This window comes from Merops nubicus, unplaced genomic scaffold (genome assembly GCF_000691845.1).
Source record: "Merops nubicus isolate BGI_N331 unplaced genomic scaffold, ASM69184v1 scaffold43023, whole genome shotgun sequence".
Classification (NCBI taxonomy): domain Eukaryota; kingdom Metazoa; phylum Chordata; class Aves; order Coraciiformes; family Meropidae; genus Merops; species Merops nubicus.
In genome coordinates this window covers 1-68977 of record NW_008599022.1, presented here as the reverse complement: position 1 = coordinate 68977, position 68977 = coordinate 1, and the positions used below count along the sequence as shown (strand labels likewise).

General features: G+C 35.0%; 1 protein-coding gene across 1 annotated transcript; it reads left to right on the top strand.

Annotated features, from left to right (window-relative positions):
- Window positions 1-9962: 9962 nt before the first annotated feature.
- CCDC141 (coiled-coil domain containing 141) lies at window positions 9963-53259 on the top strand (the record flags this gene model as incomplete). Its single annotated transcript, XM_008937243.1, has 18 exons — window positions 9963-10157; window positions 18460-18632; window positions 22816-22957; window positions 24710-24829; window positions 26354-26545; window positions 27594-27767; window positions 29157-29336; window positions 30065-30190; window positions 30761-30949; window positions 31261-31440; window positions 32515-32664; window positions 37670-37810; window positions 39847-40041; window positions 41660-41843; window positions 43095-43204; window positions 45725-45829; window positions 50196-51082; window positions 52995-53259. Coding segments are annotated over 18 exons (3708 nt in total), but the record flags the coding sequence as incomplete, so codon positions are not given.
- Between the last annotated feature and the right edge of the window lie 15718 nt (window positions 53260-68977).

Here is a 68977-nt window from a genome sequence, read left to right as displayed (position 1 = left end):
TATATATAAAAATATTTGTATGATGAAAATTGCATATATTTAGAAGCTTTTTTTGATACCTCAATTGTGCTATCGTCAGGTAAATTGCTGTGTCAGGATAATTCCTCAGTGTATGACTTTCAAGCAGTTTTTTTTGGATAGCCCTGATGACCCAGTAGGTCCTTTTAAGCCAAAAGCTATTCCAATAGAAACAAATACCTCTTTAAAGGCTGTTGTGTTGATAGCAAGTAACAGGTTTAAGATTGTTCACAGTTATGGTTTCTTGTAAACTTTGTAGTTAAATGTCACTTGTTTGCCTGTTTGCATAATTTACAGTCATCTGCTGTCATGTATGCAGAATACAATAATATATCTAATGCTTCTTCAAGCAGCATGTCAGAAAACAGATTTTGTTCATCTAAGGAAAATGAGTACGAAAAGCTAAACTCTGCTGCAAAGCCTGAACAGATCTGGGGCATGAGAAACGTAGAAGAGAAACAGTAAATAAGTAAACTGTGGGTGTTCCCAGAGAAATAGGAACGCATAAAAATATTTGAGATGTCCTAAATAATTGCTGAGTTTTAGAACTAGCCAAGCGATCATTAAACTTCTACTTGTCCCGTGTTGAAAGGCTAATCTTGCAATTTGCTTTCTGAGTTAGAAATGATGCTGTAAGTGCAGAAAAGAGAAGAATATGCATTTTCATTTTGTGTAATAATCAGTCCTTTTCATGGTTGATCATCTAGAAACTAATTTATAATGATAACACATTATTACAGTTTCATGTAACAATTATTCTCATATAAGTTATGTAATAGAACATTAATATGATCTTACTGACTTTTTTTTTCCTTAAGTCATTTAAAAGTGTTTAGCATGAAAAATTTTTGCCACGCATCCATGTGAATTCTGATTTAGAACATCTTACTTTTAGCCTTCTGCTGTTCTTACTAGCAGCATGTTCTAACAGAGGTAAATGAAATTCTTCAAGTGGATGGTACTGAACATGTTGGTTATGCTTGTGATGTGCAAAAGGAGTGGCCAGGTCAAACCACATACTGAAAATATATTTCAAGAAGCCGAATTATGGGGCTTTGTGTGCTAGTTTTTACGGCACTGAACTGCAGATGTTGAGACCAGAGAGGAGCAGCCTCGTATCTTGATTTTAAAATTCAGATCAAGTATGCCAATGAAATATATATTCCAGAAAATATTTGTTGGACAGCAGAGATTAATATTAGATGTCATCACTGAACAAACTAGTTTTACCTGTATGGTTGGAATACACTGAAATACAGACCAACCTAAAAATGACCTTGCTTACAGACTAAGACTTATATTTTTAACCTATAAGCAAAAATAAGTTTATAAGTTATATCCTGTCTGCACATGAAATTTCCTAAATCTTTGGCAACTATAGGCCTTCAACATCTGATTGCTGATTTGAAGTATTTTGACTTAATATGTATTTTGGAATTGCATTGTTATTCCATGAAGCATTCATTCTGTTTGAGAAACTGTTAACTAATTTTATGCAGAAGTTCAGGGAAGGCCAGTGAAGAACTAGGTACAATATTAAAAAAAAATATTTTACTAGTCCTGGAAACTGAAACATTATTTCCTCTGTATTCCCATACATGAGTGCACAAAATTCCTTTAAACCATTTTTCCTGTAAAATTTTCATTTCAGTTGGTCATACAACATGATACTATAGCCCAGGATCTGTACTTTACAGGATACAGTCTACAGACCCAGTAATTGCATAAATTCATGACAAGTCTGAAGTTGCAATTAGCTGTTTTTTTTAAATAAGCCTACTTCAAAGTAAGGTTGTACTCGATCTCTGCTACTGATCTTTCCTAACTATTACATAGCACTCTGCTACTTTATGTGCAGCTAGAAACTTTAATAAGGGATGATTTTACATTTTCTTATGAATCACCAGTGTAATTACTAAATATAATGTGCCAAGAAGCTGTTCAGGAACAGAGCAATTTTAAAAATACAATACTTGCAATTTATCTATTTTTCTGTAAAGCAGACATCTATAATTCCCAAAATACAGTTTGAAGCTGTATTCAGACCAAAAGAATACTGTGATGTATAACAACTCTGCTACATCTGTACAACATATTGTACTTTGCAGACAATGATAGTATGACTGTAAGATGACACTGAGTACCTTCTAACACAGTATGCTACAAAAACGTGCAATATTTCTGCTTTTTGGAGCTCTGTTTGGCTTAGACTTTCTCTACATGCATGTGATCACTACAGATTTGGTTATTTGCTGGGCACTTGTGGTGCAGTCATCAGAATTATTTTGTATTTCAAAAATTTTTGTCATGGTATTTTTTCCTGGAAGGACTTTCTCCCTGAAATCCAGTCATTGTATATCTTGACAATAACTCGGTTTACATTTTTGTTACGTATTACACTTATAAAAATATTTCTGGGTTCACGTGGAAAATTGGAGGGAAAAACTCACCACAAAACCCCCATTATACATAGCTATGGTACCATTTCCTGTTATTTGGAAAATCTTTGAATAGAAATAGAGTCCATCTTTTCAAACACAAAGAAAACTAACTGCATTAGTGCTTCTAAATTCCTTCGCCTCTATTTTATTGAGCAATTTTTTAATATGTCTGATTCTTAGCTTTATCAAGAGAAAAGCAAACAATTTTTGTTATGTATATATTGGAAGCAATCTCGTTAGGAATAGCAAAAATACAGTACCATTTTTTCTTATAATAATACTACAGTTGGTATTACCTTGTCTTCAGGAATCTCATCAGTGTCCAACTTAGGTTATAATTTTAAAAAGTGAATATTTTACATTAGTTTCAGAGTAAAGTGTGATTTCCAAAAGTCTTCAGAAATTTTACCAGTTCAGTTAAATATTTTATATGTTTTTTTTTGAGAAAACATGAAAATAGTTGTGAAGAACATTTCAGTTTGTGTTCAGGAAGAACTCTTAGAATTACCTTACAGAATATTTGGCAAATTAATTAATGGCATGATTTTTCTGTAGCTTGGTCATTGTGTAGAGTATAGCTGACTCTGCTGTCATTTGTCTAGTTCCCTCATGCCAAAACTGAGTGTTTCCAAAAAGCAGTCAGGGGCTTTAAAATATTTTATTTACTTTTCTGCAAAAATAAAGGCAGATTTTTTTTGTGTGTGTCCTTTCCATACTGTCTGAATGGAATTCTGTTAAAAGTAAAAAAGGCATTGATAAAGTAGTCTTAAGCTGCTTTGGGTTTTCTTTCTTAGGGTATAAGGTGGTTAAAATGAATCTTTTCATGTAATATTTTATATGTATACAGTAATTTTGAAGGTATAGTGAAAAGTTTCTGTGTAACAGACATGCAGAGCAAATAGTGCTCTCGTAGGGAGTAAGTGGAAAGTTATGCTATTGGAACAATTTCACACAAAGAAAATACACGTTTACTTACATGTGCTGTTGCCTTAAGAGAAACAGGAATAATGTTTTGCTTAAATTGCTCAGAGGCTAACCTGAAGAAGGTTTTACACGTTATTTATGCAACTGGGCTGAGACAAGGAAGAAGAATGCATTATTATGTTCTCAAGTTGATATCTTATCTTGAAACTCACCTTGCTAAGAGGAAAAAACGCTGCAAATACTACTGCTATCTGGTACAATAATTAAACCCAAAGATAAACCCAAGGATTGGAAATTGTAAAAAAAGACCCAAACCCTCCATTAAAAGGACTCCTCACTTTCCCCGCAAAGATTTAAGAGAAGAGGCAGATCTAGGAAATCATGTTTCAATGGGGATATCTTCTTGCACTGATTAACTACTTACTGTTACATTTCTGTGTGTATTGAAGGTGCTTCTGTGTGGTAAAAAAGAACTACTAGCACCACTTCGTGGCCAAATAGGTTTAGAGATGAAGAAAAGTGCTATTCTGAAATGTTTGCTTTTTACCCAACGTCTGCCACTTTTCAGGACTGAACAATGCTGGAACCAGTGCTCCTTTTAATAAGGATTAATAGCAAGCTGGAGAGTACTTCTCTGGTTTATATATCTGCATGTTTATTGGTTCTGCAGTAGCCATGCTATGTAATAACATGCTTTAATTAGGTTTAAAGATGGTTCTTAAAGACCTATTTAAGTATCAGTATACATGGTGTTAATTGCTATATTTGTTGACATTAACATAAGGATTGAGAATATTGTATTTACCTGCTTTTTTCCCCCAAACCTCACAGCTAATGCTTATATACATGGAAAAGTTATTTCAGTTAAATGTCTATCCTGAGCTCTCTTCTCCCTCTGACCTTCCTGGATGGCTGTGGTCTTTCACCATTCTGTGCATGAATACAAGCTCAGGCTACCCAGCTCTTGCCAGTTTTTCTGAGACTGGAAATCCTACTGAAGAGTTGACAAGTATTTCATTTACATAGCAGAGGTTTTAACACATTCTTGTATTTTGATGGCTAGAACAAAGCATGTAATGAGAAAGAATTTTTCTTTACTGGCAATTTTAATTTTACCTAAACATTCATCTTTTGTGTGCATCAGATGCAAATCTACATTCATCTATCAGATTCTTCTCACTCTCTGATTTTCCTGGAGTGCCATCTCACTGCCTTGGGAGGGTGCTCTTTTTTATTTACTATCATTTTGTTAATAGTTTGGGCTGTTGGTATTTTCTTGTTTGGGGTTTGTTTCACTTGTGGGTGGTTGGTTAGGGTTGTTTTTGTTTGGTTGCTTTGGTTTTGTTAGGGTTGGTTGGTTTGTTTGTTTTCTACAGGCACCTCTCTGTCCTGGCATTATATTTTAACATGTCTCATCAATTTTCTGGGAGGTGACTGACTTTGAATCACTTTTTTTTTGCTCTTGCTGGCTGTTGATTCTCGCAATTCAGTGTTAAATATACTGATAATAGCCGTTCACTGAACTGCCCAACAGACAGATCATGTGGTAATTGTCATAGCAGGTCCCAGTCTTTTGCAGTTATGTTAGTGAACATTGGTTTGTCTGTAGTTTGGGGAAATAATGTTATTGCGTGGATAGTTATACTGCTTTGTAGTTATTGCAGATAAAAGCCTTTCAAAGACTCATGGGGCTAAATTATCAATGCACCAATCTATCCAATGAATCAATTGCAGGCAGAAGTTTGGCTCAGAAAATGTTCAGTTGTGAACATTTTTGCAGTATGAGAGAAAGGGCTAATCTACTACATATTCTGAAAAATACATATTTTTATATTTAAATGTCTTGTGGTTTAAATGATACTTTATCTACTGTATGGATCATGATCTGAAGTCGAATAGACGTGTTTCAAAGTTTTCTCAGTTTAACCCTAGAATATTCCAGTGAAGATAATTTTGCACAGCTGCTCAGGTTTTAATCCAAAGTGAGAATTATTAAGAAAGAAATGTTTGTGGTAAAGCCTAAAAAAACCCATTTAATCCACAACAGTTGTGTAATAACAAGGTAACATTTTAAGTATTTCTACTCCCTCCCCTTCTCCCCTCCCTTGTCCTGGTTATTTTTGAATGCAGAAAAAATTCAAGACTTCTACTTAAAGCCACAATAATCCTACACATGGATTTTTAACAGTCTTGAAAAATACCTCATGAATCAAGGAGCCTAGAAAGAGCTCATTTTCCTTGCCACATGGAATAGCGAATGCAAGTGTTTAAAGACTTACTGTGAGGAAAAATAAGAGTGTCAGGAGCTAAGTAGACACATTGAGTATAGGCACAGGCAATGCAATGTGTTGTTCATAGCTGAAAAGCCAAGGTAACAGTAGGCTTTGTGTTCCTTTCAGGGAAAATAAGTAACAAATATTTTAGTGCTGACCTAAAGATTGTTATGAATTTATCACACAGAAGGCTGAAGAAGAGAAAAAAACTAACAAAGATTTCTCCACGGAGGTTCTGTGTCCTGTTGAAGGAAAGTATAGACTTTTTATCTGTAGAAAAGTTTCCTTAGAAAGCTGAAAATGCTCTTTTATAGAAAATTGAACTAAGTTTGAGTAATGATCAAATAGCATAGTAAATTAACTTAACTACATTTTACACCCTCAGAGAGTGTGCTAGGTTGTGATGATCATGGAATATTTAAAACTATAAATTATTATGACAAACTGCTTTTTAGAGCTTATGTGAAAGGTTACAGAAGAAGATTGCTTCAGTCTAAATGAGGCAGGGTCTAACCTCTACTTTAAGATCACCTTGAAGCTGCTATTGGGCATCTTGTACCAGACAGATTTATCAATGTTGTTACAGTGAAATCCTCTTATAGGGAATCATTTCACTACAAGTTGAGTCATTTGGTTATAATTAGCCCTGCCTGCCATAATTAAAATTTACACATAGCAAGACTGAAACAATTCAGAACTGTTTTAGTTTTCTGTATCTGCTTCTTAAGTTGACAGACAATTTCTTTTCCTATTACATTAAAATATGATTTTTCATTCTTGCATAAAATACTGTTTTTGATTATTATACAAATAGTGTAAAATAACAAAATGGGACACATATTCAACTGCACTTTCTTTGCCTTTCATTTAATTATTATTACTCCCAGCTGCAGTGTTGCTTTCTAGTTCCCATTAACATCTATATGTCTAAATATGAGTGAAATTTTGATTAGACTCTGACCATGGTATGCATTTGGTGCCAGTTGTTCCAGCTGCAGGTATTGGGAGATCATGATATTGTGGTGCTGATACAATAGGTTATCAGGGGTCCATCCCTTATTCATAAATAAGTCAATTAGGCTCTGTATATGGAGATACTTCCTTACTATTTTTCTTCAAGATAGATTCCTCAGGTAAAATGGAACAAACACAACTCAGTAGATTTTAATTATCCTCATAATCTTCATTCTTGGTGAATATTACTTAGGGCAAAGAGACACAGACAGGATTTTCTGAAAGGGGAATTGTGCATTAAATAATACAGTTCAAGTTTTCACATAATTAAAAGTACAGGCTGAAGATTATTACATCTAGATTTCAGAAATAGTCATTATTTTAATTTGGAAGAAAAATAAACAAACAAAAAAAGATTTTGATATAGCTGTTTATCAGTAATAGACAAAATGGGGGAAAAAATTGCTTTTATTGTGCCCCAGATGACTCTATGTTACTGGCAAGCGGAAAGTGTCAAGTTAAAGTCCTCAAGGAATACTTGGTGAGGAGTGAGGCATTTGAGTGTTCTCTTGGGAAGTGATGCAACTTATATGCAGGATACTCTAGAACAGCAGTAGTTTTTACAAGCATACAGGGAAATATAGTGGGCAGCATTTGACCTTCAGGTGGTTGTTTGTGGAAGAGTTGAAGAATCTCTGAGAAGACTTTTCATAAGAGTTAGCATGGATGGGAGAAGTTTGCATCTTTGTAGCCTGTACGGTGCACGTATATTGAAGCATAACCAAAACACAGTTCTCAATGTAATTCTATTCCATCCTTCTATTTCAAAATGAAACAAAGCTAAATTTGTTTAAATATGTGGAATTAGTTTTTGTAACAAACCACATAGAATCTGTTTAAAACATTTTAACACTATTGCATTATTTTATGTTTTTTTTTTAACATTTTTATTTGAAATACTATAATAAAAGGTAAAAACAGAAGTAGATTTAACATATAAAAGCTAAATAAAGCATTGATACATTTCTATAGATTTTTATGGCTGCTGAGGTCTTCCATAGCATAGAAGCAAAGAGTATTCACTGTAGTGGAAAAATGACTTACAAACTCAACAGGACTGTGATATTTTTTTTCTTTTCCTATTAATCAGACTTTGTAGATGAAGGAATATGTTGCATAGCATTGAAACAGGACACTGATCAATTAAGCCTTCAAACTGAGACATTTCTACCACGTCAGTGAAAGTGATAGTAGTCCTTTTACGTTTATTAGAAAGAAGTCTGTTTTAAATGTTTCCTCCTCAAAAAAATTACTTAAAAAATAAGTAAGCTTCAATATTCTTTTAAATTGGTTTTAATTTAACTAAAATTTGGTTGTTAAAATCTTGTTTAAATTCTTATTTATCATAGAGAATGTGCATCATTTCTTCCCTCAACTTCACAAAAATATTTATCTCTGTTAAAACCTGCAGCAGTTAGTACCACAAACTAATTCACATAGAAAGTTTCATCACTTAATATACCTTGGTAGTTATTTTATGAGAGTTAAAGGTATTTTTATGTAATTCATAATTTTGAGACTGCATTGCTATATATCAACGTCACACCAGGCATCACATTCCTTATTCCCCTGGGTTTGTTCATATTTTAAAATTACTTCTGTTATGCATGTCAATACCCTGTGTTTCAGCTTTAGTTCATGTGCTGTGTAGCTGCAGAGATTAATTCAAAGTTCAAGGCAAGACGATATAGGCATAGTATGAATGTATGTTTTTTCCATTGAGATGTGTGAATAACCAGATATTCTTTTGGGAAACTTCCAAACGGTCTCTTTCACTAGCAATAATTTCACTAAAAAGAAACAATAAATGTGAGGCTGACGTTCCTTAAGCATACTGAAAACAAAAGAACCTACCCGGGTAATCTCATTGTGCCATACACACACTTAGGTGTGTTTTAATGAAAAACTGCCTTATTTTTAAAGTTTTTTTGGTCTACTTTACTAAACATTTGATATAAATCTGTGGAAGGAAATGCTAAATTAATTGCAAAAAGTTTTTTTTTTTTTATTTAATTCCTTACCAGAAAAAAATGGAAGAAAATTGCTACCCAAGGCATGGGAAATTGCAGTATAGCATCAGATGCTCATTTTGTTTTGAACAGCATAATAAGCCACCAATTTTAAATGTTGACAGGCAGAGCAGGAAAATGTACGCTCTGTAACAGTTTCACTATGTTAACGTTTTCTCTATAAAAATGCAGCAAAAGCAAAGCAACAAACACCAAAACAGTAAGTGCAAAACAGGAAGGGACGAAATAGTGTTTTTCTTTTTAATTTCTTAAAATAAAGTTCCTTTCCCTTTGGACTATCTAGACTGATATGCCCTTTAGTACCTCTTTATAACCTAAAGAAGGTAGTGGGACTGAATACTGTAATAATGTTTATCACAGGTAAAAATAAATAAGGAAAAATGTTTTGTTCATGAAGATCTAATCTCTAAATATATAATCTGGGTCAGTACACAGGAAGCACAAGTCAGTGCAATATGAACAGCTGATAAAAGAAGTAGGAGCCAAATAGACAATTGGTTCTGATTAGCTAAAACATATGCTTCCAAGTGGTGCAATGTAGACAAAATATCTATCTGCAAAATTATGTTGATTCAACTGAGTCCATTTTAAAGTAGCTTAGTTTTAAAGTGCCTAGCTGAAATAAGTGTCAGTAATGTTTTTAACCCTGTGGCTTGAAATTCTGAAGTATGATCTTCCTTTTTTAAGTATTTTTTCTATTTATTGTTCCCACTAGGAAGGTTCATGGTCAGATAAGGCATTTTTTGAACGGACTTGTGTTTTTGTGTAGGAAATTGGGGAAAATGTACAATAGAGAGTGTCAAGAATGATAGCACACTTCACTGTAAGGGAGAGTCGTTTGATTTAGTTGATTACTATACAGCTTTCAGCAGAAATTGTCTCATTGGAAGCAGCTGTTATTTAGGCATTTTTTTTATTAGTTCTTAGTTAAATAGTTGGGCTTAAGGGGCTGTTTATCATGGGAGTGTGGTCTTACCCAGCGGAAGTTTCTTTTCTCTAGGTTATCTAGGCAATATTTGTCAGCAGACACACTAGTAACAGCTGCTTCTGCGTGTGAAATTGTGCCAAAGAATGTAGAATGCCACCACAGAAAACTGTCACTAAACCCATAATTTGCTGAGAAATCCCTCCTAATAGAAATACTGTTTTAAATGGTGATAATTTTCAGGCGTATACGTGTGATACATTATTCCAGTATTCTTGTTATTGTACAGGTATATTACTTTTCTATATGTAGATTAAAAAGGAGTTTTTCCTGTTAGGAATGGAATTCCACTGTGGAAGAACTGGAAGCTGTAGCACTTAAGATCTTGCTTTCAGAGGACTATACAGAAAAAGAACATCTGAAACTTTCAAAACAGAGAATCTGTCTCTTGCGAGAGGAGGTGTGCTTCCGTATGGGAGAGAGGAAGGCCCTGCTACAGGAGGCAAATGACTTTTTTCATTCTGCTGGCAAGGTTGGTAAAAAGGCAACTCTGCAATATTAACCTGCTAGTACAACTGTCAGTGTGCATTTAAAGGCTTATGTGTGTGGGATTATGCAAACAGAGTTTACTAAACAACTTGGAATGGAAAATTACAAGTCTGATTACTCTTCAATATGACTCAAATATCTCCAAAATGACAATTATATTTAATTTATTTTTTTTTAAAAAAAGGATATTAAGAAGAGCACTCAGTTTCCAAAATAAGGTACCTGGGCAATATTATCTGCATAAAGTTGGACCTTTAAGATGACAGGCTCAGTTGTGGTGGCATAACGCTGTATACAGGCTAGTATGGATACCCAAAATGATGTCTATACATGCTGTGCTATACATCCTAGTCCTCTCTGAGGGCTAATTAATAATCAGACATGAGAAAAATCAAGGACAGTATACAGTTCTTCATACTGGGCATGACATTTACTGCATGTTCTAAAGGTGATGTAGTTGAAGTGGCCAGTTAAAAAACTCACAAAACTCCTTTAGGCATAGCATAAATGATTAATTAAGGTCCACACCTACACTGAGGTCTGCAAGCTAATGTGTAGGCAATAATTTCTTTCACTGATGTGCTCACGTGGAGAAGCAGTGATTCAGATTCCACAATTAGATTCTTACAGCCCTCACAGGAGAAGGCTAAGAGGGCCTTACCTGTCTCCTGAATTCTATACATTGCTTGTATTGTGTGGGTTGTTACAAGCAGCCTTGAGTAGGATATCTGTTTAATTTTCTGTTTCTTTCTAATTTTATGTGATGAAAATGGGTAAATCGTTGATGAACAAAGGAAGGAATATTTTAACACTAAACTTTTACTTTTTCAGACATCAAGTCTAGTAATAACTACTTGTATGAAAATTAATTTTAAAACCAACATTGTTAATTTTTGCTACATCTGATTTTTGTATGAAAATTAATTTTAAAAACATCATTGTTAATTTTTGCTACATCTGATTTATAATACTTTTTTGCTTTATGATATAAGGTGTTTATCATACTTGAATACTATGCTTTCAAGAGTTATGTTCAAATGTTTTTACTGATTCTTAACGTGAGCATGAGAAGCATATTTCTGCAGACTTTCTCTTCAAATACCTACTTCAAAATAAAAATATCAGATTTGTTTTCTTCAGTTATCTTCTGAAGCTGTTTTAGACTAGTCATCCTGTAGTCATATGTGGGTTAGATTACTTTTGATATTCTTAGTAGCTCAAGGCCTAGGATATTAAAATTCTTTTTCAAATGCTATAATATTAGAGGGTAATAATTGCAGTTAAAATATATATATAATTAATTTTTAAATTAAACTGATTCAATGGAGAATTTTAATAGGCCTTCTGTAAAGAAATGTAGAACTTATTGTTCAAGTAAAGAAAAAAGATTGAAAGAAGTTTTCTGTATGTGAGTACAATACAGTCAAGGAAATGCATGTAGAGAGGAGTAAAATAATGGAATAACAGGCATAATACAAATTACCTGAGATTCAGCTACATTCAGTCAAGTAGAATTAAAATAGTGAAAGTGTGCACTTAAGTGGAAACAAAATGAGACTTCAGGAATCCAGTGTCTATTCTTTGCTGTAAAATGCTCCCATTTAACTCTGAAATATTTATAGGCTGGTTACTGAAAATGTGTTCACTCATATTCCTTCTGAGCCTTTCTCTTTTGAGACACTAGATTGAATTTGGAATTAGTCTTTCCAAAAATTAAGTGATCCTATGAACAGTTTCCTTTGGTATAAGCAAAATGGTTATAAATCATTTTATAGTGGATGTGTGCCCATATCATTAAAATCAAAACTCAGTTTGGATGCAGATTTGGCCCTAACTTGTATTGTCTTCTAGAAACTCATTGGAGAGGTGGTTAAAAAAAAAAAAAAAAAAAAAAAAAAAAAAAAATTGAGAAGATTTCTCCCGTCTTAGTGCTGTAAAATCTTGAAAACTTCCAATTTCCCCCCAGAATGTTATAATCTTGAAGTGAGAAGAGTATGACACAGTTAATTTAAAAGTTTTCAAACTAAAATCACAGCTAGGCAAATTCACGGGAACGACTGATTGAAGAGATGATTAATAAGGCATTGAGGGAGCTCAATATCATTAGTTCAAATCCATTGATACGTGCCAAGATAACAACAGGTTTCTATGAGAAGGTGAGATAAGGATCAGTCAAGGTGGAAATAGTGTTACAACAGACTTCTGCAAGGTTATATTACTGCTATTTCACTTCGTGATGGTGAACGTGAATAATGCAAAATCTTTCTAGCCACTTCAAGCCAAATCAGAACCAAAACTGTTTTAAGCCTTAAAATGGGAAAACAAGTAGAGAGATTTTATCAATAGATGGGCTTCCAGTGGAGTAGTGAGGATTAATTGCTGGTATTTTTCTTTTTATAATATTTGCTATTTGTGTAAGAGTGGTAGGTAGTGAAGACAGGCAATCTATAAACATCTATATGGACAAGGAAATTTGAATAGCATATGATTTTTGGTTCTAACAGACAACAAAATCCACAAGCAGATGTCAAGCTTTGCCAAATACCAGCTAGTAATAGACCATATTTTTTAAACAGTGAATAAATAATTTAGAGGAAGACTTTATCACAGTTGTATTAGATTTTTCATAACTGTAAAGTGGATTATATTCTTTAGTTAAAACAAAGAGTAATTCAGTAATTTGTTTGGCTTATCACATTATAAAAATAAATTCTGTTATTAAATTCTAGTGTCAATACACAGCAATTTGTTAAAGGAAGTTTGAGTTAGAACAGCAGGATTAAGCAAAGAACCCCTCTATCTCATCAGTCCGTGATGTCAGTACAGAACCTATTCAAGCCTTTTCCAGGTGTGTCCTATCAGATCAGAGAATGATCTTTTAAAAAATGTGTCCTCAATTTTGTTGCCTTGTTTTGGTGCACAAAACTTATCATATGTTAGGTCTTCAGGCAGTGATGCTGACCAACTACCTGTTACACTGCAATTAAAGAAAATAAGGGTTTGTATGCTTTTTGGAAGTACCAACCACTTACACTCTGCTATCTGAAGGAGTCCCACTGACTTTTAAGTGTTTGTTAAGAAGGTGCTATGTCTGAAAATTTTCCACTGAAAAGAATGACCTCAACATTAAAGACCAAACCTAACATGAAATCTCCCTGCTTCCGATATACAGCAAGCTCATTCTTCAAGGGCACATATATCAAGTAGTATTAGGAATGCAATTTTTTTTTCCAAACCTTTCATTTAGAAAAGTTTGTATTTTAAGGTGTCCAAAGACCAAGTAGTCTTTTTGAAAACATATTCTTTGCAGATCATGTGCAGATGCTTTAAAACCAGATCATTTCCAAGGATAGTTCCAACAATAACCTTCATAGGTCCATTAAATGTGCTGAAAAAACATCCTGAATACTTTGCCTGTACTAATTTTTGGTTTGAGCACCAGGTGGGGCTGTAATCATATTTGTTTGTACTATGTTCCTTCATTATTTTTTTAACAATGTGTAAGCAATACTTGCTGACATTATTTATAGACCCTTGAAGTGGCAGATATGTTTTGCTCCAGGAAGTCTGATCCTTCTTGATGTCATTTATAGTGAGGAATCTGAGATAGGCTAATGGAAACTGTGTTTAAGCTGTTGCTGATAGTCAGCCCCCTTCTAGTTTGGACAAGTTTCTACACAGAGAGAGCTATGGCTGTAAGAGCAAGGGCAGAGGGTTTTTTCAGATTACAGGGCTGCGCTTCCTGGAAGCACCTGCTGAAGGAAATACTTGCTCAGGTGTCTCCCCAGCATGCCATTACATCTGTTATAGGTAAGAGTCAGCACAGCACTGTGGCTACTCTAGTTCTAAAAAGAGCGTTTTCACTTGCTCTCAGGGTGTGTCTGAACCTCTGGACTCTATTTACAAGTAAAGGGAAAATGAGCAAAATATATTATTTGTTTTGAACTAACTCAAAGAGATCTTCTAGATCTTGTGTATCTCATTCTCATTTTAATTTTTAATGAATTTGAGAATCAAACCAGAAACGTAGCACTTGTGTTGTTTGTGCTCTCAAGTTCTGGTGTACATTTGGCTGTATTCTGTTGTATGTTTGGCTGCATTAAGCAATAATTTCCTGTGTGTTTGCAAGCTCCTTGGCTCTTTTGGCTCCTTGGCTCTTGTGTAATCATATACATTCCCTGATAAGCTTTCCTTTAAATATTAATCCATTTCTATGTCTATGTAGTGAACTTCAGTTTGACTTTCTGCAGGGAGATCTCCATGTAGCTCTCCTCTGATAATACTTGGGAAATGATTGCTCTGGTATGGCAAAAGCTTGAAAAAGTTCACTTGATTCGGGTTTTTAGTTAACTGTTGAGTATCTTGTACTTTGGTGCATATGTTACTTCAAAATTCACCTCTTGATTTTGAACTCCATGACATCTATACTTCTAACTGTTTCAGATGCTGGGTATTTTTTCCTCCTGTGTGCCATTGCAAAATTTAAAATAATTTGAAATAGTACACATAGTAACTAGCTTTAAAGTGAACATACAGGAGGGACTTAGAGGTGGAGCATGTTCTGCATGGAGCTGTGGGCCCTGGAATACACACCTTTGCATGATCCAGTGAAATTTTTTTTTTGCTTAACCTTCTGGAAGCTCTTTTTTCTTGTAATGGGGTTTTCAGCTTTGTATATGTCAAAAGTCAATGATTTTTGTGGTGATAACATTCAGTATTGGTAAAAATAAATAGATACATAAATGTAAGTCCATATTGCTAAGTAGAAACCTTGCTGAAAAATCTTACTTTCTTTGGATCTTAATAACAGTAAAGCATAAGGAGCTACAAAGAGGCACAAGATTTTGAAAGCAAGACAACTCTGCAGAGCCAGATGACAGTAGCAAGGCAGAGGATTTATAGAGAAATTATATCCTTTATTTCCTTGAAGACATTCTTTAAAATAAACCTAAAGGAAAATAAATAAATTCAAGTGGGAAAAAAAACACAACAAAATTCACCATTCTTTTTTTTTTTTTTTTTTTTTTATATGAATGCAACCACAACACTGATTGGCATTATATAGATTATAATTATATATAGACTGGGAAAAGTGTATTGCATGAGTTTTGTTGCTTTCAAAAAAAATATCTAGAATGGATCCCAATCATGAAGAATAGTCAAAGTAAACATTAACAAGGAAATTTAGAGAGAAATATGAAGATCCTATTTGAATGATATTTAGATTTATTACAAAGTGGGTTTTTGGTAGTAGGCAATGCTCAAAATGGCTCAGGAAAGAGGGATATTATTTCTACTCATAGGAGTTATGCCCATGTTATCTTCAGAGTGTTGGATTTAGTTTTAATTAAAGCTTGTAAGGTTTTGCTAGCATAACTATTGTTTTTCCCTACTAATTTTCCACGCTGAAAGAAAAAAAAAAAAAACAAAAACAAACCAACAAACAACCTGTCATTAATGTTAAGCATTTAGATCACCAACTAGAACCCTCCTTCATCTTTAACTTATGAAGATATAAGTTGCAAAGCGTTTTCACTTTATCAGCTGATAGATCAATTGATACAATTTTCAAGACAAGTATCATTCAATTTACTGGTACTACAGTTGCATATAGACGTGATGCTTTCCTCCTCATGTTCTGCTGTCTATGCCATAATGATTCAGGATATGGTTTAGTGGTCATGGTGGTTGTTGGTTGCACTTGATGATCTTAGAGGTCTTTTCCAACCTTAATGATTCTATGATTCTAATATGCTCGTGCTATTAAAAAAATAAAAAAAAAAAATAAAAAAAATCCCACAACAGAGATATACACATACGCTAATTCTGGAGAAGAGTTTGAGACAGAAGTAATCTATCCAGTCTAGCCAGTAAAAGCTGGCTTCTGTGGATTGTTTAATGTTGATTTGCTTGAGCTCCTGAAAGCCTAAATTGAGGGTCTCATATCACTGTTCTGAGAAGAATAGGAAGGGTATAGAACTACTAATGACTGCAGTGGCTGCTATGGAAAAAGTCAATGCAGATAATATCTTGCTGTAACCAGGCTTCCTACTTGCAACTGAAATTGAACATATGAAATCATAAATCTTTGCTCGTGGTAGCAGCCTCAGTTGATCAAATACCAACAGCACTGAGAATGCAGGCAATGCAACCCAATAAGGTTGCCTGTCATCCTTGAAGGTGCAGATTGATGAACACACAAGGTATTCAGCTATGTTTAGAAAGAAACGCTGGAGAGAACACCTGATTTTATAATTTTTTTTTTTTCCCATCCTGTTTCTCTTCTAAATAGTCTCTTGTCTAGTTGTCATTCTGCTCACGTTACTCTTTAATAAATGTAACAATGGCAATAATATATACTTTTTCGGTTTATTAATTTTAAAGTTCCATATAGCTTTATAGCAAGACTCCAAACATGTTCTTACGTTTGCTGCTTACCTAGTTAAATATGCTAACTAGTAATACTTCTAATAAGAGTGTCTGAGTGGTTAACGCCTTCTGAAATGCCTATAAATCCATAACTATCCTTGAACAATATAACTTTCGTATAACTCTTTAATATTCTTAAAGTCCTGAAGACTGAAGTATTTAATAAATACACTTAGTTCCTCAGTTCAGGTGAATGGCCGCTATTTACAGGAAATTCTTTGAGATTCGCATAGATCCATGAATCTATGACTTTCCAAAGATGATTGTTATTCCTGTCCTGATCTGAAGTTTATGGCCTTTTTATACTTGGTGATGACTAAAAGATTTCATGCTTTAGTAAAAGTCCTTCTGTGATACATTCAGTTACACTGTCTCTCTGATGGACTCTTCTTGGGTTTAGAAGCTTTTCTTTATCTTGTGAGGATTTTTTTTTTTTTTTTTTTTTTAATACTGAATCCTTTATTCTGCAAGGAAAAATAACCTGGCAGAGACAATAAAATACTGCACATGTCCCGTTCTAATCCACTGCGTATGGAAGTTGAATTACTGTTGCTCATCCTCTTTTCTTTATTTTCCTTCTTTTTTTTCCCCATAGATTTCATTGGTTTGAGAGTGTTCAGGCACTTGCTATAATCCTTGCTATTTTGAGTCAGCAACACAGAGTTAATTCGCAGCTGCTGAGTTCTTGGTTCATATGTAATATGCTGTAGCAAGCTGGATTGTACTGCCCCCTGAGACTCTCACGGAATATTCACTTTTCAGCTTTTTATGAATGTAGAAACTTGCAAAAGTCTGTAGCATCTAATTTAGTTTGCTGCAAAATTCTTTTGCTCTTCTGATATAGTAATTTTAAAGCTGACATAATGAAGGAGAATATTTTAGTATGCATATAGTTTTGTTGTCTCTTGGAATTCTTCCCAGTGCTGAATTGAGGCTTCCAGAACAATGTATTTGCAGGCTGTAAGCCTACAAAATTATTCACTGAACTGAATTTTAGAGTGTATATAGAGATTTGCAAAGTCAGAAGACAAGTTTGATTGGTATACAAAGTTGATTTCCTTTTAAAAATGCATATACAGAGTAGTCTATGTTATAGCCATTCTATTTTAAATTTGTTACATAAATGAATACATTCAGTGAGAAATGAATGCTATTAGACATGTACTGTTTTGTTTTATCTAGAGTTCACATTTTTCTGGTGTTTAGAGCAACACTAGTATTAGTACTTATTATCTTAAATAATGGAAGACAGCAATGTTGTCCTTACTCTGTCTAAAAAGAGAAGATTCTTTTTAGTGTTATTTTTGTCATTTTATTTCTAGTGTTTTAATGAGAAAATTTTGCTTGCACTAAAGGAAAACAGAATACATCTGACAAAGTCAAAGCTGCATATGTGCAAAATCAAAGCCTATCTTTTAAATTTTAAAAAAATATAATTTACTTGTTGGATATACATTTGCTATATTTAAAAAATTAAAAAGAAGAATAATTTTGGTAAAACGTTGTAAGAGTGCATTTCAGTAAAACTTTAAGTGCTAATGCACAGTATTACTCTTGTTATTCTGGTTTTGCTTCAGTATGTCAAATTGGCCTGACTACTTCTGAAAAAATTAAATAGTTCTAAATTAAAAGAATAACCATGATTTTGCCCATATTTGTGTTACCTTTTGTTGAATTCTACCTGTGTTCTTCTGTGACCTGCAAAGTCAACATCAGGCCCTAAATTAAAATGTTGCTATTCATCTCTAAAGAAATGTCAAGTAATAAATGCCTATTGATCACCTATTTACATAAATATGCACATTTTAAATAGAAACATTGACAACAGATTTATTGTTTTCTTGCTTGTTTTACAGGTGCTTGATGGTTTTGAAGGTATTGAGAATTACCTTAAAATCTTTCATTCAGAAGGCTTACCTTTACCTACCTTGACAGTGAAGTATGCAGAATTACAGGAAGCAACTAAAAGCTGCACAGCAACTACCTTGCAGAAGGGACAAACTTTACTTAATAAAGCAGGTTCTCACAGGTATTCCCTCCATTTTTTTTTTTATTTTGCACATCTGCTCCATTTCTCAATGTTGCTTTATAACTCAGGTAGTTAGGGTCAGATTGATTATAGACCCAGTGTAGCTGACTGAACTGTGCATTTAAATGACCTGCAGCTCGTTTTCTGCCATGTGTATCTGCTGGTATTCACAAAAACCAGTATCTTTAACAAAAATCTTGCCTCTTTCAAAAGTGGTGAGAAACAGTGGAATGGGTATGTTAGGGCAGTGTTCAGAAACAATGGTTTAGTTAACATTTTGGAAAAGTAAATGTATGTAAATGAAAATTAGAATAGTAATGGCTATGAACACTCCCTGCTGCCTAAAGTAATCCTTCTAGGCCTTTTTGAAAGTTACCATTGTAGCAATGATAATGTATTTTGATGCAAGACAAAAATATAGGTGTTAAGCCAAGTGCAGAAGTTATGGAAGTTTCTCCACTTCCTATTAATTCTAATTAATGAATGAATAACTTCTTTTTTCTTACAAAGCTTTTTTTAATTACGGTGATAATGTACTCCACAGATATGTCTTTCACACCGATGTAGAGCATGACTTAGGTTAAAATAGTCCTAGTGGCTTAATACATCTCACCCCTTAGGTCTTAGTAGGAGGCTGGTGTGATATGAATGAAGATGGTTTATACTAATGGGTTGTACTGCAGAGACAGAGCAGATGACCATGGCTGATGATTGGCTAGTGGTCAGCTTAGCTCTGCCTTCTCATTACATGCTTATGTCACATTTCTCTTGGACTTAGAATTCTTCAACACAGCAACTGAAAGTCTAGGTACGTTTTTCATTTAGTGTCATGACCTCGCAAAAAAAATTTATTTAAAGTGCCTTCACCTGTCACCCCAGATGTAATTCACTTGAATCTAGCAAAGGGATGAAATAGAAAATTCTGCTAGAAAGTAGTTTTGGGAACATGTGCAGCTTGACTTTATGGCTGTTGGTACTGCTTCAGCATCTTCTGATATTTTAAATAAACAGAAAGGAAAGGGATTTTCCTCAGTGAAATGTTGACTTTAATTCCTAAATCAGCCATAATTACAGAATGTATGCCACTGTTCTCTAGGACTTGATGTTCTGCCAGACATTACCTCAGTAGAAGCAGATGTTGTGTTTCAAATTGTCTGCACATCCTTGATTAATGTTAGGAATGTTAAAATGCTAGAACAAATCCCTAAAATAATAAGTCATTAATTTTCTTGCTTCCTTATTAAGAGTATTTTTAAAACATTTAAACAGTCCAAATCAGCAGCGGGATGGTAAGATACCATCAGTACACATCAAGAAGAATGAAATGAATTTGTCAAAATAAGCCCGTCAGTCATTTCTTGTAAAATTCGGTAAAAACAGATAATGCCACAGGCAGATCTCCTGTGTGCCAAAGTGTTGCTGAAGATACTCTATAAACAAATAAGGAAGGTAAGGCATCTGCCTAGAAGACATTATAATTTTTAAAATGTCAAAGTATTAGAGCTGAAGCAGCAATGATATAGAGAAGGAAAGTAAAACTTAAAACTGTATCAATAGGCAATCTCCCTAGAAATGTGTTTTGCTGTTTCTAAGGAACAGTGAAAAGTCCCAGGCTCTCAAGTATTTTAAATATCTACTTGTACCATAAAAATAAGCCACTTTCTAAGAAAGCAAACACAGAATATTATGGCTTTTCATTTCTACCCTGCTGCTTTCAGGCCTCAGTGGCTGAATATAACAAATTTGCCATATGTTCAATGAGTAGTGCTGGTACTTCTGTGCAGGTGGAACACATTGTAAACCTGAAGCCCCTGCCTAGGAATGTAATAATGGGACAATATAAGCTGTCAGGGAACTCTGGAGGTCATCTGGCAAAATCCCTTGCTCAAATCCTGTCAGTTAGACTAGGTTATTCAGGGCCAAATTTTGAATATCTCCAAGGATGGCGATTCCATAACCTCTCTGGGAAACCTGGTCTAGTGCTTAAGCATTCTCTTGTGAAACCTGTTTTTCTTATGTCTAGCCAAAAATTCTGTTTCTGCAACTTGTGAGCATTGGCTCTTGCACTTTTGCTGTACACCTCTGAAAAGATTCTGGTCCTGTCTTTTGTATAACCTCCCTTTCTCATAGATAATGGAAGACAATAATTAGATCACCTCTTTTCCTCTTCTCTGCTCTGAACAGAGTTCTGTTAGCACCCCCTTGTACCTCATGTGCTCCAACTTCCAACTGTCTTGGTTGCCTCTGCTCAATTCACTTCAGTTTGTCAGTCTGTCTTGTACTGTGGGGACCCAAACTGGACAAATCGGTTTCCAGATGCACAAGTCCTTAACAGAGGGGAGTAACCTGCTGATTAGTCTCTTCCAGATGCAACTCAGCATGGGGCTAGTCTTCAATACCACGAGGATCATCCTGACTCACGTTCAACTTTCTGTACACCAAGACAAGTCTAGAGGTTTTTGCCTTATCTATGGTTTTAGGAGACACCCAGAATGCTCCCCACCAACTCATAAGCCTACTAATGGTGACACCGGGAGTTCTGTTAGCAAATGTGGTAAAATGTTGTATTCCAGAATATTAACATTTTCAGGGGAAATTAGTGTTTTGAAAGAGTAAAGAGGAAGACCTCTCTTTGTCATGTATAAACTACTGTGCTGTCTTAAATGATGTCCAGTATTTAGTGCAGTGATTAACCTACATGGGACAAAAAGATTTGTATGAACAACTGAGGGTCAAAGCAGGAACTTTTGGACATAAAGCAGAATTCCTATCAAGATTAAATCCTGATTAGTATATTGTTCCCTTTATTGCACAGTTTGTTTCTAGTCTTAACTGGTCTCACAGACTTCCCATTTCCTTTATTTAACTGGACTTGAAACCCTGTGGGTCATGGACCATTTGAAGACAGTAAAGACTGTGGATCTGAAAAAGTTTAGGTAACTTTTCAAAAAGCTGCTTTGCCATAAATCAGACAGGAAGGTATAATCTGACAATGAGATCCATAGCTGTTGAATGTTTGCAAGCTGGTAGGATTCTTGAACTAGCTGGCAGCAGGCAGTAATTTGTGCAGAATTTGAAAATAGCATCTAGCTCCCTGAAGAAGTAGTTTGAGCTCAGTAATTTTAGAACTCCTTCATCATTCATGATAGAGAAGGTACTGCTTGCTCTGCTACTTGCATGATTTTACTAATTTTAAAAAAGAACCTGAGTTCTCCATGCTTTCAAATAATGTTTTTGTTAATAAAGAGAAGGAATCATCTGACTTTGCTCAGGTTGGCTGACACTTGGTTGATTGTGATGAGATGATGCCCTGAATAAAGGGTACTGGAAAATTCATTTTTAGTGCCCTATCAAAGTGGCTGCCATGTGTACTACCAGTATAAATGCACTGAGAGAAGACAAAGTATTTAAACACTAAGAGGATTAAAAAGTTGATGTTCTGTAGCCACATTTTTTTGTTATTTTCATGTTTAGAGTACAGAAAAGTAAGCCAGGCAGTTCATATGTGTATGGTAAGACAACTCTAGTAGTTTGATTTACAAAACTAGTACTGATATCCTCACATTGAGGGAGGATCATGTTTAAGGCTAGTGACACCAACTTCAGTGGCATAGTTGGAAATGCAGCCTGCAATAAAAATGGAGGAATATGAAGTTAATTCTGTCCTACTTTCAAATCTTCTTGAAGCCTGTTGCAGCGTTATACTAAATTTCTAGAATGTATGTGAAATTCTATTTTCAGGTACTGTAAAAACACTGAGATATTTGAAAGTCCAAAGAAAACTTTTTTCTTTTTTTAAGCAGAAGTGCTATGCCATATATTTTCACTGTTCTGAAGCTGTTCCATTTGTGATTTTACTCTAGGTAGTGTAACAAAAGTCAGAATTATTTGTAAGACCACGTGCTTCTCAGTGAACCAAATTGACTGGCACGTGAATCTAACTTACGGACTGGTGATAAATGATTTCTTTGGAAATGCTATTCCTGTGTTCTACTCATTATCAATTTTGTTTGCAATCATTTTAATTTTTCTTTTGGTTATTTTTCATTTGAGGGTCACAGTTTAAAATTCTTAAGTTAATTGTCATACAATTCAACAGAAAATGTTCGGTCTTTTTTTTAATCATTAGCATCCTGATTGTTGAGCAAAAATGAGAAATGACAGTCCTACTTCTCCACTTTAGGTCTTGGGTGACAGGAATTCAGAAAATGATGGACTATGTTCAAGAGAAGGTAGACCAATTAACCAGGCAATGTCCAGACTATGAGGAACTTACTTTGAAGAAACAACAATGGACTGCCTTGCTTGAAGATCATCTAAATAAGGTACATAATATCACATCATCTTCTTAACAATAATAATTCATAAGCAGTGCCTTGCACTTCAATAAGGTAGCTATGTGAGTTAAAATTGACCCAAGTAATTGAAAATTACACATTGGTTTGTTAGTTGTAGTTAGAATGCTGAATAATGTTTTCAGCACAAATGAACCTAAAGCTCTTCTGAAAAATGCAGCTTTTTCCATGAGAACATTTTACCAGTGATTTTCAATAAAATATGGATTTGTTTAGATACTGATAATTTGTTCTTTCGGAAAAGAAGTGAGATATTAGGACTGTGACCTGTATGTGGTTTTCTGGTACTGTTTCTATGTCTTCTGTTTCATTTGACTAAAGATGAAAATAGAACTGTGGCAAAATTGAGCTTAGTAAGCATGGTGACTGTGAACTACAGCAAATTTTCAGTAAGGCTGAAGAAGAGCGAATTTGGTTCATTATAAAAATTCCCTTTGTTCATTGATGTGTTGATGTTTCTGTGACATCACAGCCTTCTTTAACCTCTTGAATGTTCTGTAGCACTACAGAGACGTTTAATGACTAGTCAAGATGGAATAGGCATGTGACTCCTAAGCATAGTTCCACATGTAGAATCAAAATAAAAAATATAATCTTTTAACAAGGTTTATATGAAGGAAATCTCAGACCATAGGCAAAAAAAGGGTAATTCAAATTTACTGACTGAATAATTAAATCACCAATCTGATATTTTGTAATTTTTACCTGATGTTTATGATGAATTATTATGAATCAAATGGGAAGTTAATTTGCCATAAATTTGTCACTCTGCATACAATATATGTAGAAAAGACCTCATGGTATTAGAACACAGTGAAAATACTGTGGACCTGAAAATAAAAAACTTGCTGATAGCTGCTCTTGGTCTTGTAGAAATTATGCCACCAGCATATTGTGAATCTTAAGCTAAAACTTAATAACAAAGGCAATTTTAACCCAAAGTGTAGATCCCAATTTGACGTACAGTTTCATGCTGCAGTTTCTTTTAATCACTTTTTTCCAAGTCTTGCATTAAAGAATATTTTTAAGATTTGAGTCATATACGTGATCTTTCCTTGCAGTAAATGCTGCTTATTTTTATATTGCTACCAAGCAAAACACTTTTCGTTCCAATTTTCTGCTAATGCAAAGTAACCCAAAGAATCTGGTGTTAAATTCAACTGCCCCTGAGCTTCCTTTAATAAAGTTTGGGCCTCAGTCAGCAGCTTTCTTAAAAGATATGGTACATGTGAATTCACATGTCTAATAATAACTACACATACTGTGTCTGGCATCATCTGCTTTTGCTCTTCATAATCTGCTTTGTTATTATGCACATATAACATTTTACAGTGACAATGAAATAGAGTTGTGTTCATGTACTTGCACAAAAATAGCTTTCTTGGCTTGATAGAGAAAGCATTTCTGCCTAGGTTATAACACCTAGATTATAATACAGTGGTGCTATATTGGAATAACAAGACTGGAATAGTTGGCATAAAGGAAAGCACTGCCAACAAAATGAGAGAAAACACGTTTTCTTCAAATTCTGACCATAGCTGTTACAAGAAATGGTAGTTTTCTGCCTTTATATTTTCATTCCTGAGTTTCTCTGATTATACAAAGTGCATAACCTAAACACCAATAGACAAGTGTTACTTCTTTTCTTTTTTTCTATGTAAAGTGATGGTTTATGCTAACTATTTGTATAAATTAACTATATAAACAATGCTTTCAAAAAAGGTATCGCAGTCGATTGAAAAAATCTCCCTGGTGCTTGCAGTTGGAATGGAGCCTGGTTCATATTTGTTTGAGTCGGAAAGAGTTTTGAATGAGCACCTTGAACTAGCTAAAAAAACAAAGGTAATAAACAAAAGAAGTTTTCATAATGTTAAATGCTTTTTAGAAACAAAAGCATGCTGTATGTAATTCTTAATAAGGTGTGAGGCTGAGAATTTGTGTTCTTGGAAAGAAAACAGGTCTATAGGTTGGTTTAAACCTGTAGTTAATGAACAAAATCACAGATAACAATACAAGTCAGTCCAGAAGAAAGTAGTTCCCAGCTGGAGAAACTGTGAAGGGGGATGTAAAGTTGCCATCAGATATGTTGTGAATGCCACCATGGTGTGAAAGCACTGCAGCATTCTGCTCTGTAACACAGATTGAAGGTATTTTTAAGTTACATCTGAGACTTTTCCAGCTCCTGAAGCAGTATTGCAGTATCTGAAAGTGGCTTAAAACTGTCTGAATCCTCTCCATGGTCTTCACACTGGTGCATATTTCATGGCTAAGTTGAAAAACAAGGAACAAAATGCACTTTAAAGACATTCTGGAGAGCAAATATAAAAGTTCAGCAGATGCACAAGAGCCCTTTTTTATTCCATAAAACAGTATGATAGATTTTAGTGTCTTTTCTGCAAATTTTTGTATGTTAGGGTGCCACCTTTGTTAGTTGCGGTGTACAATCTGCCTTGACACAATAGTAACCTCTCCTCCCTTTCTTTCTGTGCATTGTGATGTTGTAGAGTTTGTGTTCATAGCTGAATGGCAGAGGTAGATAAGTTAAGTGGCATTTATATATTTAAATATATAAAAGTCAATAAGCACATAGATATCAATATATGAAGCTGTGAGTTAAAACAGTGTATCTGAAAATCAGAATCTCAGCTGATTCACAGAAAATGTTAACTCAGCTCTGGCTCACACAGCATGCTGTGACTTTCTTCTGAGTCTGAGCAGTTGATGCAGTAACAGATACAACTCACTGTTCAATTTCCATCTGATATTTGCAGATTCCCTGCATGCAAGAACATTGGCTGGAATTTGGGGTAATCCAGGTTGATGGGACTAGTCTGGATCTAGGAAGCAATAACTGATTCAAGAATAAAAGCATGAGATAAATTAAGAATCATAAGGCAAAGTGCTACAAATGCAGGCCTTAAAATGTTCAGCAGCTGCCTTATGAGGACCCAGTGCTTCTGGACTCTCACTCTAGAGCAGATACCAAGTAATTCTATGACAATTGAGTTTCAGAAGGGATTTAGACTCAAGAGAATCAGCTCAGAAAATTGGGCTATACTGTTTATTAAAGGAAGTATATCATTTGTGGCTCTCGATGTTCCCGTATAGAATGCTTCTGTTTTTTTCATTCTTAAACTGTGGTTTACTTAATCTGAATACTGTGATTCATGTGTTGTTGTTTTTTTTTTTTCCTATTCAGAACTGCTATTTTAGTAAGTAGATCCATAGTTTTGAGGAAAGAATAAGTTATTTTCAGCATATAATGTACATTGAGTACTTCTTGAACTAAGCAATTGACTTATACATAAGAAAACTGTATCAGTGCAAATTAACAACACATATTGTTCTATGCTTGTACCCTCAAAGGAAATTTCACATGAACTGGAAGCTGCTGCGAGAATCATCAAAGATATGGAACAGCTTGAACCTGAGCAGGTGGCAGCTTTTTCTAGCAGAACACACTTCCTGAATGAAGAACTGAAAAAAATTGAAAAAAATATTAGTTCGAAACTAGAAATTCTGGAAACCTATGTGGCCTTTTTGAAGTCAGCTATGGAGGTACAGATAACTTATTTTCTGACTAGACTGTAAAAATCTTACAAGTGAAAAATGTACTTTTAGCCAGATAAACAAATCTTGTAGATGCTGTGCCATGGAAACACCGTAAGCCTTTATAACCTCCTTCCTACTTTAAAGGAGATCTGTTCCAACAGGGCAAGCATCAGCATCATGACAAGTCTATGTCAAGGTTTTCTACTGATTTAAATGACCATGGTAGGAAGTATTGTAATTGAATTTTTACTTTTTTGTCCTGTATAAGTGTGCTTTCTCATTATACACATAATAAAAATGCTTATGTGTATGTAGTCTGACTCTTAAATGTACTGATTTTTCTTTATAGAATTGTAAAAATATTTCACATAATACATTGATATTGATATTTATTATATTATGATCTTTTTATATAGATAATCTATTGCAGTTCTGCACTAGTTCAAGTGTTAGTTCATCTGAAGGGGTTTTAAAATTAAATATAAACCAGCTCAGCCTGAAATCATAACCAGTTCAATGCCAACATAATTTTGGTAGCTGTGCTAATGATGCTCAGGGCAGTTAATTTTCATATTTATGTAATGCTTACTTTAATATTCTACAGCATGTTTGTTCTTTTCTATTTAGAAAAAGTTAAGGAGAGAATGGGACCTGTCACATAAAATTAGCCATAAGATTTATTTATTTGAAGATAAACTGTCAAAAACTTGGGTTTCGTCTACTTCCAATTATTGCTAACTTCAGTTACTTCACACTAAACAGATCTGTGAAAATAATTGCATTGATACATAGGTGTATAATATCCATGTAATGATATGTGACAGTAGTTTAGCAAAATACTGGCACTTGTCCACTTCACATCTACTGTTTAACAGGGTATTACATTTTTTTTGATTATTATTTATTTACTATATGTATAGGTTTTAGGGAGGATGATAGATCTTTAACCCTGGAAATGATACAGAGGCTGATATTCAATTTTATAATGTCTGTATAACTTTTGATTGTAGCAGCTTAATTTTTGTTTATTTTTTATATTTATGTCCATCTGTAGGTGAATGATGAAATTAAAAACCTGAAGGAATTCTATAAATTAGAACCACTGCAAAAAAACAAGGAAGCTGAAAAAATTCCAGTGGAGTCAGCTAATACTCAATGGCAAAAGGTTATAAAGAAGATTTTTTCCACCCAAAATATGGGTTGCAATTTTCTTAATTTAGTAAGTATGGTGAGTATAATCTGATAAACCATAATGAATATTTTGTTTATCTGTGATTAGGCCTAATCTTACTACTGTGACTGACAAGACTAGAATTTCTCCAGTAAGTACTTTTCAAGAAACTAGCATTGTTATATACTTTCAAAATATGAAAGTATTATTAAAGGGCTAGTGGCATAATACAAAAAAAAAAATCTTATTAATAATGACAATAAGAGGAAATCTTTACTAATTGAGTGTATAAAGTTTTTTTCTAAAGAAATGGGTGCTAGACCTACTTCCTTACGGATAATCTTTTGTGGTGTTTGTACACTCTGCCTTGGGTTCAGTTGCACTGCCTAGGCATCCCTATCTAATTTTCCAGCAACCCTTCATGAGATAATAATTTGAGATGTGCAATCATTCTCTAAGCCACCACTCCTAAAATTATCCCAATTAATGAAGACAGTCTGGATAGCCAGTTTCTCTTTCTGTTTTTACAGGGCAAACTAGAGAGCAGTTACATTAGGATGAGAAGGTGGAGCTGGTGTTGATAACATACAGCAAGATGAGCTGGAAAACCTATTTAAGAAGGGAAAGTGCTGAGGCAGTTATGCGAGCTAAAGTGTCTGCTGGTACAGCTGGCTGCAGACAGGCACAGATAAGATAGTATAAAAGCAAGCTGAATACATGTGAATGTGAGGTTGCACAGCAGTCATTGAAAGTCTTAACCTATCTTCAGATATTATCTCTCTAAAGACCTGGAAGTATGTTGCCACCGTATTTTCTGCTCCTCTGTTCCTATGATATTCTTAGGTTGTAACTTTTAAGTATCTGGAAGATATGGATCATATAAGTAATTTATAAATGCAAGTTTTCTTAAAAGAAAAATTCTGAAATGAGAAAAGCAGAAGAAACACTACTCAGTTTTCTGGTATTTTTGATATGGGCTCTGTTAAAAAGAGGAAAACCAGCAAATGTTCAAATGCTAAAAACTTCATCCCTCCTGTGCTTCAGTGCTACTTTGGTTATCAGCACAAAGGAGTGGTCTTTGATTCAGCCATTTCCTTTTCCAGTTGTTTTTCCCTAGAAGGCCATTGTAGCTAGTTCTGTCTATTCTGAAATTTCTTTTTTTATTAGTGTTAATTCACCACCAGATGGCATTAGTTCAATTCCTGACCTGTTCCAGGTTTTAAACTTGAACTCTAGCCATATCCTCAGTAAACAAATTCTGTTGATCTCTGCCTGTTTCTAAAAGAACGGTGTGTTTAAAAATGCCTAGAGTACTATACATTTTCAAAGTAGTTATGCTAGAAAAGTTGTGTGTATTAAGCTTTGTTGAGACTTTAATATTACAGGGTTTTAATTATATTTTATAAAAATGTAGGTGGAAAAAAAGGGTGTCTGTTTATTTGACAGGTAAATGAGAGTTTAATATCAAAAGTGGAAAAATTTGTTCGAGTAACAGAAGATACCATTGTTAATCTGAGTAAAGAAAAGAAAGACCTGACTGACCTTTGGGCAATCTGGAATTTTAAAATTACTCAAGTAATGCCGGTCAAGCAACAGTGCCAGATATTTAAAGAACAACTGAAAATTGTAAGTAAGTAAAGTAACTAAGAAGAAAGCAACTGTGGCAAATATTTCTAGATTATGATGTTTGTCTATGACTGTCATCATCTATTATAGGTATACGCTTAAGTTCAGATAGTCATCAAGAAACATTAAATGTGGGTTTTTTGCCTTCTTTAAGCACATACAAGTCTAAGTTCCCACTTCAAATTGTCAGTTTTATTCAAGTCCATATAGAATGCCAGCAGTGCTTCAGGGTTTGTTGTTTTGTTTATAAAAGAGCACCATTTTGACCTGACTTCATAGTTATTAAACTGAACTGTGTCCTGAGAGTTACTGAACTCAAGTTCAGCCATGTTCATAAGGAAGGAGTATTGAAACCTCATGGGCACAGGGACCATGTGCAGTGTTCCTTAAATGCAACACTAGCTAAACTAGAAGCAGAACCAGAGGTTTGTAGCCACTGTTTGTCTAGTGCAACTTATCACTAAATCATGATAACTTTTATCACAGGAAATGCACTGTCTTCTGATGGGAGTCTTCCAATCTCGGAGTCTAAACTGTTTTTGTATGCTATCTTAAAGAATTCCTATCACCCTTGTCAAACAGAAGGTTTGAGATAAAGAGGTTTCACTGACAGCATTTGAGTGTTTGGTTTGGGGAAGGTTCTTGTTACAAATTTAGATTTGAGTTTAAATTTCATTTATTTTTACATTTACTACAGATAAAAACACAATTGTTTAATTTTCTTTTAGACTACACATGGATTAGAGATTCTTCAGGAGGCTCTCCAGCTTGCAGCAACAGTTGACCTTGGAAGTGACCTTTTAATTGTTTTGGAACTGCAAAGGAAGCTTAACCAAATGAAACCACAGTATCAGGTGAGAAATCAAGCTAGTGAGGTGCATGGTGGATCAAATAATCTCTTTTGGGTACAGTAAAGATTCACACTGAACCCAGACAGAGTGTCGGGGTTGCAGTGTTCTGTATTTTACATTACTTTTCCAAAGAAAGTGTTTGTGTCTGTGTATATGGTAAGGGAGAATACATTTTGCCTTCAGAATGTCTTGCGCAGTGTTAGGTGCATATTAAAGTAACACACAAGCGTTGAAGTACAAGGCTTCACACTTTTGGGTTAGAGCTACTCAGAGGCTGAGACATGTCATATGGAGCTTTGTACCTCATCTGATTACTGCCGCTGAGTTTTAGCAATTCAGTTTGCCATTCCCCTACAAGTCAGTTTGACTTGTTTTGATCCAAGGCTGCTTCTGAGTGGTAGCCATGATTCATGCCTAGCAAAAAGCAAAGTATGTGTAAAGTGTTTTAAAAGGAATGACGCTGTTTTTTTTCCCCAAGGCAATTTGCCATAGTTAGGTGGTTATTTCATCAAATGTAAAGGAAAACTTACAGATATATTTGTGTAATTTAAGTAACTTCTGCTCCTCTGCTAGCAACTGAATGCTGAACTTGAGTACCTGATGAAATTATCAGAACTGCCAAGTCAGAAAGGATTTCCTGAGAAAGAGAACTCTGAGGGAATAACTGAGCTTATTAATTTCCATCAAACGATAAAGGACACAATGACAAAATATGATGAGATTTTCAACAAGACAGTCAAATTCCATCGCACTAAAAAAGAAGTAAGTATAATCTTTTAAAATATATTTTCTTCATTTAAAATCTTTTTTGTTTAGATGTCTCTCTTTTTTTTTTTTTTTTTTTTTTTTTCCCAGACAAAACCTAACTGGTGACTGGAAATAAAACTTTACATCTAAAACTGCATGAAATTTGCAGAATTTAAAATTCAGAAATTCAGATCTGAACCCAAATTTATTTCCTTGAACTGACATCAACAAAGTTTAGGGTAACACATTATGGATAAGGAAGGAATTCTAAGCTTCCTTTCAAAAGATTTTAAACACACGCTGATTTTCACTTTAATGTATTCCAGCTGGAATGTCTATTCAAATCAGGAGAGCTGGATATTCCTGAAATACGTGAGAACCCTGAAAGCATGCCCCATGCCGAAGCCTACCTTGTGAATGCTCAAGAGAAACATGCACATATCAGACAGCTATATAAACTGCTTATTTTCCAGGCAGTGGATGTCTTGTCTGCAGTCCAGCAACCCGTGAGTAGAATTAGAATGATGTGTGAAATCCAGGATAAATATGAAAGAAATTTTGAGATGAATGACTTTTAGTCGTACAAAAATGTATTAGTATTCTGAAAAAAATACTGAGCTTTAAGGTCCTTTTAAAAGAAAACAAAACATCAAATATAAAACAACTGATAATTTTTAGATTTCTACTTTTAGAGTTTGCAGATATACAGCCATTAAATTAAATTAAATTAAACATTGAGGACTGATGAAATTTATTCTTCCATAGTTATATTACAAATTGCTTTTGCTGAGAGAAAAGAAAAATTGCTTTCTTTGAAATCTTGTTTTAATTTTGTAATGGTCTGTGAATAGATTTTACTCTGAAAACATTGAGATAGATTTGAAATAGGGAAGAAATTTAGCCTACAGTATCAGTGCTTGGAAAAACAAGTGTGGTTTTATTTTCTCTAGTATTTTTGCAGTTCAAGTCCTGCTGATGATTTTGTGAATGCCACATCAACATTAGACATCTACTACTTTGTAAAGGTTGCTTTGTATATTTGTTCATACACAGAAAGAAGAACAAAATAAAAAAAAAAAGGAAATATAGTAACAAGGTACCTTATTAGGGGATTCAAGACTGATTTACATGGCCAAATGGACATCATTTTAGAAAGCAGTCTTTTATTACAGGGCAGGATTGTCATTGTCTTATTCTCATTTACTAGAGCGAGCTCAAGACATTCCCTCATGACCTGCCTAGATTATCCACATTGCCAGCCTCCTCCTCCAACTCCATAAACTGTTTGATAGCAGAAAGGAGCTAATCTCGAGGTAGTAAAGGACTAGATTAGGCTACTTTCTATTTGCTCAGAGAAGACACCGTATGTAAGTTTTGACTTTGACACAAAACTACTCCTCAGACAACTAGTGACTGAAAGTGCTCTGTATTTGCTTGCATTACAGTGGAGGTTTGATAGTTTACTTTAGCCCATTGTGACTGACCGTGCATGTTCTCTCTCAAAATTATTTTTATTTTATATAGGTTAAATCTGTACATTTCTTGAATTTCATAAGTTTCTTTGCCTATTCCCTATTTAGAATTGCTTGAATGTTTCTGTAAAGAATCTGAAGCAAGAACTTGCTAGAATTGAGTGTGATAGCATTAACTGGAGTTCCAAAGCTGATAAGTATGAGGAAGAACTGTCAAGGCATTTCCAACACTACACCACTCAAGAGGAGATAAATGAGGTAAATGAGATAAATCCCAATACATGACCGTTAAAAGGACTGTTGTGGTCTGTAGTACATGTTGCTGTTTACTGTCTCCTAGATGTTTATGGTATGTATACGGAAAAGTTGATTTTCATCTTACCTGCAACCTTAGATCCACACAGCAGCAGTAATGATCTGTGGTTCATACCTCTGCAGTTCAGGATTATATCAAGTTGTTGGGCTGGCTGTAAAGCACTTTCACCATACCAAGCGGACTGGAAATAGAGCAGCTGTATTTCCTTTGGCTTTCACCTCTTTCAGCTCCATCTGAAAAACATGAGTCTTCAGATTTCTTTCTAACGAAGCTAAAGTTTCAAACAAAAGTAGAATTTACATGTATTGCAGCTCTAAGACTATTAGGAAGAACTTTCAGTCTTTTAAAGAAAAGTTCAGAATAATTTAGTACATAAGATTTTTTTCCCCGAAACCAAAGATACGATACTTTAAAAACTGCTAGAAGTAGAGGAAATGTTCTTTGGGACAAGATATTAGGATTTAGTATTATGGAACTTAGATTAGGAAAAGTTGCATAGTTAATATGATTATTTATTTAGCATCTTAGTGGTCCAGATATGAATCCACTCAGAGCTTAGCAAGTTGAGTTGGGTAGGTGTCTCAGCAAAAATTAATTTAGGAAGAACATTCCATAGAATTGATTTTATCAGAATGGTCCATTAAAATAAGAGGCTGATGACCTCTACACTTGATGTTCGGTAGATTGTGCTTCTGTGCATCCATAAAGTACAGAAATTGGGTTGTTACCTGGGAGGATTTCACACTAATGTTCCCTGTAGTGTGAAACACAGATAGTGGAAACACAGGACACGGGAAATTATCTTATTTTATCTTTCACTAAGTAAATCTACACCGGAATAATAATAGGACTGTTTTTTCTCAAAATCACCAAAGTAGAGGTGACTGAGATTTCTGTCACATCTATTTTTAATGAGAAAAATTACTGTTTATTTTGTTTTACAGAATATTTTTGTGTGTTTGTGAAAAGTATCCATTTTCACAAAAAGTTATTTTTAAATTGAAAGCACATATGTATCAAAATCAGGTTTTTTCTCAGTTAAATTTCTAATTCCTTGCTCCTTGGCAGGAGGCAGTGGGGACAGTCGGTCATATAGGAGAAGCACACTGGCAGAGTGAATCATACCATAGAAGAGAATGAAAGCATAAAGCACCTAAACAAGAAGTCCCATTATACTTTGCAGTGACATGGCAGAATAAGAGTATTTGAAGTTTGAACTCAAGTATACTAGGTTTTTACTGAAAACGTTTTAAATTTGCCAAAGAAAATATAATGTTGCCTGAGCATCCTCTATATAAGGCTGGTCATATTCAAAGACACACTATTATATCAAATGCATCTTTCATTTCTCTCCTTTGATTCTGGGAGCATATGATGATAGCAGAAGAATGTGTCTCCTTTCTAAGAAGAATCATTTTTCTATATTTGTTAGTTGTTAGACTCCTAGTCAGAGCAGGAAGTAGAGGAAAAAAAGCAATCTTCTGTCTCTCTCAAACTTACATGAGTGTGACAGTGACACATTATTCACCACATGTCCTATATAGCAAAATATAACATTTTAGCTTTTCATAGTTATTTGACACCCTCTGCAAAATAATTGCCTGGTATATTTTCAATTACAGTCTTAATTATTGATTTTTTTTTTCATTTTAAGTTGGGAAAGTTAAGTTGCCTGATGAAGTTGAAATCTGTCATCCCCAAAGCTAATTGAATCATGAATGTAAACTAACTGAAATATATTGATTTGGTATATGGATACCTTTTTCTTTAGATTCCTTTTCTATTAGAAGTTAGCATAGAGGATATTTCAAAAACAACTACTTGGCTAATGTACCTGTATATGCATTAATCTACTGCCATTTTTCTTCATTTTTTTTTTTTTATTAAGTGTTTATAAATAGTTCTGTTTAGGGCTCAAGAAACCAAACACTGAACTACTTCAAGAATGTTGAAGTCATGAGTATTCACTTCAGTATTTTAAATTCTGTTAAACACCAGAAATTAGCCTGAGTATTTCTAATATCTAGTAGATCTGTCTGAAATAATTTCTTTACCATCTACTATGTCTAAGGAAATAAATATTTCATGTTCCAGCAGCGTGTAGCATCTGTTCACAGCTGTCACACTGTAGACAGCCAACCAGATCATTTAGTTGTGATTTACCAGTGTACAGAGCAAACTCTAAAGCTGGCTGAAAATATTTGGAATTCTGCTGCAAATACTTATATTAATTTGCATCTAATGCAGTGAATTTAAGTGTGTAAATAACGTATGTGAGTAAGGGCTTTGATGATTAGGACTTGGTGTTTGAAAACATACTTAGAGGACTTGGCTAGTTCCCTGTGTTTGTGACATATTAGCTCTTCTACAAGCCAAGGATGCATAGCATGAGTTTTGAAACATCTTGGAGGACAGAAGAGTAAAACATATGCCTTTTGTATGCCTTCTCTGATTTAAAGAGAATATGCAAGAGCTATAAAAGGGATCTATGTCCTCTCCATCTTTGACAGGTATAAGGAGAGGTCATACAATAATTGAGATGTCTATTTGCCAGTTTAGGCTTCCTGCTTCACTAGCTAGCTTGGGTAGTAGCCTCCAAAGAGCTGCAACTCCACTGCATTACACTGCAACCTTTTGTAACAGAGCTGAGTCAAGCCTCAGGTAACAGTAGCTTAATAGTACACTGAATCTGTTCTTTGGATTGTGAGGGACACAGTTACACACATAAGACAACTTCTGTAGTGAAAAAGTCTTTTCTGTAGGTGATCACTTTAAAATAAAAATAACATGCATGTCTGCACAAAACTTGCATTGCAACAGTGATAGATCCTGAAGTCGGTTCTCACCTCTATGCAGTCATTTGACTTCTTTCCTCTTCAGCATCTCATTATTTATACACCTCTGGAAAGGTATAACTAAAAATGTGGACTTGAACCATAGAGGGTAATGAGCCGTCTCTGTTCACAGGTCAGTAGGAACTGAGAATTCCTAGCACATTTCTCACCGTGTAATTTATTTCGATTGGCATTCCAGAGTGGTCCAGAAGTAATTGTTAATGGTTTGAACAGCACCTTTTCTTTTCTTCCATTTTTTTTGTTAACTGTTCTTCAATCTTTACCACTTTGAAAATCTATTTTCAGCAACCTGCTTTCATGGGCTTTATTTATTAGTAGTGCTACTGATAGTTTTATGTATGAGTAAAATGGGAAAGGTAAGTGGCTGACAACACTTAAGAACCACCTAGAGTGTCTCACACAGGAATCAAACCATTTTACTGGAACTGTACTGTTAACAAAAACATACTTAAAGCAGCTTTATAACTTGCTTTTTCCATTTATTTTGTAGTTGTGTGATAAATTGAAGTGACTGGTACCCAAAGATGTCTCCCACACTCCTCATTCTCCACCCATGACAGGCCAACTATAGCTAGGAACAGCTGCCTCATTAATGACTATGGCACAATGGACGAGTTACAAAGTTCCACTAAACTTGTGACCTGAAGTCACTGAAGTGTGTTTAGTTCCTTTAGCATTTCTCATTTAATTTTGTAGATAATAATGGAAAACCAAGATAAGGTTAGGTATCTAAAAACTGACAGCCATATATCATCCTTGGTACAATGGCTGATAACTGTAGTTGTGTATGTGGACTCTGGAGGGGTGATGTACAAGTCTGAGCTGAGTTTTTCCATTGAGGCTAAAAGAGAAGAGTGACAGCAGCTGCAGACCTTTGACACATGAGCCATCATATCTGAAACAAGGTGATCCAATTTCACATACTGCTATGAGAGCCACTGGCCTTATAAATGGTCTCTAGCCTATGTATGTGCATTAGCCAGTGAAATAAACTAAAATAAACTCTTGCTCATCTCTTCTTTTCCTCAAAAGTAAGCCAGCAAATAAGGCTTTTGTGTTCTGAATATAAAATACTGTTCTGCAGAGGTGGTTTTACTAACAAAGGGCTTTTAGATAGATTTTATTATTTTGTGTACTTAGGTAGGATAAAGAGCTTAAACTAATTGGACATCACAGTGCTGGTGATAGAATTCTCTTCCTTTCCATTACACTGAGTGAACACCATCTGTCTATTCACTGCTGAAATAATGTGGCAGCATCCCATTAGATGAAATTAAAATGAAAAATATATCCCTTGATGGATTAACATTAGTATGTAATAATAATAATAGTAATGGCTGATGGCTAGCTGTTCCAAAAAAAAAAAAAGGGCATTCATTACTCCCTGGATTTTTTGGCAGGGGGGCAGGAGCAAGTCTGTAGGACTTCTCTCTCTCTCTCTCTCTCTCTCTCTAACTCTCTCTCTGTATATAAAAAGCCTCTAATATGTTAAGTAAATATCAAATTATGATGTGACTTGAACTTTTTAACACTAATTAAGGAAGTTAAGTTCTTTTTGCTTGTGTGGAGGAAACAAAAGCATGATTAAACTAAATGCAGTATGGTAGGAGATAAGTACATATGAAAAAAAATACAAATCTACTTTCCAGGACCAGTAAAACTATCTTTTTCTGGAAACTAAACATGGGTATGCATGTACATGCCTACCCATTTCCACTAAATGCACTAGAGTATGTGAAGGACATAATCTTCTAGTTAAAACAAATGAAAGTGCTCAGATAAGATTATTTCATGGATTGTCTGAGCAAGGGTTACATCCTTCACCCCAATCCTTTTTTTACCCCAACCATTCTGGAAACAGTACTCAGCATCCAGAATGCAAAAATGTTGATTTAGCAAGATTATGAGTTTCCACTACTGGACTGGTATTCTGAGGAAATGAGGATGCTTTAGGAGATGGCATAGTAGTATTAATTTCTGCATTAAATTTTCAGTGTTCAGATTGTGGCGTGTTAAACAGGTCTTGAAAAAAACTAAACTGAAGTGTGTTAGTTTTTTTTCTTTGCTAACAAATATGCTTACTCTGTTTCAGCTCAGAGAATCGTTTAAGGATCTCAAGAAGAAATTCAACAATTTAAGGTTTAACTATATGAAGAAAAGTGAAAAAGCTCGAAATTTGAAAGTACTTAAAATACAGATTCAGCAAGTTGATACATATGCAGAGAAAATACAGGTAATAGTAATAGGTTTAGTCATAGTGAAGGTGTCGCCACTGGTTGGATTGTTGTGGTCTGAGCCAAGCAGATCAGAGGAGATGAACATGTATTGTGAGCTTCCCTGTTACTCAGCTTTATATCCTTGCCCTGTCTCAGTCACTAAGACATTTTTAATTGTTCTGTTCCTTTTATTCTTCCCTTTCCTTAAATGAAATTATCTCAGTTCCTGACTTCTCAACATTCACTTCTTTTATCCTCTACTATTTTCCTATATAACCTTGTATTCTTGCCTCTGTTCCTTCACAGTATGTGACCTAGTCTTCCCTCTCCTTAGAGAAAATAAAATAAAGCAAATACTCCCTCAAAATCAAGAATAAATGTTCACATAACCTAACTTGCATCTGTCTACTTTCTTGTCTTTCTCGTTTCATCATCTAAGTGTTCAGAACCTTTTTCTGCATCCATTGCCTGGAGCTGATCATGTTCATTACCACCTTAGAGCCCTGCTAGCCTCGCTCATTGTTTGCATACACCAGAAACTCTTCTTCCAAAGCCTCCAGTGACCTTTTTAGTTGCCAGTTAGAAGAAGCATGTTGTGTTTTGCTTGTCCTGCCAGTGTCTTCCTTCATTTTTTTTTTTTTTTACTTTATACGTTTAGTACCTTCTGTGACTATTTTTGCTATTTGTTTTGTTTTCATCAGCTATTCCTTTCACAACTTTTTTTTTTTTTCCCTCTCGATTTCTTGACAATTTCATCCACAAATGCAAATTCAAGTCACAGCATCACTGAGGTTGGAAGGAACATCTGGAGATCACGAGTCAGTTACAAAGGGTTGCTCTGTGTCATGTCCAGCTGAGTTTTGAGTATTTCCAGCAATGGAGACTCCACAGTCTCTGTGGGCAAGCTGTTTCACCCTCAGAGTAATAATGATGTTTAAAAAGTAAAGGGGTTTTAATTTTTTTTTTTTTTTCCTTAAACAGAATTCCTTGTATTTCAGTTTGGGTCCATTGCCTCTTGTCTTTTCACTGAGTACCACTGGAATGAGCCTGACTCTGTTTTGTTTACTTCCTCTCATCATGTTTTTATATGCATTAATAAGATTCACCTTTAGCCTTCCCTTCTCCAGGTTAAAAAATCCCATCTCTTTTCGTCCATGCTCAGTCATTCAGTCACCTTTGTGGCCCCTTGCAGAAATTTCTCCAGTATGTCCAGGAATTTCTTGTGCTGGGGAGCATGAAGTGAACGTAGAACTACACATGTAGCCTCCCTACTGCTATGTGGAAGGGAATCACCACTTCCTTTGACCTACTGGCAAGACTCTTCCTGCCAGTGTACATCCTTATTAGTGTACATGTAGAGAGTTCATAAAATACTTTCCTACTTTTTAAAAAAGTCTTCTTTTACAAATAAAAATCAAGGACCTGTCTTTTTGCATCACTTTGCAAAGCTGCTAACACAATGAAGTCTTGATCAACTGTCAAGACCATTGTTCCCAGGATATAAAATACATAAATGTATATATTTATACCATCTTATCCTAAAACTTAGAGGTCATGTTTTTATCAGACATCATAAAGTACTGGTATGAATACTTGTTCCACTTGGTCTTAGGGATTATGCTAGATTGTCACTGATATCACATCAACACTTAAACAACATGTTAATATTCTAGATCATAAATAATTGTGATGCTTAAATTGACTTGTATTTAGTCAAAGACCCCAAAGGCTAAGTAGTAATTTTTCATCTGCAGATTCAGTTGGAGTTATTTTCATCATAATCCCATGTTTTATTACTACAGATATTTCCTTGTTTTTAAGCTGAAAAATGTAACTCAATTCCACCTTTAATAAATGTAGTCTGCATCTGATTTTAATCAGCATTGTAGGCGTCTTCCAGTTTATCTTAATTTTTGAAAAAGGAGCTTGTAATTTTTGAAACACAGGACAACAAATTAGGTTTGTGTGGGTTTTCTTTTTTTTTTTTTCTTTCTTTTTTTAAACGAAAACCATTTTTGTTGTGATATTTAACATTGCTGCATCTTTTAAACAGATTCTTAAGAAGAAGATGGACAATTTAGAGAAGAAAGTCATTGGCTCTGTAGGAAATGAACTTAATGCTAAAGTTAGAGTCCCCTTGGGGTCAGTTAGTGACTTACAGAAACAGCTGAATGACTTCAGCAGAGTTGTGGAGGATTACAAGCAAAATCTGGATCTCATGGAGGATCTGCAACAGATGATGGAAGAGGTACTAGTAAACCTGAGATCCCCACTGTGTCTGTAAAAATGATACAGAACTGTGATAGATAAAAGTGCTTATATCTACTTCAGGTAAAATACGTGGCTTCCAATAGTAGTAGATTGGTAAAAATTTGTGTTTTCTTATATTTTTTTCTTTGTAACTTTGTGGAGAAAAAGGAGGCGGGGGTGGATGGGACAGGAAAAGGGGAAGAGGGGTGAGAAATATTAACCATGGCCATATTCTTGAAGTGCTATGCACACAACTGGGACCTCCACATCCATGTGACTTTCATAGTAATTCAGAATATCTATGATCACACTTCTGAGCTCATTTTCTCTAAGTAAATTCTGACACAAGACAGAAAGTGCCTTAAGGCCCTTCTTGATAGCTATCAAACCACAAGAGCCAGGTTATCACAATACCCACTTTGTTAGTCTACAGGAAGAGCTGGCTGTGTGGTATGTAATTCTGGAACTGAAATGTAAAATATCCAGTTCCCTAAAAACAACGTATAATTTTTTTTTTTAATAGACTTAATTGTTAATTATGTGTATATTTTTTGTGAACTGCAGTCTAAGTCTTTTTGGAGACTTCTCTATTTTAATGTGTCTGAGGACTGCCTCATGCATTGCCTTTGTTTAAATTAAAATAACTTTGTAACAGTATTGTCCTTCTTGCCACAAAGTGTTGGTGCATCTGCTGTGAGGTAATTACATTCCTTGTTATCATTGTTTATTTTTAGAAGTAACGCTGTTCTTATCTCCAAAGTGGTCTAAATGCATGACAAATTCCCTTAATGATGCATCACAATACCAAAGTTTTGTTTGAAACATGTTTTCCGTGTCCTGTGATCTAATCAATGTGTCATTTCATATATTATTAGCAAAGCAATATGTTACCATTTGTTGCACATTTAAATTCTTAAACTCTCTCCACATCCTTCCAGAGAAATATATTCTTTTGTGGAGCTAATAATTTCAGATTACCTTTTTTTTTTTTTTCTATTTAACAAATAGGCCCAGTCTTAAATATTGATTTTAATGGCAGTTAAAATTGGTGATTATTAGATGCTTGTTTTAGTGATGCAATACAGATGATAATGAGTGAACGTCAGACTCTGGCCTCCTCTTAGTATTGTTATACCAAAAATGCTTATTAAGCTTTATTTATGTTTTTTAAAGCCCGTTCTTGTCAGTAGAAAGATTCCCAGCAACACTAATGGTTGCTGAGAACAAAAAACCTGTTTGCTAGTACACTAAGTCTAAGCAACCTTGCTGTCCTTACAGAGTTATAGCTGTGGCTGTGATGTTTGTCCAATGACTCAAGGGATAGATGAGATGGAAAGAACTCAGAAGTAAAACATGTTTATAGAACTGTTAACTAATAACCTCACCGTACTTACAAGGACAGGATGTATTTAGTGTTTAAAGAAAATTTAACATCTATTAATATTTGAAGTAGCATTGGTAATGAACAAATGCTTTTGCAGGTTAAACTAAAATCAGAAAATTTAAGACCTACTGTATGTCACTGATTGTGGAAAGTCTAAGAATACTCCAGTTTGTTCTACAAAAGCTTGAATGCTGATAACAATTCATTATAATGTAGTGGTTTTATCCCTTAGTGTCAATTTTGGTTTGAAGATGTGAGTGCAACAGTTGTTCGAGTGGGCAACTATTCTGCGGAGTGTAAAACAAGAGAAGCAATAGAGACTCTCTACAAGCAATTCAATAAGTTTATTGAGCCTGCAGTGCCTCAACAAGAAGAAAAAATTCAGCAGATTGTAGACCTTGCTAAACAGTTATATGGTGAGGAGCTGATAGTGTACTGTGGGGGAAAAAATACAATAACTTAAGATGGGAGGAACAAGATTCTTAAATTTATTCATTTAAGAAGAAAATTCCATGGAGTTTAAAAACCAAATGTTGTTATACAGTATTGACTGGAAGAGGTGAAGGATTTTTGAAGAAATATTTTTAAAATATGAAATTACTCAACAGTCTGGTAGTTTCTTGCTATTTCTGTACAGCCTGACTTCACCTTGAAATCAAAGTGTGAATGTCCTTGTATTATTTATGAGCTTGGAATTGAGATTTCATGGCTTATGCTATTTCATAACAGGCAAGCTTTTGAAGTCAAACTATATTGCAGTGATATACCTCAGTGCTGAGTGATTCTTTTACATTATCACTGTGAATAACTAGTGGTGGTGGACTGCCAACTTTCTTAGGCATTTTATTAAGAAAAAAAAAGTAGATTGTTATGTAAATATCGTATTTGCAACTATATTGATTTGCAATATTGTTGACCAAAAATAATGGTCAACAAACTTCAGGTTTTGCTTTTTACCTCAGTCTTGTTGAAATTGGTGAAGTTATTTTATCCAAAGAGAAGGTGGCCATCCAAATGTGCAAGGATACTGTGTTAGTCTATTAATTTGAGTAGTAAATCTGAAAAAAATTCAAGAAATTGTGCTTTTAAATTCCTTTACTTTGTTGTTGAAAAGCCTACTTAGGGAGAACAGATTATTCTTCTTTCTCTCTCTCTCTTTCTCTCTCTCTCTCTTTTTTTTTTTTTTTTTTAAATCTTCTCAGTATTTTAAACATTCTGGTCTGTAGGAAAGGAGGTGGCAGAATGGATTCTTGACACCAACACTGGGAAAAAGAAGCTGTTTTGTGTTTAAGTTATTACACAGGAAAAAGCTTCTCCATCCTGCCTTTGTTTTGTATTTCTTTTAACAGGGATCTAAGTGCTTCCTAGCTGTATAATAAGGCAAGTAGTTTAGGAGACACTTTATGAGGTCAGCATCTTTTAAAGCAGTATCACTAACCAAATAGAAGTAATTTTGTTCAAGAAGCCAAACATGCAGCAACAGATGATCCATCTCAAGTAAGCTAGTAAGAGGTAGGAAAGCACATTGCTGTGAGTCACAGAACTCCTTGAGCAAAAGAAGACAGAAAAATTATGTTATTGTAGTCTATTTGGATTACAAAGCACATTGATGGTTACGTATCTATTTGAGGCATTCTGTTCAACTTTCATGTTGTTTAACCTTGTAGGTATTGAAGAAGGAAGGAAGTATGTTGAAAAAGCCATACTGAAGTACGAAGAAGTCATTAATTCTGTTGATGAGTTGTGTAGATCTCTGAGAGAACTTAAGAAGATTAAGGTATTTTTTTTTAATCTGGAGAATGTATTGCATCTACATCAATTTATCAGGCTTAGTGTCCGAATTAGTTCAAGTGAGGATCATGTATGGCAGTATGAAGCATTTCTTAATTTTTCACTTTTTCAATAATGATTGTAATGAATCAAAGAAAAGTTACTTGCTTGTGAAAAGTATTCCTCCTAGGTTGCTTTTTCTTGACTTCTTTCAGAACTGTTACTGCTTTCAAGTAACCTTTAGGGGAAAATGTCACAATTGCCTTGAGTATTTAGACAAATACTTATTTTTTTATTTCTTCTCGATACTGTAATATACATAACTATTAAATCTATAAAATGCTAAGCAACCTAACTTGGTTCCCTGTTGGAAAAATCATCCCAAAAAACCACGCTGTGTTAAAAACTAAGTAATTTAATTTGGAAAAGCATGGCTCATAACATAACTGTTAATGAGAACAATAACATTTTTACTTTCATATTCTGATAAGCTTCTATAAGTGTAATTAAGTGTAACATCTCAGCTGAGGAGAAATTTTGGAAGACAGCTGTGAGGGATAAATTTCTCTAATAAAAACTCTGTATATTCCAATCCCCACTCTAAAAGAATTACATCAAAAATCTCCCATAAGTTGTAATAGCTGATGGATTCATCCTTCTGTGAAGGTGGAAGAATTAAGATGCTTTAAATATGCTGCTTTTGTTAATGTTGAATGTTGTTTCGGGTTTAGTTTTGTTTTTTTTTTTTTAATGGAATTATACTATTAGAACTGATGAACACTCAAATTTTTTATTAATACACTTAAAAGCAATAGGAAATGCCAAAAATATAAATGAGTTCCAAAAGTCTTTAGGTGAATTGAAAGAAGGCTTTGCCTTACACTGTGACCACAAGGAAACTTCAATATAAATGCTAGTTATCTTCTTCAAAGTTCTTCTCCCAATCCATGTGTTACATAAATGCTATTGTACACAGAATAGTAACTCCAGGGTCTGTCAGAATAGGGCTTGAACCTTTGATCTTTTTGACTAACTCATCATAACACGTACCTTTTCAAGAGAAGTCGAATTTCAAACTAACTGTAATATTTTATTTTGAGTAATTTTACTAATTGCAAAGTTATCTTTAACAGAATTGTTTGGAGAATATTGTTTTTACACAGAACCACCCAAACCCTTTACTGATGGCTTTAACCTTAAATTTAGATAATTATTTTAAAAACTCAGTCAAAAGAAACATTATCAAAAAATGGTATTTTCTGCAAGAGATGGTAGTTGTGCAACTTCTAAATGAAGGTTGAGGGAGTGTTTTTTTTTATAATATGTAGTGAACTGAGATTTTAAAACTAGTATTCTTATTGAATATTTCCAGAATATCTCAACCGTCAATGTTTGTGTCTTATGACAAATAAATCATTCAGCAAATTTCACAAATAGGTGCCATGAGTATGGAATACCATCCAGTTTAACTTTCTGTCATTTTTAAAGCATAGCAAATTATGGGGAAATGTTGTATTGCACTATCTTTCCTTATTTTACATGGGTGTTGAATGTCAGAAGAGAACAACTCTTGGATTTTTCAAGTGAATATATTTAACAGATTATGCAGAATTTTTCACTTGTTTAGTGCTAGAATGGAAAATTAGTAATGCTGAATTTATTTAGGACTGTAACTTTTGGATGGACAGCTAAAGATGTGAAAGTCACAAAAGAGTAACTGTAAGACTTCTGAGTTTCCTTACGTTGTACTGCTGTGAATGTTCTTTGAAATCTGTAGATTTCTTTCATTACAGTTTTAAACAACTCATGAAGTCTTCATAAAATATAATATGTTTGTCCAGATTTCTGTTATGTAAGTATTTTGTAACCAGTTGTTAAGTCTTTCAGGCTTAAGCTGGAAATAAGTATTAGCCAAAAGGAAGAGTGAAATAGCTGATCTAAAGTGGAGTTAACTACATTGAGTGGTTGTGGACTGTCCAGGTGGGAGGCTGGATGAGGGAGGAAAACAAGAACAAATGCAAATTCTGTCTGGTTGTGTTTTATGCTTAGAAAGTATTCTCACCTTTCCAGCTTTTAGGCAAATCTTAACATTCTAGAGACTCACAAATGTTTCTTTGCTCCCTGAAACTGTTTTCCTGGAATCCTGAAAACTTTTTGGAATTGTTGTTTATCCTCTTTTTTTTTTTCCTAATAGTGTCACTTTCTTAGTCCTTTGTTATGCATTACTTACCTGGGGTACATATTCCTCAGATTCTTTACCAACCACTTGAGTTCTTCAGCCTTTGGTGTCCTAAACTTTCCTTGCTTCAGTTTTGAGAAATATTGGGTTTGCTTGTCCAGGAATGAATGAATCAGATTGTGCTGCATATTTTTGCCATAAGCAATTTATACGTGTGCTAATGACAACTTTCAGATAAGATGTTGCTTATTTTTTTCTATTCTGTTGTACAGAGCATGTCTGTGTGTAGCTAACAATTACTACCTTCTGTTGTGTATAAGCTTAATTAATTTTCTCTTCACATGACAGAAAGATGAGTTTTCTGAAGAGTTGGTTACTGTTCAAAAAGAAGAAAATGGTCAAGAAGCATGTGAGATTGTTATTAAAGACAAAGCAGAGGAACAAAAGGAGCAGGTTAGATTTTTACTTTATTTAACTAGAACTTTGCTTCCTAAAAGGCTTTGTATATGGCTAGAAAGTTTCTTACTTTTCAGTCTTGAAGCCTTCCTCAAGATGGATATTATCAGTGTAATCTTGGTAATTTCTCTATTTTTTTTAGTTAATCTTTTGCCTTCTAATCAATCAATGTATGCTTCCCCACGGATTTTACTTTTTTAGTTTTCTTTTTAGTTACCTGTATACCTAATTTTCTTTTCTAAAATTAATATTATTTTCATACTCTTTTACCAATTTTCCTTTGGTCCTGTAGCCACAGCATTCTTGATGCAGATGTCTTCCTTGTGACCATTCCTCCTTCCTCAAGGGAGAGCACAGTCTGCTATCTCCTTTATAATAAGGCTTAAGTAAACATAGGAAGTAATAGAAGAGACTGCTAATAGTATTTCCCAGAGACTTAGTATTTCTGTAACCCCTAGAGACAAGCCATGAAAGTATTTGATTTATAAGTAATATGCTATGAGAGAAGCCTTGTAGCTCAGAATTTGAACTAAGTAACAGTGGAAATTAGGATTCTTTGTTGAATCATTAACATCTTCATCGGGGGGGGGGGGAAAAGGTTTTCATTCAACATTTTTCTTTCAGATGGCATCAGATAAATCTCTTACAAATTTTGAAAGCATTACTGAGAAGAGAAACAATACTCTGTCTTCTACCAACACTAAACAGGTATCTACTGTTCATGTTTTGGTTTTTTTTTTAAGAATCAAATTGCTGGGCATTGTTGTGTACTCTCAAAGGAATTTTAGTCCTTAACTGATTGCCTGTGAAAAGTGATACATATTGTTACAGATTGGAGGACTTTGCTTGTCTTCTCATGTACAGTATTACAAAAATCCAGTGCAAAACAAGCACAGAATTGCTTCAGGTTTGCAACAGTCTGAATAACAGAAATGCAGTCATGGCAAAACCAAGACAGAACACAACTACTGCTGTCAGTAGTTCAGTATGACATAATATCACAGGTTTTCTATTCTACTCTTGGTACAGCATCACCTCACAGATAATTGGCTGTACTATTGGTACGACATAGCAAATAAGTAACAGAACGCCTCATCAAATAGTTGTCTTCACCATCACCTCAAAACACTTACATTTCAGTTGGCAAAATTCCATGCAGCAGAGATTACAAGTAGGTTACAAAGTATGGACTGTATGTTGAGGACAATGCACAAAAGGAAACTAGATAGTAAAACACTGGGTATGTATTTAGAATGACAAAAATCCTAGAAGACACGCATGATTTATTCATAAATGAACATGAAAAGTTCCAAAGTGACAATGAATAAATGTAGTCTTAGAAATACATGCACTACAAAACCAGACCTATGTTTTATGAATTTGATTCCTTTAGCTTACAGAACATTTTGAAGCCCTGCGATCCTGAACGTAAATATAAATAATTTACAATGTGAAATATTCTGGTAAATTGGAGTGGGTGGTAATATGTCTAAGTCTTTAGACAGGTAGGATACGTTTGTTAATTGATTTAGATCTCCAGAATTTCTGTTTTTCAAGATGATAGCATAGACCAATACTACAAGGCATCAAATCGTGATTTCTGTAGAAATTCACCTAAAATTAACATTCCCTTCAGTTCAATACAGAATGTCCCATAATTTGCTGCTGAGTCAAAATTGAGCCAAATTAATTTTGTTACTTCCATTCCAAGACAATGGGAGGTTCACCGTTGACTTGGAACCCCCATTTCACTTAAAATTTTGTGACTGTTCTGAAGAGCCCATAGCCCTGTTTAGTATTTTGCTAGGCCATAGCTTTCCAGTCCTGGTCAGCCTGTGTCGCAGCTGCCAAGGGGAGAAGGACAGGGTATGCGAAACAGGCGATATCAGATGTGAGGTATGTCAGCTATGATGCCTCCACCCTTTTCATCACTCCATACTTCACTTAAAGAAGTAGCAGGTTCTTCTCCCTACAGCTTTTCTGTCTGTCATGTCTATCCTTTCTGAGAAAAGACCTGGCCCATGCCCAGCTTCTTGTCTAATAGGCCAGAATTCTCTAATTCTGTCTGTACTTCTGCAAGCTGGTTTTGCAGTATTAATTTGCTTCAGTAGTAAATATTACCCTCTAAAAAGTGCCTGGGCCTTCTTGTGGCATGTTCATCCTCAAGGTTCTTTGATCCCAGGTGGCACATCAGGGCTGGAAGCCCTCATGTTGCCAAAGCCTGTCTGACAGCTTTCTCACTCACTGCCCACCTGTCATTCTTTTCCCCAGCATTTTCCCCAGGATCTTTTTCCAGCAATGGCTGAAATAACTCCCTTCAATTCTGTGTTCTCTTCATGAGGTGACCCTGAAACTGGCAAAACATTCCTGCACTAAGATCCTAGTTTAATCACTGGCAGATTCCAACATTGTTGTAGTTACCCAAGTGTGTGCCACTGTGTATGCATGTGCATAGACTCCTCAATAGATAAAGCTAATCTGGACCATTGATTTCATTCAAGCAGTAGAGAATGGCTATTCAGAAATTTTGACCTATCTTTTTTAAATATATCTGCTTAGAATTTAACATTCTAAGGAATGTTGCACTTCCTTGATCTTTAATCAGATTTAGTTTATTAAATTTGTTTGTGCAGTCAGACCAAAACAGCAAGAATTTGCTACTGAAGTTCCTATTAAAGCTTCATTTGAGAAAGACTTTCAAATGTGATCAGGCTTAAAACTGAGAGTTACTTAGAACCATGCTGATAGGATTTAAAAGAGCTGGATAACAGTCAAATTTGCAAGCCCTAGAAAAATATATTGTATGAGTGCATTTTAATTAACCTTTAAAAATAACATTTTCTTAGGAACAGTTTGCAATTAATTAGTGCACTGGTTAAAAAATAAAAAATTGGATATGTGCAGAAGGAACAAGTAGCTCAATATTTATTGTTTTCTGAGTAATTGGAAAATTTGACACATTTCACCAAATTGGAAAGTCAATTATAATTTATCAAGTTTATATCCAAAATATATTAATGACATATATTCATACTGAAAGACACTTTGGGGTTAGTGTTCATTAGGGGATGCTTGTGGAAAATGCAGTTAATACCAAAACTTGAACTTACAATTTAATTCAAGTATTTAGTAAAATAGAGTAAAATCCCAACTTTCTTTCCATCATTCTTTCATGAATCTGTCATGAATCATGTGGCTTTGAAATAGCAAATGTGTTAACTTGGAAAAACGTCCGCATTAAAACCACCATATCTATAGGACCAGGGCACATGTAATTGCTTCTTTTTTACTACACACTTTTTGTGCACTGATTATTAGGCTATATTTAGAGCAATAAAGCAAAAAGAAAGCTGAAAAAAATGTGCAACTGCACTTTCATACTGGATACTGCCAAAGAGACCTGATTGGAAAGCAATGACATCCAGTGTATCATACAGTTGATTTGAGTGAATAGTTTAGAGGTGATAGAAACATTGCTTAGTAGATTACATAGTTTTGTATAGAACTCAAATAATATGTTATTTTTAGACATTAACACCTTTGCTGAGAGCTGTGGCACAAATGAAAGAGGCCTGAATTGAATATGTGGTTAGGCATCTATATAAAAATCAAAAGGCAGCAAAATAATAAATCAAATAATGTCTTTGATACTTTGTGATTAAAATTAAGACAGTCATGCCACATCCATTTTTTTTTTCTGACATGTAATGAGAGGGATTTATAAAAAAAAAAATTCTGGATCCAAGATAATATAAAAAGAATTTTACCGTTGGTTATATTACTTAATATTTGAATGAGATCTTGAATGACCTAGCAAAAAATAAGGGAAATATAAAATGCTTGGAAAATATCTTAAAGATGTTGGTTTAATTCTGTAACTCTCCAAAATGACTGGTGATTCTCTTAGAGTTGCATTCCAGTAACTTAGCTGCTAATATATTTTTATTGCTATGTAACTGTTTCCCATTTAGATGTAATCAGGCCACCTGCTTCTCCACCTTCCCCTTGCAAATGCTCTTAGGAACAGCACCTACAGGAAATCCATAGGTTGTCCTTTGTAGAATGGGACACTTTTTCTTTTATTGTTGCTTTTTAAATAAATGCTTACATTTATTTTAATAATACCTGATAGAATCTATCCAAAGAATTTCAAGTTCCAATTAGCTGCTGCAAAATATTCTGATTAATTATCCTTCTCTACATAATTTCTTCTGCTTCTCAGAATGCATTAAACTTAATTAGAAGAAATATTTTGAATATTTCTGCTGGTTTCTGCATGAAAAGGCAATGCATAGAAAGATAACTCATTCTCTCGCTTTCATTTTCTTTTTTTCCCTTCTCTTCTTTCTCCTCCTAATTTAAGGGGAGGAATAAATTGGCTGATATTCCAATTATCTGTCCAGCGGGTGAGGATCTCGTTTCACAGGATACAGAGCTGTCATCTTCAGCCAAAGAGGATAGTTCACAGGCTGAATTCCTGGCAGAAGAAGTAGCCTCTGGAGATGAATATGAGTGTACATCACCTGATGATATCTCTTTGCCACCGCTTTCTGAGACACCAGAATCCAACCTCTTGCATTCTGAAACAGACCTAGAAGAGCAGTGCTGCTGTAGTTCTCATAGTCTGCATGTCAGTTCCTGTAGCTTGCAAATGCAGAAAAAAGCTGGTATTAAAAGAGTGATGGAAGCATCTGATCTTTTAACAAATTCTGCTTATGCTGATGCTACAAATAATAGAATGGAAAGTCCACCAGATCAGTTTGAGAAGTTTTGTATCTCTTCAGCAGAGTCTGGTCCAAAAGTCAGAGCAGTCTCTCATTTGACTTGTAGCTTACAAGGAACATGTGAAGCTAGCGCAGCTTCTTGCAGTATAAATGCCCAACCAGTATATAGCATGCTGAGTGAAGTGTGCAAAACACATTTGCAACACCTTGAACTTTGTAAAAGCATGGCAAAAACACAAGAACAATTGCATGGCTTGAATAACTGTATTAAAACCCAGGAGAGGCTGCATGCTTTGCCTGATGGATTCTCAGGTCTCGTGTTTCAATCAGATGCCACCAGAAGCTCTCAGAGGCAGATGGTCACCCGAGAAGAGATTAAAAGTTCATCAGAAAAGAACAGCATGGCCAGCCTAACTGGACAGGTGCCTAACTTCTCCCAGCTTCTGTCTAACAAAACCGTCATGGAAGGTTCTCCAGTAACTTTGGAAGTAGAAGTAACGGGATTCCCAGAGCCTACACTGACATGGTGGGTAGCTTATAATGAGAAGCAGTAAATATACCTATTAAGAAACCTAGACCCTTTATAACCAAATTAATTAATCTGTAAACTAGAATAAATGGTTTGTATCCTTTCTCTTCAACACTTGTGCATGATTCCCACCTTCAAAATTACTTTTGACTATTAACCTACTTGGAATAATCTCTCTGTAATTAATTTTATGAATAATGACAGCATCAAACTACTGCAAGCATACACAATCTTTTTTAAACAAATATGTCATATAGTATTTATATTCTGGAATATGACATTCCACTTGTTCAGTAATTTCCTAACAGAAATGCACACTCCAGACTTAGTCACCTGCATTTTCTCAGTATCTTGGTGCTATATATGGATGGAAAGACACATAAATGTACATGTACACTGTAATATATATATAGTCACTACATATACATAGACACAAATATATATGTATGTGAGAGTTACTTGTCAAAAACTGGACAGACTGCAGGTTAAAAAGATCTCCTAAATATCTGCACTAAGAGAAGCAGTTGTATACATTTATATCTCAATGTTTTTATTCTCTCTCTCTCTTTCAGTTGCTGTATCTCTGATTAGATTGCTTTATACTGCATTTGTGAAAAATACAGATAATGTAATATAAACATCTTTTAACATGACTTTTTAAAATTCACTGCCAAAGGAAATAGGGACTGAAAGAGAGGCAGGATTTCAAGATTTTGAAATAGTCCTCTATTTTTGGTAGTAGTCCTCTAAGTGTAGATATATTTTCCTAAAATATTACCTCATTTGCTATTTCTCCACTTATTCCATTAGACTTTCACAATGGAAGACTTTATTTTAATGTATTAAAATTAGATATATCTCTTACTGGAAACATTTTGTTGTTAAGTTTATTATTACACATATAAAGAATTAGGCAAACTATAACCTTTTAGTAAGCTGAATTTTATTCTATGACACTGAGGAAAATACTGGACACTGCAACCTTGCTGCTATGCTGTGTTGGTATCAATAAAGTTACAGTGTTTTAAATCTTGGTATTCTGTCCTTTGAGGGATATGATGGTGAAAAAAGGTACCTTCAATTTTATTTTATTGTAAGAAAGTATTAATTTAGCTCAAAACTACATACACTGTTGATACATGGTCTTGTAAAGCAAATAACATTCAACTGAAAACATTTCTCAAATTAGAAATTTATGAAAACAGAGAAAAAAAGGGAGAGCTTTGTGACTAAAAATTCACCAATACCATGCATTATGTACAGATGGAAACATTTTTTGGTTGTATGTTTTGGGTACATGTGGAAAAACACTTCTGTGTTTGTGTAAGGTTAAATGTAGCTTATATATTCAGTATTTCAGCTGTTATATTCAATACCAATTCACAGTGACAGATCCTCAGGTGTTAGAATACGACACCAGTTGTCAGAACTAACTCCTGATGCATTTTTTCGTCCTGTTAGATGATGTGAATGGAGTAAATATTAAGTGGGCTGGGGTCTTTGTCTGTTATTTTTATGGCAGACACGAGTTCAGAGAGTTAGTACATTACTTACACATCTTAAGAGCCTGTTAATGAGTTGAGTGTGGATTGACTCAACCCCTTATTAGCAAAAATGTTTCAGCACAAATCTGAGGCCTTTGTGCTGCTCTTTCCAATACTGCAGTGAGGTAACTATTGAAAACCATTTTCAGAACCACATTTTCCAGTACTAAGAATGTATTATCCAGCAATTTGAATTGTTTTAATATTCATCCATATTCACGACTAACTGTAAAGCTGAGGAGAGAGAGCACAGCAGTGAGCTCTGTCTCTTGTCAGGGTAGTGTTACAGAGGTTGTCTGAATTTGCAAAGCTCTGTTGTCATACAGTGATATATATCTGACTTCAAAACTGAATCTCTGCTTCAGGTACAAGAAGGGACAGAAATTGACTGCAGATGAGCACTTAAAGCTTTTGCAAAAGGAGACAAAGCATACTTTGTTCATTCAGAAGGTGTGTGATAAAGATGCTGGCCTCTATGTTGTTCGTGCTAAAAATTTGAACGGCACTATCTCCTCAAGTGCCATTCTCCACGTGACAGGTAACAGGCCACCTATTAAAAGAATAGACTGGATAATGGTGTGTGTTCTTTATATTAGTGTATCACTAATGTACTGGCTATTCACAAAATAAGTACAATGTTGACTGCACTGAACTTAATTCTCACATGCTAAGACAACATTAAATTTCTTTTCATAGGCTGCATCTTTCACAGTCTCTCTCAAACCACTTTTATGTCACACTCAATATATTGCTTGTTTCTTTAATACCAGTATTATGTGCTTACTCTTCTTTCTCATAATGATGTTGAGGAAAAAATTACAAAGTTTTTCTGGGCAGAGTTTTACTTTCTTACAAAATGGATAAAAGAAACCTTTTTAATTGTTATAGTTATTAAATGTCAAGATACACCTTGGTAGAGTGCTCAGATCAATTTATATTTTATTATATGCCTTTTTTTGGGAGGGTCTTGAAATGTTTTTTGAGCATTGAATGTATCATTTACAGCAACATACTTTAACAAATATATATTTGTAGGATAAAGCTTCTTAGTAAAGGAATCATACCATTCACGATTGCAGTGGCATAGGTCAGATTTAAATCTGTCTCAGCCTGGCAGATAATCTCCACAAATGAAAGCTGCAGTAGTTCCAGTTAGAGGTGAGATCATCTGCACTATAAAGATTTGACCCAGAATCATCAGAAGTTGTGTAAGTGGCACCTAGTATACAGTAGACCAAAATCCCAGATGTTTACAAAATGAGATGTTCCAACATACCAGTCTGCTTAGGTAGATGCATGTGATATTTTCTCTGCTTTCTTATAAAAGTAAGGATATAAATACTTCTAATAATACACTACAGTGTTAGTATCAGACAGGAAAGATAATAGTTTATAAAGTAAGGATTTGTGCATGTTTAAAAGTTTAACATGCTGAATTCAAACAGAATCAACCAAATTGGGCAAATACTCAAAAGTGTATTCACATTAAAAGAAAACAAAGCAAAACAAACAAACAAAACCCAACATTTTATTTCAATCAAATAGAATTCTCCTATAACTTCAAAGCTGTCCAAACCAGAACTTTGTTCATGTACATATTGTGTTTCATTCTTGACAAGCACAACCACAAGTATTTTTTATTGAAATAGTAATTTGTTAAAATATTTTATAACATTGATGTAACTGTGCCAGTGGAATATTTCATTTGCAAATCCTCAAATGTAACTTCATTCTTTAGCTCTAGTACTTGTATGTTTACAGTAAAAACAATTAACGAACTGCTACACGATTTTTCCTGCATCTTTGATTTGCAGTTTTCGTACTAAACTGTGAAGGTGTAGAGAGGAAATAAATAGATACTTTTTCTTACATAATTTGCTGAAATGAAGTAAATATTTTACTGTGTAGCATGATATGAGCAGAATATATATTGCAAATTGCCAGAGGTCAGTGTGATTGAAGACTGACATTTAGATGTTTTGGCCCAGTGACTGCAACTTTATTAAAATTCCTGTTACTTTGAAACAGGAGAAGTTCTCTAGGGAATACAACCTCACAGCAATATGAGAGGGAGCAGGAGAAGGAGGAGGTGGTGAGCAGATGGGGCAACAAAGTAAATTCTAACTAAATTTTGCATTACTTTTAATGAACAACTTTCTAAGTTCAGTCATCTCCCAAAAATTTTGGATCATAAGAATTTTCTCAGTTATAAAAATCATCAGTTTTCCTAAAGTGTACTTTCCATTTCATAATAAAGCTAATTTTAATAATGAGTATATTTCTGATTGTATAAATTTTTGTGGGTGTAAAATTCAGTTTAGTGGTTTTGTGCTCCTGTGACTTTATGTATGTTTTTTATAAATATACAGCAAAGTACCTACATGAGCAAGCTGACTTGCATAAATGGTACATTAAGCAATATTGTGGTAAGAACAAGACAAAATGCCTCTACTATGTATTGTAAGGTTTTGCCTGCTGCAGAGCTGCCAGCACTTGATAACTTTATCCTCTTTATAACTCTCCTTTTCTGTTTCAAAATTAGGCTTCTAGGTGACAGCTGCCCTTCAATCCTATTTTTGCTGTGAGTTGCCATCATACAAAAATTAAAAGTAATCATGGTTATCCTTTTGAGATATTCTAAGTAACTTTATATAATACTCGGGTCACTTTTTCAGGCATTTTTGTCTTTAGTATTGAAGCTAAATGTATGCACACACACACACACACAAAAAAAACTAGGCATGAAAGTGGATATGTTCTCTCTCCTCTTTTGCCTTGCCTCTACCAGAATTATGCCTTTAAATTAATAATTAAGCATCGTAAGGCTTGTGACAGAAAGACTCATTGTAGTTCTACAGAGATGCCAGGCTCAAAGCTGCATCTCTTTTAAGTTGTGGATTGTCATCTACAGATGATCGTCTGCCACAGGAAGGTCAGTGCTAGAATGCTCATTGTTCTGTCTTTTTTCTACGGCCAGTGTGTGAGTTCAGAGATGTGCATTTGACCTTTTTGGTTGGAGGAGAGCCATTTGCTGAGCAAAAGAACACGGTGAGGTGTGTCCCTGTCCTTCAGGAAGCAAGTCTGGTGCTAGAATTCCAGCTCTGCTTGGAAAAAAATTGTCCCAGACTCACTTGGAGTTCTATCAAAGCAGGAGAAAATATGAGCTTTTTGTCATGTCGTGGAGCAAGAATTGGAGATAGCTTGGATCTAGGCTTGTAGTTGGATCTGATTGTTTGCTGGCAGTTAGAGAAAGATCACTCACTATTTATGATACTCAGCTCTACAAATTAAAAAGGCAACAGACAGACACAAACCTACCGGAGGAGTGTACACAGATTATGGGAACAAAATCTTTCCCCTCCCTTGTAACACTTTGTGACGTACATCCAGGCTCCTAGGGTGTTACAAGGGAGCAGGTGTGTAGACTTTCTACCTCATACATAGTTGCATTAAATCTATTTCTGTTAACTCTATTCAACAGGTTCTAGAACAAGTGGCAGAGATCTCTGTTATTTGCATTACCTGAGAAATGACAGCCAGAATACAAGGCTAGTTTACAAAATAGTGTGAGTTCAAGAGAGGCAGCTTTGAATCCAAGTGGGATATATTCCAATTTTTTATGAGTATTATTTAGAACCTATCCAGTGATGTAGCCTTTAATTGGTGTTTGTCTTACACTCCCAGTTCCAAATATAACAGGGAGGACTGTAATTTTTTTTTCTCTAAAAAGTGAGAAGTTAAAGAGAAGCCTCAGAGCGAGAGTAAATTTTATTCCAGAATTTACAAATCTGTGCTGCATATGCCTACGAACAAGTATATTCTGCCTTTTGTAAAATTCTGAGAATGTATCATGCTGCATGTCTAATCAAGTATACTTCTGTTTTGCTCTGTTAGCAGAAAAACATTTAAAATCAATAAAATACTGATTTTTTTTCTCATCTGGATTATGGTTTAAACAGTTTATTAAATGATCCTTGTTACTGAAGTTTATCTTTTCCCTATATATTTTTCTCTTTTTTTATCATATGTTCAAAGTTCCATTGGTAGTTCATGTACTGAATAAGACATAAAAGTAGTTTATGTTGATGGACTTTTTCAAGGTGTTGATATTTGAGACTTGCTTTGGGATTATATGTTCCAGGAAGGATTTCCAGATGAGGAAGGTGTATTGACATGATGCCCCTGTAACTGTTTACTGATATGATGTGCTGTTGAAACAGCACCCGTGCTCAGTTTTATTGGCTGGAGAAGGACATTTGATGCCACTTCTATCTAGACAGCCACTAAAGCAAAGCTGCTCTCAGCCCACAAAACTACCAAAGCAGGATGGTAGTGGAATGCTACATTTCATGAGCTTAACACTCCTTTTCCAGCTTGAACCATAAATTCCTGTTGTAACTGACAAATTAGGTAGCCCAGATTTCAACAAAACCTCACAGAAAAAGAAAAAAAAGGTATCAAGGGTCATCTTGTCTTCAGCTATGGCAAGACAAAACAAAATTATTCCATTTGGGAGGGGTAGATTAACGTAGTGCTCTTTGCACATCTTCATTCAAATTTTATGGATCTGAAGCTTATATGGAAGATCCCAATAGATCACCTGTCAGCCAGGGAAGCCAGTAGCCTTTCTAGGGAAAGGGAGCCTCAATTTTGCTATTCAATTCAGAAGCAGCTGAAGTGGCTTGCGATCTGCTCCTGTGCCAAGGCATCCACTTTCATTTTCACTCAAACATGTTATCTGTGAAAAGTAAGCTTCCTGCTACTGGATTAAATCTTGGAGTTGAGTTCCTGTTGAAATGTTAAGTAAGAACTTTCATGTTTAACTTGTGAGAAGAAAGTAAGACACAAATGAATCCAACTATTAAAACTTAAGGAGCTTATTATTTTGAAGAGTACATACAAGTGTGATATTCATGCTACTGCTATATAACAGACACAGTAAAACAGTAAAATGTCAAAAAACCACCTTGTCACTTCTGAGAATGTTGTAATTTTTGCATATTCAGATCTTATAATTATTAAATGCAAAAAGATATAAGGCCAGAAATTGCCTTAACACATCTGCAGATCTTAACAAATCATTGTAGAAGTCCGTAATTTATTTGTTCATTAAGTCTTTCCTGTGAGAGTTTGAACATTTCTGTGAATTTTAGATTGACAAAACTGGATTTTGTGAGTATGGTATTGCATCTACTTTAAATGTGGAGTGGTTTTAAAGGCAGTTTTTAAATAGATATGTGGATACCAGCTGCATTTTTAACTGCTGCAAGAAACAAGATTTTAAAAAGAGAGAGAGACTAGAAATACCAGATACACAGCAGGACACTCCAAGTCTCCTGGTTTTAATGCTTTGTTTTGTAAACAAACACATAATGCTGATTATTGCTGTGCTGACAGTCTGCGTTTAAATACTCTTTATTTAAGGATCCTAATGAATGCCCAAAATGTTTTGCTGGAAAATTTCTGGTGTCTTCTGTTCAGATAATCTTTGAAGAAAAAAAAAAATAGTGATAGTGATGTAGTCTCCTGATACAATAATACTTCTCTGAAAGAAAACCACAGTCACTCTGTTTCAGCAAAAATTTCAATGTGATGTTTACACCCCCTCCCTTTTTAAAATTTTTTTTTATAGTTTATGTTTTACATGCTTCATGTGTTCTCTTTTTAACCATACTGTAGAAGCAGGGAATGTATCTTGGTGTTTCATATTGATCTGGTTCTGCTACTTTCTTGTTTTAGGGTGCAGAGTTCCCCTCATCACAGTCACAGGTTTGAAGCTATAGTTACTTCAAGTCCTCAAAATGTTTACAGCTTCCTAATTGCTCTCTTAAAGAGCAAATTTAAATCTCAGTCTCTCTTGCTTTACAGTAAAAATGTTATACTTGGGCATATTACTAACCTAGCCTCCCTTCCTCTTTCCCCATGTGCAGACACCCATTGAGAAAGCAAGCAGTGAATGAGATGATTGGCTCACTAGAACATGTGGAGTTGTGTGATGGGGTATTTATGCAAGGTGCATCATAAATTTGGAGGGCAAGGGGATTAATTATTTTTATTTTCCAAAAGAAGCAGCCCATCTGAGGGCACAGGTGTGAAAGAATAGGCAAAGGGAGGATGAGGCATTTCTCTAGTTGACTTTGGATCCAATGTGGCTGGAGCTGCAATGGAGAAGGTGGCTTCCTCTCAAATGACTGGTAAGGTGTTACTATTTCTGGACCTTTCTCTGGAGATTTTGCTAGGGTAAGGTATAAATTTTTTTGTGTGTATATATATACATTTGTGCCCTAGAGGCACTGTGTCTTTAAAAATTACTGCTCAGACTTCTTTTAATGAGATTACACTATGGTATTCATGGAGACTAAAGCTCTGGATTATAGATATTTCAGATAAATTGGGTCACCTGGTATTCCTTAATAAAATTCCTTCTGATTGTGTTAGGAGCTTCACTGAGACAAAGCCTCTAGACAATAAAGTGCAATGTCTTCATTTCGAGCAGCGCTAAAAGAATCCAAAGTCTCTGAGCAGCATGGTGTGAATCTCAGTCCAGCCTAAATTTTTAGAGACTATAAGGGGAAGTTGATAAATTTGCTAAAACACATTTCAAGACATCAGAGACTGGAAATTACATGCCCAGAGTGAACAGATTAACTGTGAAACAAGGTAATAAAAAATGGCTACTGGAAATAATTTGCCTTGACATGATACTGCCTGTGTGTGTGAGAGGCAGTATCACTTGGGGCAGGGGTGAAAGCTGTATGATAAAGCTAGATGCAGGAGAGCTCTCCACCTGCAGTTTTTGCATTGCTTCAGACTGCTGAGTTTTCTGTGCTGGTTGTCCAGTTTGCAGCAGAACCCTATTGATTCCTACAAATAAGTTCTGTAATATTTCATATTTGACAGAATATTTTTTCTGCAGCTATCAGTGTGCGGTTTCAGTACCCCTGACTACTTGAAATGTATTCCCTCCACAATACAGGAAAAAAAAAAAAAAAAACAATCCATTCCTTCTAATCTTTGTGGTTCGTGGGATGTCCAGCCAAGAAATCAATTTTGACTGACAAGTTGTCTTAGCTTATTCTGACATTTCAGTATTATATCATGCGGAAAATCACTGGTGAAATATAACCATTCATTCTCCTTTGAAGGTTGCTGTCAGAGGATGAACTCTTTTACAGCAGATTTCTTTTCCCTATTGACTTCTGGCTTGTTCTTTAGAATTGTAGTAACTGTCACTTCATGGTTTTCTTTGCACATATTTTTCTCTTTGCTCTCTAGAAACAGGTCATGTTAGTTTTTAGGTTCTGCTGCTTACCGATACAAAACCAAGATGAGGTCTGATCATTATCACCATTCCAATCAGAAGATTTTTTTTTTTTTTTTTTTTTAAATGGTAAAACCCATCCTGATATGAGATGCAGCCTGACTTCACAAGGTAATACAAACTGCACAAGTAATGGAATCCAGCCAAAAATATCACAAGGAGTGGCTGATCCCCACTTAATTTTTTTTTCCACAGGAATACAAGCTAATCATGCACTGTTTGTTATTTATTGCCAGCTGCCTGCAAAGAGGAGGCAGAGGTGTAAGCTTGGTTCTCTTGCTTGAAGTGAAGCTGCAGATCCCAAATTTCTGTGCCTCAGGTGCATGCAATGCAATGGTGGTGGCAGCTTGTGCATGACTAAGCTGTTTGAGCTGCTAGGACTGGCTAATAGAGACCTTAGGCTAGCAAGAGCATGAGAGAGTAAAATTCATCTACTTCTGCTCTATATTGTGCTGCCAGTCCTACAGTGGATAGGCAGAATGTAAAAGCAGCTGAGCTTGAAAGCTTATTGCAAGTAAGAACTCACTTAAGCAGTGGATGAAACTGCCTGACTCATCACACTGACACATTTGGCAAAAATAGCCAAGGGCTCGTTATACTGCTCATTAGAAGTGGCTGAACACCTTTGTGAGATACATTGATTTTTCTTTCACAATAACAAAGAAAAACTTTTAATCTTGGAACAATGGAGTCAGGCTGGCATAGTTAAGAGCAGTTTCAGGCTCTGCTATGTGTTGCACATTTCAGTAATTTTCCATTTCTGAGAAGGCCGATGATTACTTTTGTTAAGTAGCATGAACACAAGGAACAATTTATAGCAAAGAGAAACTGGAAGACACTCTTTGTGACAGAAATGCAGAAGGTTCATATTTGTTGTGGTAGGTGTCTGTGTTTCTCTGTGTAAACATCCAATGCTTTGTATTCCTGGTGTCAGGAATACTCAGTTTGAGTTCCAAGGTCATCAGCTTTGTTATTGGGGCCCTGGAGGTGGAATGTAAGTGGAACCTCAGGTTCAGGTACAGTGATCTAGTAAATCCAGCTTTACAGCTCATGAAATTACATGCCACATGAAGTAATGCTTTGATTCAGTACAAACTGATGCTGATGAGTGAAGTTTCTTGAAATGCTTTTGATGGGTTAATCTATGTTAGGCAAGCCTTGCACTGGCTGAGGTGTCATCTGTCTTCCCACAGCTGACGCAAAGCCAACACTCAAACTCAGTCTCATATGCTCTGCTTATTGCAATAGAAGTGCAATTGTTTGCCCATATGAAACAGATTTATACTGCATGATCTGGTAGTATGTGGCTTTGGTATTAATGGTGGCCAAAATAACTGCCTTGATCAAAGTGGTACAGAGGGCACACTCTGGCCTTCACTGTTGCAAATACATAAAAATATGTTTTTAAAAAAATTTTAAATAACATTTTTTTGACTAGAAGAATTGTGGGGAAAAAGCAAAGAACATGATTTACAGCAATGCACTAAATGCAAAATTTATTCTCCTGACTTTGTCACTTTAAATTTGTGGGTAATATTTACTCTTCCACTTTCACTGAAACACAATACGCTTCAATGAAACACAGTAATCCACATCGACTTCCCTACTACCTGCACAAAGAACATAATTCTTTAGCATTATTATGGAACTAATATGCCAATGCATGAAATTCCTGGGTGCTGAATGTCCATGTGTTTCAACAGGCTTTATATTATATAGATAAACAATATCTATCTATGAATTGTCTTGTAAATAAGTTATCTTGAGTTCCAGGCATCAATAAAAGCTCTCATTGCTATCATGCAATGTTGTGAACTTTATAATTATGAGAATTTTTTTTTATTAAGTTGTTTTAGTTGTGCCTTTTAAAATACAGTGAATATTTTTTTTTTTTTTAGTACATGGAAAACAGCCAAATTTCATACAAAAATTTGGACATACAACCCTACAAGAAGGAGAAGATTTAATCCTGCATTGTACTATACATGGAAAGCCAAAACCGCATATCTGCTGGATGAAGGATGATATCCAACTGGTATCTGGAGACATCAGTGTATGTTTTAATGTTCTTGAAATATTTCTTGAGAGAAACAAAATATGTTTACTTCATGCTACTAATAATCCCCTCTGTGCTTTCTGTTGCTTTACAGACTGAGAAACTAGGAGATACATATTACCTTTTAAAAAGAAATGTAGTCCTTGCAGATACTGGGAAATATATCTGTGTTGCCAGCAATGAAATTGGAAAGGCACACTGTTCTGCTTTTGTAAAAGTCATAGGTAATTCATCCTGCCAGCTGCAGGCTTTTAGGCACATTGTTGGCATATTAAATGAGCACCTTGTTTCCACTTACTAATGCTCATGTTTTGTTTCAGAGAAAAATAAAACCCCAGAAATTTCCACTATAACTCAGACTAAATCAGAATGGGAAGATGGATACTTTTCAGAAGAAGTGAATGTCACCACAACTGAGTTAGTACAAGCCCATGACATGCATTGTGTGCGAGAACAAAGGCCAGTGGCTAAACATCTCCCAGTAAGGTAATGTGCAGCTTGCTCTCTGATACATCTTCTAATACTCCAGTAGCTGTAAGGACCTTGATTGACAAAGCACAAGTCAAACACTCTTCCTAAACCTATGAATTTCTGCATAATATAAATTAAGAGTATAATATGCCACTGCCTTTTCCACTTACATTCTTCATCAGAAGATAAGCAAATCTCTTAGATGAAAGACCTTGTAATAGAACAGAAAATGCAGTTTGTGCAATAAGGTATTTAATGAATTTTTTTTTTTTTCAAAATCTAGAGATCTTAATCTAGAAATTAATGTAAGACTGAATAGCTCAAATATACAAAGTATTCCAAAAATACAAATTGATATAACTACAAGAACATGAAGTTTCAATAGCAGAATATGTAAACAAATTTCTCTACTAGGTAAACATCTTATTTAGAAGAATAAGTAGCAGTCCTAATAGCACAGAAACACTGTTCATTAGTTGATTAAAGATGACTAAACTCCCAACTGTGCAATTTCAGAAGATTAAATGAGACATATGAAGTCAACAGTCTTTGTGGTGACTTCTTGCACAAGATTAAATCTTGCTTCCTGAATTGCCTCCAAGTTCTGATAGCCTGCTGTAGTTTATGGTGATAGAATTGCTTGTCATTCGAGTAATGTATTCAGGGAAGTGAGAGTTTCTATACCATGTGACCATTACTAATCTAGTTTATTCTACTATTAGTTCTCTATTTTCTTGGAAACATCAGATAAAATGAGGTGATATAGAGATGTAGGAAGAAATTCTGCACATAAAAACAAGACTCTCTGTCAGAGATTTTCAATAGAAAATACCTGAACAATTCTATTGATAATGTTTATTACACAGCTCTGAAATTGGTAAGATTGTTTTATGGTGAAAAGCTAGTTTCATGATGATACACGAAAATGGTTTTCTTTGTAGAAGGTGTGTGGAGCAGTTTAATGGAAAAGAGGCTCCAGGAGTCTCATGGTTTTAAAGAAGTGAAGGTTAACATGACTTGGGAAAGTGGTTGAGAATCTGTGGGATTGCTATCAGCCTAGTCTTTCACAGGGTGCTCAAAATATTAAGTCTACACTGGTCACATTAAAAAGTTTTTGTTGCTTAAAAGTGTCTGACTATTTTCTGAACTTTTCATATCTGGTGAATGCTATGGCAAAAAGCCATAGTGGTAAAAAATGAAAAAAAAAATTTCAAAAGCAGTATTCTTTTATCTTTAGATAGGCAAACCTCAGGAGCTTAGACAGAGCAATGCAGAAAAGGAAAGGAAAATTATTACATATGTTGATTCAAAAGCTCTTCTCATTTCATCATAACCTGCCTGCACCTGCCCTCATGTCCAGCTGATTAACCATTGATTCCGTACAGTTTGTTCATTTTTTTTTTCTGCATTGCTGAGAAATGGCAGATATTCTACAACAAACAAATTCAAGAGTATGTTAATCTGACCTAGGGCACACAGAGAATTCAGTATGATTAAAACGTGAGCACCATCCCTTGAAGTATTTAAAAGACTTGTGGATGTGGTGCTGCATGACATGGTTTAGTGGCAGACTTGGCTGGGCTTGGTTAATGGTTGGACTCGATCTTAAAAGTCTTTTCCAGCCTAAAAAAATTCTATGGTTCTGTGTAAATCATACAAAAGGTCAAATTTATCTTAATTTTTCTCATCTCTTCTGTACTTTGTAACTAAAGTGCCCTCTAGTTATTTGTTATTGGCAGTAAGACATTTCATATTCTGTCTGGAATCATTCTTTATTTGATCTCTAATCTCATATTTTCTTATGATCATAGAGAACAGTCTGTGCCAGTCACCACAGTGTTGCTTATGAAAGGGAATGCTGCAACTGCCACAATTAAAAATATAGGCAATATTAACTGACCTTTTTTAAACAGATTTAAAGAGAAACTCTGGCTTCAAGGAGTGTATCTTGAACTTGAGAAGCCACAAGAAGTTAGCTTCAATTTGGAACATGATCCTGTTCTTCTGCCTGCTGCTGAGAATCAGAAGATGGACTGAACTGCAAGATGCCTGATGTATGAGGGTGTCATGTTGTTTGCTGTGTCCTTTAGTGGCTATTGGCCACGAGTTAGGAGAAAATGAATCTTTGAGTGCTATTTGATTTATGTCTAGGTTACAATTTGTATTTGGTTTCTTTATAAATAAATCATTAATAATTCACCTGTGCACAGCATGCATTAGTCTGTGACTCCTGATTTCCTGCAGTTTTGTTCTGGTGTGTTGGATAAATCTAACAGAAGACGATGATGGAAAGAGATACATTAGCCTTTAAAATTATAGATCCCCTTGGTGATTCATCAGTATTCACTTTTTTATTTGTCTACAAATTCCATTGATGCCATCAATTCCATCAATACCTCTTTCCACTAGCTTATATAGAGAATTCAGAGAAACAAATGAGGACTTAAAAAAAAACGAGTTTGCAACTACAAAACTCTCCAGTTTATTAAATACAGTTCATTACCTTTATTCATTGCAACTTTGCAACATTTTGAGGAGGCTAGGCACCAGAAGGAATGGTTACTGAGCATAGCAAACCTTGTCTACCCCATGCTTAGCATCAAGCATGTCTTCAGGGAAGAGAGAGTCTCCTTCAAGGAGCATAACAGAGCAGTGTTCAGCTATATTGCTTCTGTTTTCAGGACTGGAACAGTGTCACAAATCAGTCCACTTCCATTTGATGCAAGTCTTTACAATCCAAAGGAGTGGACTACAAGTGTTACCCCTGCTAGTTTCAAAGAACATCCTTAGTATAGCCAAGGACTCCTCAGTGGTAGAATCTCTCAAGACCCACAGCATTCATTCAGAGTGTAAAGAAAATCTGAACTGAAATGGAATCTTTTGGGTTGTAGGGCAGGCATTAGCATGGTGAAATTTTTGTCTCCATCTCTTGACTTCAGAGGTGTCTTTTTCACCTCACTGCAAAGCTCCTTGCTGAGAAAGATGAGGACTTTCATACTGTCATCCATTGCAACACCAAAAAAGAGTAGTTCAGAAAACACCCCATTTTGTATGGTGCTTTCAATGGCACAATAACAAACAGAATATCTAGTTAGACTTGGGAATAACTGTTCTTTGGTTTGATCCCTCTGATTCCAGTTTTCAAAGTCTAACCTAGCAAATGATTCATGCTATTCAGACTTCTGTTTCAATGCACTATGTGTGACTTGGCCAATACCACAGGTACGTGTGTATTGTGCAACGTTTTGTCATTTTTTATATAAACATTCATTAGGCCTACATTGGGTTTGTATACCACAACAATGCACTCACACTTCTCACAAAGAGTAGATACGTGTTCAAACAGTGCAACATCTTTGTGTTTCATCTGAGGAAATGTCATCTGTGCAAAATTTGGACGGAAATAACATTTTTCAGAGTTGCTTAATTCATAATACCAAAACATTAAACATTTGTCTCCAGCACAATATAGGTCAGCTGGTAGAAGCTTAAATTTATCTCCAAATTAAAGTACAGGCATAAAGAGGAAATGAGCTGACAAAAAATATCATGTACATGTCTTCACCTGATCACATAAATCACTTGCTTAACGTCATGGAAAAGTCAATGGCATCCTGCCTGCAGAATAGTCACAAGGCTTTGTATATATGCACATAAATATAGTAGCTGAGGCCTGAAGTTCTTGCTCTGCTTATTTACTCTGTATCTCTTGCAAACACTTTTTTTTCCAAAATGAAATGTAGACAATTATCAAACATCTTGTGAATCCTATACAATTATATTTCTGCTGACTAAACCCCTCCCTGGTACATGCTAGATTTCAAGATTTCACAGAAAATATTTTTTCTAGCACAGTATCATCTTTCATCCTCACATTCAGAGGACTGACAAAGAACATGTCAGACATCTCTCCACAAAAATTTAAAACAACTAAAATGCGTTCTTTTATCATCTGGAATCCGTAAGTATGGCACATAAGATTTCCTATTTAAAAATCCATTCTGTAAAAATCCATATGTAGAATTCAGTGCCTGCTGATCTTGATTCCTCAGTAAATCTATGGCTTTGCGTTCTTGCTTTTCCTCCTGATTGTCAGCCAATAAGAACAACTTGAACTTTAATACTTCAGGTGGGCTTTTGCCAACCCCCCCCCCCCCCACCTTGATTCACAAAACACAGTTTAAAATGTTAATTATTCTCTAAAAAGTTCATGAGGCAAAATAGAATTCTGTATATCTATTCTTACCTATGGTTTTCTTACAAAATAGCAGAAAGTGGTGTTTGTAAAAAGAAATAAAAAATCCAACAACTTCCTTTTACCAATAAGAAACACAGCTATTACTCCAAGTGTTCCCCAGGGAATGGATCCATTATGAAACATAGTAAGTGTGTTTTGTTTTTTTTTTTTAATTTTGTAAATTTGTGAATTTGTTAAAAGATCTGCAGAAGTTGACAGGATGTATGTATTCATTAAATTTCAAGGACAATTCTGATGTTAGTTAAAATTTGTCCACAGTATTATATTCATTATTGTTTTGTGGAAGGAAGTTAAACAGTTAGTCAATGAATTCTTTACTCAGGGCCCAGGTTTTGTTAGTAGGGTCCTGCTTTCTAAGGTGAGGTACAGAGTAAGTAATGGTTTTATTCCTTTCGTCTTCTGCACATGCAAATGTGTGGGGATGATATATAAAGAAAAAAAAAAAAAGGAAACCTGGGAAAACTAATGTCTGTAAATTTCCTCCTGAGATATTTCCAAGGTGATGATATGAGTGACAACTATCAAAATGAAATTAATGAATATGTACCCTGATAACTATTCCATACACATTCAAATTTAGTCCCAGTTCCAGTAAGTTGTATACATGTGAAATAGCAAAGGTGGTTTCAAAAATTGCTTAGTGCCTTAGTTATCTTTTCTGCTTTGAGAGCAACTGGCAGTGCCTTCTTCAGTAACAAGTAAAACAATTTTCCGCAAGGAAGTTTTAGTTTGTATTGAAAAAGATTAATAAATCTTGCACAATCGACTACAGGAGCTCAGATAAGAGATGTTAGCATCTGAAAATGCTGCAGCTTCTCAGAAGCCAGCTGCAGCAAACAAGTGTAGATGTTCTTGTGAATATAATACGTTTCATAAGCTTTGTTTAAAATTCTAAAGGTTTAATTACAAAGTACTGTTTATAGCATTTGCAGGGGAAGGGGAGCTGGTGAATTGTGTTTTGATTTCAGGTCAGGATTTAATGATTTAAGTTAAGAGAAGGAGTTTTTTACTTATTTATAAGTTTAAAGAGATGGGTGGGAGGAGAGAGAGCATTTTTTTCCTTTTTTTTTTTCCAAAGTAAACTTTAGCAAACCACTATTTCAGCAAAGATACGACATCTAGATACAGTTCAGGCTGTGTTTGGTCAGTTCTATAAGGATTTATGTTAGCACCTTATCAGTGAGAAGTTTTACTTAAAGTGAGCAAATGACTTATTTCACAGCTCCCTTAGTTCTGCATATTTGAGGGGAGGCAGAGTGAAACAGGAGATATAAGAAACGTATTGGAAAGAACGGGACAAAGGTTGAATTGAGTCAGGGAAAACTGAAGTACAGAAGGAAACTGGAAAGATACTGATTCTTTTTATGCAGTTTGCAAATTAGCATTTGTAGTTAGATGAAGGGACCAGGAAAGAAAGCAGGGTTTATGCTCTATTGGCTGCACGGCTACACTACATTGTACACTACTGCTGTTTGACAAATCATAAAGAAAAGGAAAGACTGTCAGTTTAAAAAAAAGGAAAAAAAAGGAAATTCAGCTTTAGAAAAACACATTGAAAACGTGCCTAAGGGGTGGCTTGAAGCTTTCAGTGTTCAAAAAAGAATGAGTTTGTTCTTAAACTCTGACTACATTCTTCAGCTTTCAAGGCACCTTCACGAGGGGTTACTAAAGTACTCATATCTTTTGTGCACCTTCACTCATCAAAGTAATACGATTATTAGAATTAATCAGAGAATCTCATACAAAGTGATTGCTGGTACCCACACTACAATGTTTCATTGTGTTGAAGGCTACCTACTATTTCTTAAATGCATTGTTGACCTATAGTGTAATATGTATACTACAGCAACATTGGCAACATATAGTTTGTACTTAAAACAGTAGCAGACTGAAGCAAATGCTAAAATTTTCATAATAATCCCCAATCTGTATGTCTACTTGAACAAAAAAGTTTTTGTCATTTTCTGGGTCTGACTTATGGAGCAAATCCTCCTAGAAGAAATGCTAAGGCACATGGAGGACAAGAAGGCAATTCAGGAGAGTCAGCACAGCTTTACCAGGGGCAAGTCCTGCCTGAACAATCTGGTGGCTTTCAATGATGAAGCAACTGCACTAGTGGACAAGGGAAGAGCTGTGGACATCATCTATCTTGACTTTGCTAAGGCCTTTGACACTGTCCCCCATAGCATCCTTCTTTCTCAGCTGGAGAGATATCGATTTGATGGGTGGACTGTTCAGTGGA